Here is a 61,622-nt window from a genome sequence, read left to right on the forward strand (position 1 = left end):
GAGTAAAAAACACCTAAATTTCCAATTGGTGATGACAATATCCACACATTTTACGGGTTTACCAAAGCAGCTCGCTAATAATTGGCCTTTATTCCGGCCATTTTTTGTTGGCATGTATTCCGGCTGATTTCACTTGAGCATATAGGAGTATGTAGCTCACTGTGGCCTTGCTTAGTTCCCGAAAAGAAAATTTTTAGGTGTCACATTAGACGTTTGACCGAATGTCGGAAGGGTTTTTCAAACACGAATGAAAAAACTAATTTCATAACTCGCCTGGAAGGAGAAAACTAACTTCAACACTATACTTAAAAGGAAGTCATTTTTAACAGCGATACGGTCTCCAAAACACAAATTTAACTTCTTGTTTCTATAAAAATATTTATTAAAAAGTGATATATGTATACTTTTATGAAAGTATTTTTCAAGACAAATCTATTCATATACTTTTTACGTTTTCAAACTTAACAACTTGAGAGTTATTCATGATTTATATTCCCAAGGTTTGACTTAAATATTGTCCTAAACGACTTCCTTTACGACTACCGGAACATTTTAGGCTGTGTTCGATACCGGGAGTTCCCAAATCCCCCATATCGTTTTCTATGTGCACATTTTTTAAACTGCTAAACGGTGATTTTTTTTTTGCAAAAAGTTTATATACGAAAGTTGCTTAAAAAATCATACTTATCCATTTTTGAAAAAAAAGCTAATACTTAATTAATCACGCGCTAATGACCGCTCCGTTTTCCGTGCGGAGAAGATAGGTTCCTATCCTCCAGTACCGAACATAGCCTTAGCATTCTCACTCTCCACTAATTCTACCTTGAGATGCTAGGAATGGATTTTTTTAAGAACGGAGGGAGTATATAGTATCAGGTAGCTTCGTATTATAGTGCTATAATATTTAGTTAAATTTTTTTTGAACGAATATATTTAGTTAAATTAAACCCTATAAACAATACATCATCCGTCATTTTACCTGTTTCAAACATGTTGCCTCTTGTAAATTATTTTTTTACCTCATTGTGACAGAAAACACGAGGCCTGGGAGATCTGTTTAACTCCAGTGCAGGTCCAAAGCTCGCCTTCGAATGTATGAGCGTGCCAGTTGATTTGATCCTGTAATCAACAAGAAATAGAAGCAAAGAAACTGCAGTTAAATCTATAAATGATAGCCGATCGGCTAGGTGCCGATAACACATCATTTATCTGGCAGCCGATGTCATATGTGAATCGATCGACGGTTGTAAATAGGCAATAAAGAACTAAATCTGTTCGATCGGTTGTAAATATTAACAATATATAGCTCCTATACCGATATATACTTAAATCAAGTGACTGGGATAGATCGGTCGCCATGCCGAGACAGTATGAATCACTTAGATCAAAATATATATTGATAACAGCCTTATATATCTTAATAGCATAGCCGATCAGATAGATCTAGCATGTATCGGCTAATACTCCGATACTACTCTATATCAGGATACTAAAACAAGTAAACTATATCAAACAAGAGCCTAATATACTTAAATGCAATAAGATCTTGACATAAAGGGCAGATTTAATGTATCATTGAAGCATATAGAGCAAATACGATTAAATCAGGTAAGATCGGCTGAAACTTCGACGGTACTCTAATTGTCGACCGGAGGGCAGGCTAGAGATTGATATTCTAAGCACGACTTAATAGATCAAACTCAACTGATGCAGCATTAAGTATGAAAAGAAGAAAAATATCTATACAATCAAGTCGCTGGAAGTTTTATAGAGTGGTAGATATCTTATATAATCTAGGTCAACGTCGTTATTTAACCAAATCGGCTGCCTTCTGTTAACAGATGTTAGCCGATTGTAGGTTAGATGACGATATTGTCGAAGATTATGTAAGATATATGATAACTTGACGAATTACATAGACAAGATTAGAGTATCATAAAGATGGAAGCACTAATCCCGAGAACATAATTCATCATAACAAGTTTTACCTCTTGTTGAAGATCGAAACCGATGCAGCTCAACCCGAAAGCAAGAACTCGTCGAAATAAAATTAAAGCAAAAAGGTGGCGATGCGCCGAGATTGTATTGAACGTGTGTGTTAAAAGTTACATAGGGCTCGGGTCTATTTATACCCGAGAATTACAAGATATGTCCATAACGGACATGACTATTATCTCTAATAAACTCTAAGATACCATAAGTCTTTGCGGCAGACTTTTGCCCAAACATATCTCTAAGGAAATTACATAAAACATCATAATTACTAGATACAATTACCTTCTCAGGACTCTATCCATGTGCAGCAATCACCTTGAAGCGCCTCAATTCAACCCGGTATCATACATCAAGTTGCATTGTCGGAATCGGCCGCATCGGCTTACCTAGCCCGACTCAGACCTAGCCGATCCTAATCGTAGCCGATCTAAACTCTAGCCGATTCCTGCTCTGTTTCCGAAATAGATCTCCGCCTCCGACTTTGCTTCGATCTAATCTTCTTTCCCGATGTCGATATTACCAAATTTGGTTATTAACACTCATACAAAGTCAAATACTCTTGTTTTTTTTTTTCAGTTAAGGTCCCCTTATCATAGTACAACCTTAGTCAAGTGAGGACTGGATTGGCCCATGTACTCCTCTACTCAATGTGGGGAAAAGGTTTAACAAAACTTATACCACAAGTTCTACTGACAAGCCATTAGTAGCTGCTACTCCCTCCGTCCCAAAATGTAGCTATTTCTAGCACAGTGTCTTGTCCCAAAATGAAGCTATTTCTTCACCTACCTCCTCCTCTCAACCAATCACAACCATTCTTCTTCACCTACTTTCTCTTTTCAACCAATCACACACTTCCTCCAATCATTCTCACCTACTTTCTTAATACCCGTACCAACCTTAAAAATGGCTTCATTTTGGGACCGAGGAATTACTACACAAAGTAGTAGTACTCCATAGTACTCTGTCACAATAATATGTCGTTCTGGACAAGTTTCGTATCAAACTTTTAAAAACTTTAAACACCAATACCTTTTTATATTTAAGTTGGATAATGCTTCAAAAACCATGTGTAGAGATTGTTCTAAGAGAAGAACTAATTTCATATAGGTAATTCTATGCATGATCTTTTTTGGATTTAATTTGTCAATGTGTTTTGTATTAAGTAGAAAATTAACGATCAAGATCACATATCCAAAATGAACATGTTTGACCGGAGGGAGCATACACAAAAGTAGACCAAACCATGCAAGTTCTCCGTACTCCAATTAGAGAAGTAGTTTATTCGCTATCTAATGATGGGAATGATGCTTAGTTTACGTATCCATATACATCGGATCCTTGCATGAAAAGGCAATGGGCACTCACATGCATGGCGATCACGTACTCACATGGCCCCACATGATTAGTATCTGCATGCTTCCATTGCAAGTCCCATACATATATACTCCCTCCGTCCCATAATATAAGGGATTTTGAGTTTTTATTTGGACTCGTCTTATTAAAAAAGTTTTGGAATTATTATTTATTTTTGTAACTTACTTTATTATCCAAAGTACTTTAAGCACAACTTTTCGTTTTTTATATTTGCACAAATTTTTTAATAAGACGAGTGGTCAAACAGTGCAAGCAAAAACTCAAAATCCCTTATATTATGGGACGGAGGGAGTATATATCCTCTTCTTCCAATCTTGAACATACTCATCTCATCTCACATACTTAATTCAGTATAGTAATGCCACACCACTTCCTTTATGTATGTACGAAATTGTCCTGCCAGTGGTAAGGTCAGAAATTATCCAAAAGTAAGGCTAAAATAGGGCTTAACTAATGAGTTGTTCGTTTTTTTCTCCCAAAATTTATATGGTGATTTAAGAGGATTTAACCATAATTTTGAAGGTAAGTTTAGGGCTGAAGTCCTAATTGGCCTACTTTCGTCTAAATCTCCGACCTCTGTCAACATACATAATTGGTTATGTTTGTTCCAACTCGCCAAATATCATTTCTAATGATGTTGATATCGAAATGTGAATGGCAGCACTAATGCAAATTGAGAATATGTGGGCTGTAGGCATGGCTGTCCACAATAGTACAGTTAATTTCCTTGGAGAGGACAAAAGTGATGGATGCAATGTTGCAAACCAAAAGTACAGGGAGAGGTTAACTAATCAAAGATTAGGAGTAAAATAAACAAGAAGTTAGAGAAAGCAAAGGGAGAGGAGAAGGATTAAGCCCTTCCAACCCAACACTTCCCATGTGGCATCACCAGCTTTTGTAGCTGCCAACCACCCTTGGATCCGGTGGGGCTGGAGCCCAGATCTGGTCTTCCTTTCCCCTCCTCTTCCACTGCAAGCCAGTGGCATTTGGCCGTAAATTCCACCATAATTGGAGGGTACTGTCCTTTTCACCGCCCCTACATGTATGTTATAACATGGTGATCTGGTCTTACTCATGAAGTCATAACCACCATTTTTAGCGGATGAGAAGCATCCTATTCTTGCATGCCATTGCCATGCATATTTTCATTGCTATGATGAGATATCTTAGATTTGTTAGCTGTAAATTTGTGGTAATTGTCCAAGCTGTAAAATTGATGGAATTTTATTAGTTACTTGGTTTTCTTTTCTCGGATGGATAAGCGAGGATAGAACTAACGAAAATTGCCCGCGCACATATTAAGTAAATTTCATGAGTTTGAAGTACACTTCGCGCCAACACACATTAATATTTATATAGATAGCAAGACTCTATTATAGTCATGTTGTGATTATATTGATCTTTCTATTCATTCGACGATACATACCCGCCAACTCATCAACCCCACTGAGATAGTCGTCTCCACAAATCCGCCTCCCCCCTCCCCCACCCGCACCCAAAAAACAATAATAGTTTGAAGAAAAACATTGTTAGAAAAAAGACAAGCCTGCACCTAGCTACCTTTTCACTGTTGTTGATCACTAAAAAAATAAATTAAAGTGCATTAACCATTTTTTCCACGAGAAATATTATGCAGAGGTCCACCTCGGCTGGCAATACAATGCCTAATTGGCTACTACTCTCTCTGTTCCATATTATAATTCTTTTGTTAGTTAAATTTCTTCGGCTCTAAATGAGTTTATAGAGAAAAAAAATACACCAACATCTAAATCCACCTAAAAAACACAATAAACACATATTTTATGTTGACTCTATTTTAATATATTACAGATGGTATATTTTCCCATAGACTCGATCTTATTAGAAATTTGAGTCATACCGAAACTAAAATGACCGATTTGTCAGGGCATAGCAGACCAGGGAAGGTGGTGGTGGCGGCCTCAGCTCAGTCCTCACTGCAACTGTTTACAGCTTCATCAGTGTGCAGGCCTGAGCTGAAAAAAAAAAACTGCAGAACTAGAATGGCAGAGAAAAGGCCCCTCCCCTCCCTGTTGTTGTTTGTTTCCTTCTTGTTCTCTAGCTTCCTCCTTTTGCCCTCTTCTACCCCATCTGCTGCTTGCTGCTGTAACAACAACAACAACAACAAGAAGAGACTCTGCTGCTCCTTCTTCTGCATGATCAGCTGCATTTGCATCCATCCATCCATCATAATGCTCTCTTCTACCTTCCAAGCCTCAACTTTACAGCATATGGCTTTATTGTACTGTATCATCTCCCTTTTCAACTCAGCCTCTCTGTCCTCTTCCCTTGCTGCCATGCATACATGCATGGTTTCTCTCTGTATACTCCTGTATATTTATCTCTTTTCTCTCTCTCTCTCTCTCTCTGATTATTGTTAGGCTCACTACAATTGCACCCTGGGCACAGTGTGATGGTAAGGAATTGGAGAAGTGATTTGTACACAATGTAATGGTCAATTGATCATGGCATGGAAAGAAGGCAATACTATATATATTGGGGTAAAAAAAAGATCATCTAGAATCACATTAAAAAAATCCCAAATCGACATGGTTGTGTTGTGGTTTGAAGTTTGCCATTTCCATGATCCACAAACGAAGTCGAACTTGGACATGATTTTTTTTTTTTTAGAAAAAAGAAAAGGTTGCACATCATCATCTCATCAACATATTAGATTTTATTGTGTGATTTTAGATGACCTTTTTTATCACGGTTTACATGAGTGTTCACCTAAGTTGCATTAGTAATTTAAGTTAGGCCCATGTATATATTTTGCTAAAATAAATACATTTTCAGAAAACATACAATATATGAACTTGTGCAATGCATATATGGATGTAGTACATATATATCCTGCCCAAAACTTGAAAAATTACCTCCAAATCTCCAATAATCATGTAAAATTCACCTCGAGTAAGAATGCATTACTGTCTGTGTCCTATTATAACAATTTGTCATTGTAAACCCCAGAAGTTACCATTACACCCTCATAACTAATTCCTTTTCTTTTCTTTTCAGTTCTTCTTCTTTTTTTTTTACTTTTACCCTTCTTTCTCTCTCCTCCATTGAAGAGGCCGCTATTTAACGCCTTCGCGCTACCGCCCCGACCTTACTCCTCTCTCTCTCTCTCTCTCTCTCTTCTTCTTCTTCTTCTACCCACTTCTTGCACGCGTGCAAGAACGAGAATTCGATCCCACTCCGACCAATTTCTCGCGCGAATTCGCCGCCAATTCGAGCAGGCAGCAATGGAGTCCCCCGCCGACGATGCCCTCCCGGCGCTGCCGCCGATCAGGACCGCTTTGTCGACCCCGTCGCCGCCGCCGACGACCGTGGAGGTGGAGGTCTCAGCTTCGCCTTCACCGCCGAAGGAGGAGGTGGTGGCGGAGGCGGATGCGGAGGAGGAAGAGCCGTCGACGCCGACGTCGGAGGAGAGCAGGCTGAGGCCGCCGGCGGTGTGCCCGCCGGCGCCGCGAAAGCCGCTGCCGCCGCGGCGGCTGGCGGCGGCGGCGGCGGGGAAGAGGAAGTCGTCGCCGGTGGTGTTCGTCGACGTCCCGCGAGACCTCGCCGCCGTGTTCCGGTCGCTGCCGCCGAAGAAGCGGATCCGGGCGTGGTGATGCCGCCGCGATCTGGCCAGTATAATTTCCCATGGCCGCCCGGCTTCTTGGTTTGGTTGATTTCTTGGAGAATTCCTCGAGTTCTTCCCCTTCTTATTTTTTTCTCCTTTTCTTTTATTCTTAATTTATTTACTGGTGTCCACGGCCATCGTATAAATTATAGTTCTTCGTATAAATAAGGTGTTATTTTTATGTGTGTTTTTTATCTTATTTTTTATGCCTTTGTGTGAAGGAGAATTTGTAGTTGTAGAATTGAGGAGGCTGTTACTGGATGGAAGTGAAAAGCCAAATAATGGTTGTAAGAAAAATTCAGAGAAATCTTGGTAATTATGATAGCTACCAAAACCATTTATTATCATCTTCAGTTCTTCTGTGCTCATGGCCTCTTCGCATGATCTTGTAGATTTTTACGTATTTAAAAATGATCAGGGCAATTTAGGCCGGATCCTTGTCCTAATTGTCCTTAAGAATTTTTGTAAGAAAATTGTTCTTAATGGCTTGGTGAGTCTAACTAGCTCGTGCATGAACACCGTGAAATTAACATGGACAATTTTGGTAGATCTAGCAGCATTCTTACAATTCAGGTAACCCCATAATTGTTAATTCTGGCATATGAAATCCTAACAAGTTTGAAATTTTTTCCGTACGTGATTTACTAATTAAACTATATCAACTCTGGGCTGGACTGGACACCTGTCTGTTAATCCACAATTATTCAAAGAAAATAGCTCTGATCGTGAGTGTAATTTTGGCCGTGCTGCCCCAGTGTTGGGGAGAGAACAGACAGGGAGAATCTTCTGTTGATCAGGACATGACATGGTTTTAACCTCCTTTTTACCATATTAACTTTTCAGGATTTTAATACCTTGGGTCCAAATTTTAACTGTTCATTTGTTCATGTTCATCCATACAAACTACTTAAAAGAATTGTCACTCCTCCAGGTTTTATCTATACAACGAAACGTCGTATCATGACGAAAAAACCGGGCAAAAATCCAAGTTTGCAGTTACAAGAACATGCAGTTCATGGATCATGGCAGGGTTAGGCTCCATGTATTGCTTTCTCAGGGCCTTTTGTCTTCTGTTACATTGGTCAGTCCACATCTTCTGGTTTACAAGTCACAAACAGTGCCATACATACACATTGCCTGTCAGTCTACAGTTAACACCATCAAAGTGCAGTCCTTTCTTTTTCTGATGAAACACTGTGCTCCTGCATTATGGCACTCTTCAGACTGAAGCTAATTAAGCAGATGTTTCTCACCAACTTGTTTAACTAAAATCCAAATTTGAAACAGTTTTACAGACCATTTTAGTCACACTTGGGCAAAACTTGCCAAATGACTGACAGGTGGTAGCTACTTGGAATTCCATAGCATCAAAAGCTCGTGCAGTTATTTTCAGGATTCAGTTCAGCAAACATGGCCTTGTCTCTGAAAGAGCAGAAAGAGAAGGGCCTTGATCAAGACAGAGATAGGTAGAGAGACAGAGTGAATGAGAGAGAATGAATACCTGAAAATCTCACCTCGCATAGGTCACATGGGTTGTTAAGGTCTATGCCGTTGCCTCAGGAACAGGTCAGCAATATGCCGCTTTATCCTAGGAGAGAAAGAGGTGATGCGATGCGAGAGTTGAGGATTCTGAAGACGTGTTCTGTTACGTCGATCTGTCTGCAACTTCAGTTTCCTCACTTATTTTTGTCTTGCAATTTTACGGTTCTTGAGGAGTTACCATGAGGTACCACTTTTTCTATTATAAAATTGGGGTCACGCGATGGGCTCGTGATCTTTCGCTTATTTCCGATCCTACCCCATTGCGATGGATGGACCGATTTACTTCAGTACCGGGAGGTACTGGTACCCCTCAGTACCTAGGTACCATGAGGTACCAAATTTTATACTAAATTTTTGATACCTCATGATACATTTTCAAGGACCGTAGAATTGCTCATTTTTGTCTGGTTGGTTCATCTATATAAGCCGTAGAAAAATAAACGAAGCAACGGAAATAATTTATAGGTAAAACTTTTATATCTTTATTATTCGCCGTTTAAAAGCTAATCTTGAAAAATGAATCCCTCAAAATCAACTCTAAAATGGTATGTAAAACTTTGGCTGCAGCTGATAAGACAACAATGGTAGTAGTTATTACTGATTACTGAACTTTCTTTCTCATTCTTCAGTCTCAAACTTTTTCACCTGAATGCAGTAGTAGAATCTAACATGCCAATCTATGTTCTTAATCTACACTGCACAACCTATACTATATATGTGATAAAAGAATTATAATGTTTATTAATATGCTGTGTGATATGATATCTGAACATCGCCAGGGACAGAATTCTGGGACGCATACTTGGATTTCAGAATGAATGATGCAAAGGGACTAAGATGAAATGGCAGCAGCAGCAGTGAAGTCAAAGGGCCAGAGAACGTACACCTGCAAGTGAGTAATTTAACCTCGGATTCTCTCTGGGCTTGTGGTAAATGTTTCTTAATGAATTCCTCCACAAGAATGGAAACGTTGCAGGAGTAAATTCTTTCCCCCAACGGCTGGCTATATATATACCCACATTTCTTCAGGTAATAAAAGCCAGCTGGGTACTTACTGCATGGAGAGGTAAATATCAGAAGATACAGCTGCAAAGGACATTTCACTCCATTTTTCTACACCCATTTACTTGCATTTACTGTGCCATTGTCATGCCAATTATCTGTAAGGGTTTTTATTTTCTTTTCGTGCTGTGTCAGGTGCAGCAAGGCTGTAGTGTATGGAATCCTTTTTTTTTGTAGTGTAGGATGGAGAAAGAAAATTATGTATATCGTTCTTGGACAATCTTCAGAACTAACTTCAACATTATTTATTTCAAATGGGTTTAGTGACATAAGTTGATTTTGTCCATATGTAGTGAGTGTGTGTCTGTGTATAGCCATTTTTGTCAAAATCAATCAAATTTGGACCCAATATGCGCCAAGTATATATGTGCAGCCTGTCAATAGCTGTGTGCCCAAGTAGTTTATAATTGTCCCCTTTATATATTAGAAAACTCTTCCTAAATAGGAGTAATTATGGACAAAAACAGCCAATGGTGATACTGCAAGTTTATATTTGCCAAATTTACTAAAATTCTAAATATCATGGACAAAAAAGTGAATGGCAATAGTGGTAGTATTAGTGCACCTTTTGGTGGTATATAAACCGAATTCTGGAGAATTTGTTGGTAGTTTTAATTTAGATATGCATTTGCACCCCCTTGTTAAGAGAGTGTTGGAAGAAGAGGCACAAGTTAGATCATTGAGAAGCTATGAGGCTTTGCCTTCGGGCCTGCTTTGTACAGCTATAGGAGCACTAGAAAGCAAGCAATTGCAACAGTAACTCCACATGATTCCACCCAATAAACATTGTGTTAATTAGAAGCTACTGCTTTAGATCTAGATGTGTGGCCACTTTACTCAACCAAACTAACACCAGCCCTCTCTCTCTCTCTCTATAGTACTACTAGCTGCTTTTAGCTTCTGCAACCACCTTCTCCTTCCTGGATAAACCAATAGTTGGCCAAGGTATATCTTTCTCCCTAAAGACACTGGCTGTGTATATCCGCGTATGAATGTAGATGTCGGATTTCTATCCATTATTTAAGAAATAAAAAACACTCACAATTTGCTCGTTATTGTAGGGAGATCATTTTCTTGAAACCAAAATTGTATGGCACAAAGTATAGCACATCCATGCAAACAAAAACTTCCAAAGTTTTTTGAACAATAATATTTAATTATCAGGTGGGTGGTTTGGTTTATTAAGGTGAAATTTCTATGATTGTCTATATATCATTGAGAGTGACAGAATAATATGTTATACTAGAGGATTTGAATTTCGAATCCCTTATCTGCGTTCTTTCCCATTTCAAAACTAAAATAAATAAATAAATCAAAACTCCCAAGTTCTGTACTTTGTGCCTGTCTGTTAATCGATGCATCCATCTACTGCAAAATGAATAGCAGCAGAGCTCCAAATGGCAGTAGCAGCTGCAACCATGTCCTTTTATTTTTCTTTTAGGCAGCAGTAAAAATGGACATGAGCAAGATCCAGCAGCACTGGTGATTTTGTGAGAGAGAGAAGGTGCAGTAGCAGATGTAGAAGGGGACAAGGAAGAAGGTCCTTTCGTGAGAGTGAGTTTGCTGCAGTTCTTTCCAGGAGACCAGGATCCATTTGGTAGCCAAGCCTTCCATTTTCTTCAGAACTTGAGAAGATTCAGCAAAGATGTCTGTCTATCTGAGTTCATGATATGAACTCTCAATAAGGAGTTAAGGACAGGTTGCAGTGGAGCTGAAACAACCGATGTTTAGTAATCTCAATTTTTCCCTAATCTCAAAAGGAAACAGGACAGTACATATTGTTCCTGCAAAGTTCATAATGAGAAATTGAGAACAGGCATCGGACATTCAGACATGGTATGATAAGAATCGGTAACAGGTTGACAGGTTGTTAGACCAGTAAGATTAAAAGAATTGAGGATCAAATCATCATCATCATGATGGACCGGCGTTTGATTTGTTTTATGTAAGAGATGAGTATTAGCAAGGAATGATCACAACCCTGAACCTTGATGCTCAAGCGACTGATCCTTTAGGCTTTTGACCAATGGCCGCCGGTGAGCCTCTTTTGGCCACAAGGAGAATTTAAGACAGTTATCTTGGGATACCAATTGTCCATTCCATGCATATGCATTATCTAACAAGATCCTCAGTTCCCATATACTACCTCTATTTTCTAAATATATGACCCTGTTAGCTTTTAGATATGTTATTTGACCTTTTCTTTTATTAAGGAAAACTACGCATGTATTATTTATTTTATTGTGATTTGTTTTATCACTAAATATACTTTAAACATGACTTATATTTTACCCACCTAATTCAACTAAATAAAGTAGATTCAATTTTGAAATTTCGTTCCATTGAATTAGATGGGCCAAGAAGTACTCAACGGTCAGTCTGTACTCAACCATTTTATATTAGCTGCAGCCAAAATTTAATTTGTAAAACTTAATTTCATTGTTGATTTTAGCTTTTTTTTTCTTCTTCTGCCTTAGCTTTTAAACCAATTGATATAAAATTTACATATAAAGTACTTTTAGTTGATTTGTTGATTAGTAGTTAATTATCAGCCTCCTCCAAGAAAAACAAAGCAGAGGCGGTACGGATGGAGTGAGGCGCAGCGGTCGCACGTACGGCCCGTAGCTGACGGTGGTGGAGGAGAAAATTGGTTTGGTGCGAGGCGAAGCGGACGGACGCACGGACGGCCGAGATCCGCCGCAGCGTCGCCTTAAGGGACAATCCGGCCGTCCGTCCGTACGTGCAGGGACATCTGATCTGGGTGGTGGATGGGCAGCTACAGGACAAAATTAAGGCCGGTGTCGCTGGTATACACGTAGTACAGTAAAGAGCTGGCTGATTACGGTAAGGCATACGCGTAAGGGACCCTTTGAATCCATAGGACCGAAAAAACGTAAGATTTTAATAAGGTTGTAACTATAAATAAAGAATTACAAAACAAAGGAATGATCGTTTGATTGAAACACAGAAATTAGATAAGAGATAAAGACTCAAAGAAAAGTTAAACCTCATGTTAGATTTTTTTTCCAAAACTTACATGGTATTAGTTATTTTATATGAATTTCATAGGATTCAATTTTATCTATTCATTTGACTCAAAGGATCATCTAGGAAAAAATCCATAAGAATAAAATCCTCCAAAAATCATCTAACTTTCCTATGAATCAAAAGGGACCTAAGAGTATTAAAGCTGAAACAGTTAGAACAAATTAATTAAGCAAAGCTTAAGGACCGTTAGAATCACTGGAATGAGAAAAAACAAAGAAATATGAAAACACATGATTCTAATAGGAATGGAAGCGTAAAATGGAGGATTGTAAAACACAGGAATGACCATTTAATTAGCCCTAGGAAAAATACATGAATCGGATGAGAGAGAGAGAGATTCAAAGGAATTTTTCAAGAGCTCTGAGCTCTTGCTAAGTTTCCTCCAAAATCTCTATAGGATTATCCTTCCATAGGAATTATTTCAATAGGATTGAAAACCTCTAAAATTCCTATGTTTTTTCTTCAGGGGCCCTAATATTCCATCCATCTAAAAATGTAAGGCATATTTTATTTTCTGATTTTTATAAAAGTCTAAAGTACATTTGTAGTCACTATGTGCTAAATTAAATTGTTTGACCGGAACCAAAGAAGTCATCTTAGTACTCATTAGTTACATGCATGCATTTGCATAGTTGTTTGGTTTTATCACATGACGGATGAATTAATTACTTTTTAGTATTGCTGATAAAATAAATATGGCTTAAACTTTTAGATGGAGGGAATAGTACATTGAGATTAGGCAACATTCGAGTGAGCAAAGAGAGGGTGCATATGTCTCCCAAACTACTAACGGTATATTTTTAACAAAATTTTAAAGTTGATTAAAAATCATATTAATTTATTTTTAAAATTTAAAATAATTAATAATCAATTAATTATGCTCTAATGATTTATCTCTTTTGCGTCTCAGTCTTCTCTAATCCTCTTCTCTCAAACACAACCATAATTAGTTATGGCAGCACTAAGAGCTTTGGTCCATATAATAATTCTTGGTATGCCGCATCACATGAGAGATTATCACTTTGGAACTGGCTTTATTTGCCTGGGCTTTGTTGTAGCGATGATGCTACCACTTTGGAGCTGTGTGGTTGGGCCACATTCAGCCGTGTCTGTTTGTTCGAGGTGGGCCCTAATCGGATACCGGGGAACCCGTTACCGGCCCAACTTATGAGCCGTGCTCGAAAGGCCACCATCTGCCGATCTGCGGCAGGAATACCATTGATTGAATTCTGTTTTATTGATTGAAATTTGAAGAGATTCTGCAAAACAGGGGAATTAGAGGGTTTGAAATTCGAAAATTGACGAGAAACAATCGTCTGCCAAGAGCAGTCCGGGTCACTGCTCAAGTGCTCATCCGACTTTTGCATCGGAGCTTTGGATGTTCAGCTCCGGTCAGCTTGCGGATTGGGCGTTCCAGAATTTTGGCTTCCCAGTTCAAGTGTAAAGCTAGCGTGAGAATATTCAGAGATGTTCGTATTAGTACTGTATATAGATACCGTTTCACCTAGTTCTTTTACTAGCTACTACTATAAAAGATTTCCCTGTTTCGCCAGTCAGATTGAGATCCCCAATAGTGAAACTCCAATAGCTCGACCTCGCGGTTTAACATGCGTTAAGCTTGAGAAAAGAGAGTAGAGGTTTGCGGTCTAACATGCTGCGCGGATCTGGACTGAATGAATTAAGCTTGAGAAAAGAAAGTAGAGCTAACTGTATCCCAAATATTTATACACAAATATTTGTAGTGCTAATTACTGCACAATCACTAGTATTCTATAACTAGTACACACAAATTAAATCCTGTTGGTGCATCATCATGGATCCTTCCAATGGAACAGGGGATGTGCTCAAACTGAAATAGTTCTAAGGGCAGAAATTAATACTAGACACTACTCTTCCAATGCAAACACTACTATTTCATACTTAAATTTAATGCTACTTATCTCACATAATGTTTTAATACTACTTATCTCACATAATGTCTTGGATGTTGTGTAGAAACCATGTCTCATACAAGACATACTCATTTATGTCCATACTAATCATTGGGTTGATAATGCCCTAAGTATCCATGTTTATCAGTTTATGTTGTTGTCTTTTACTTTAATTTCGCTTTACATTTTTATTGCTCGGCTAGCCTGCTCGAATTCAACGCATATTCGGCTAGCCTGCTCGAATTCAACGCATATGGCACTTTAACATGTATTTTTCTGGAGTGGATTGCCAATTACAAATTTACAATTCGTTTTCTTTGGGGCATCTTGAACCAATTAGTTTTCTATTGATCATTTTGAGCATCTTAAAAAATTACTGCTTAGATCGAAGGCGTATGAGCTTATGATAACATAACATGTTGCGCCAATGTATGTTGATTAGTGTGAGCTGGGAATTAAGCTGCCCATGCAACTCCTAATCGAAACAGAAAATCAAGAAACGTGCAATCACATTACGCCAGGGATGATTCTACTAATTTAATCAGTTCGAAAATCAAAGAAAAGAGTGGGAGAAATCAGCCAAGGCGTGATATCTCACTAGATTTCATTCATTAGATCAACCAAATTAAGCATCCAGCTAACTCATTCCATTCAAAGTGCAGAAAACACTCACTAGATCTCACTCACACAAGCTACTACTGATCGTCTCTTATCATACGGAAGCAGAGGATGGATTCGGTCAGTCCACCACCTCGAGCGAGTCGTACTCCGGGCCGGAGATGGCATCAGCCATGACGGCGGCCGGCGTGAGTTGGCCGTCCCACTCCAGGAAGAGCCTCACCAGGTTCTTGGAGTAGCCGCTCACCACCGCCGCGTTCGCCTCGGTAGCCACCACCGGCGCCGACGCCGGCGCGCCCACGTTCCAGAACACCACCTCCGGCGCCGTGAACCCCTCCGCCGTGAACTTGGATCTGATGGTTTTCAGCTCGTCCTGCACCCGCCACGCGCTGGCGTTCAGCTCCATGTCGCTCAGCACGAACACCCTCCTCACCATCATGTCCTTGGCCAGCCCGCCGTAGGTCGCGACGGTCAGGATGCGGTCGAACACGCCCTGCAGGTTCAGGCTGCTGCCCTTGGGGGCGGCGCGCACGGGCGCCGCCAGCGACCGGAGCTTCTCCACCAGCGTCGCGCCGCACACCTTGTGCAGCTGCTGCGTCGCGTCGAAGGTGATCACCCGCCCCTTCCATGGATCCTGGCTCAGCTCCGAGATCAGCAGCCCCAGCGCGACGGCCGCCGCGCCCGGTGGCTTCGCCACGTCGCCTCCCGACGACAGCCCGCACACCGCGATGCAGTTGCTCAGCCGCCCGCCCGCCGCCAGCGCGGACACCATGCGGCGCCACTGGAGCTCGGCGGCCTCGTCGTGCTCGCCCTTGAGTGCAGCGGCCACCAGCTCGTGCGGCATTGCGGCGCCGACATGCAGCCGCGCGTGCCCGGTGCGCACCTCGTCCAGGAAGCCTGCGACGCCCGACTTGTCGTGCTTCTCGAACGCCCCCTTGTACTGCCGCATCGCCACGGACGGCACGCGCGCGTAGGGCATCTGTTCCCACTTGCCCGCGGTCATGTACACCTCCGGGAGCTCGAGGACCTTGCGCAGGGGCACGAGCACCTCGCGCCGGAGCCGGTTGCGGACGCGGTAGGCGTAGTGCTCGTCGGAGAGGAAGAGGTACTCCTGGCTCGACTCGCGCGGGAACATGCGGCGGGCGATGGCCTCGCAGAGCAGGGTCGCCCGGTCGTACGACGAGCGGAGAGACGGGCACCACTTGGCCGCGAGCCCGATCTTGGCGTTCTCGCCGGCGCGCATGTGCTCGACGTCGGACTTGAGCAGCTCGGCGAACGTGTCGGCGACGCCGTCGTAGAGGAAGCGGAAGCTGACGTCCGAGCCGTACCGCGAGAGCACGGCCTGCGCGAGCTGCGCCTCCTTCTGCAGCCTGGCCTTCGCCGCCTCGGCATGGTCGATGCAGCGGCGCTTGAAGCGGAGGCGGGGGCGGCGGCGGCGGCCATCCTCGGACTCGGTCTGGTCATCGCCCTCCTCCTCCTCCTCCTTGTGTTCGTCGCGGGGCCCGTGGAGGACGCGGTAGACGATCTCGAGGAGGTCCTTGAAGCAGCCGAACTCGGCGAAGGCGGCGAGGTTGGCGGCGAGCGTGCGGGGGTGGTGGTCGTGCATCCAGAGCGCGGCGGCGTAGAATCCCTCCCGGTCGGCCTTGCCGAGCCCCCGCACGGCGCGGAGGTGGCACACGAGCTTGAGCGCCGTGAGCGGGTCTCGCGCCCACGCGGCGTCGAGGAGATCGCCGACCCTGGCGACCTCGGTGTCGCCGGGGACGATCTGGAAGAAGAAGTCGAGGCAGGGGTCGCCCGAGGTGAGCGGCCGCCCGGAGAGCCACGTCACCTGGACCGCGGCGGCTGCGCCGCCTCCATCTGGGACGGCGATCGGAGGCCCGAGGAGGAGGATGGGGTTCGCAACCATGGCGGCGGCGGCGGCGGAGGAGGGTGGCGAGGTTTCGGTGGATTTTTTTTTTTCTTTTGAATCGGAGGAAGGGAGCAGATTAGGCGAAGGAGAGAGATCGATTAGTTGAGATTTATGGCCGCCGCGGCGCCGCCTCCGGATGCGATGGCGTGGCAAGCACGTACGGCTCGCATGCACGACTTTCGAGCCATCTCGTCCGTCCAATCACTATGTCGGTTCAAATCAACGGAGTAAGATCTGGATTTACGCCGCCCTAATTGCCATAGCCGAGCCTACAATTAAGGAAGGCATTTTTTTCTATGGGCCTTGCATTGAGCCCGGCCCAAATATCTAGCCTTTAGCCTTACACGCCTTGTAGACTTTGTGCATCATATCTTGCGCACAACGTGTTTTGTACGGTTGTACGGTTGTGTCCTTGTTTTTATCTGCTCTTTTTTTTTTCTTCTGCAAAAAAAATGTGTGTATGAATGTATGAATTATATAGGGCTATTTTTTTGGTTGCATACCAAAACTTGTCTTGCCAAATATTTGGTAACTTTGAATAATACATGCTACTATGCATTTACATTGTTACCAATTTTTACCAAGCTATTACAATTGATACTACATTACCAGAATATTGGTAGTGCTAAAACTTACCTTACGGTTTAACACTACCAATAATTTAGTTCTCCTAGTTTTATTGCAAAATTAATGTACACGTTGCATATATATATATATATATATAGTGTAAGAAAGAGTTAATCGCACATTAATGTAACATTTATTGCAAAATTAAGTTTAATCTTAAACTACCCCAAGTTTTCCTATGTGGATATTATTATGGCCGCCTCGCCCGCCTGCAGATGCGCGATGCGTGCGTGGCGAGCACGACTCGCATGAAACCCAGACTAGATGCATAATCAGGTCGGTTCAATTCAAATCACTAATGTCGGTTCAAATCCATCTCATCCGTCCAACCACTATGTCGGTTCAAATCAACGGCACAGGATAAGGAAGGAAATCTTCATGGGCCTCCCATTGCGGCCCAAATAAGAAGGCCATGGCCTATATAGATCGGAAATCCAGATCGATCCCTTCTCCTCGCAATCTCGCCTAGCTCCTGAAGTTTTAACGATCGCCTCCATGGATTCCGCCGCCACCGTCGCCGCCGCCCGCCTCCTCGGCCCTCCGGTGATCCGAGCCGCGCGGCCGCCGCACGATGCCGCCGACGCCGCCTCCCACCCCTTCCTCCAGCTACTCGACGCCAACTTCAACCCCCCTCCTCCTGGTCCTCCCGCTGCCTTCGGATCGAAGACGAAGGCGACGCCGCGGAAGGCCCGCACCGAGAACGACTCCGCCACCTACGCCAACTCCGGCAACCCCTGCCTCGACCTCTTCTTCCAGGTCGTCCCCGACACGCCCGCCGACCGCGTCCGCGGCCTCGTCGCCGCCGCGTGGGCGCACGACCCGCTCACCGCGCTCAAGCTCGTCTGCAACCTCCGCGGCGTGCGCGGCACCGGCAAGTCCGACAAGGAGGGGTTCTACGCCGCCGCGCTGTGGATGCACGAACACCACCCGAGGACGCTCGCCTGCAACGTCGCCGCCCTCGCCGAGTTCGGCTACCTCAAGGACTTCCCCGAGCTGCTGTTCCGCCTGATCCACGGCAACGACGTCCGCAAGCTCAGCAAGGCCAAGGCGGCCGCCCACAAGATGCGCAAGGCCAGGGAGAAGAAGGCTGCCACACTGGCCGGCCGAAAGCGCAGCCGAGGCTACGGTGGCGGCAGCATCCTCGACGCCATGACGCCGTCCAAGCCGCTGCTCTCCGATTTTGTCTCCGCCGAGCTCTCCAAATCCAAAACCAAGAGCAAGAGCAAGGTCAAGCCCGAGACAAGCAGCAGCAATCCCGGCGCGGCGATGGAGATCGAGAAGCCTCAAGAGGCGGCGCAGCCCGTCGCCATGGAGGTGGACGGGAAGCCGGAGAAGGAGAAGGGGGTGGGCGGGAAGCCGGAGAAGAAGGAGGTCTCGAAGAAGGCGCGGAAGGCGGGCAAGTTCGCCGTGCAGTCGCTGGAGAGGTACTACGGCGACCGCGCCTACCGCTTCCTGTTCGACTGCGTCGCCGAGTTCTTCGCCGAACTCCTCGCCTCCGACCTCGAGCAGCTGGCCCCCGGCGGCAAGCGGAGGAAGATCGGACTCGCCGCCAAGTGGTGCCCCACGCCGGGATCGTCGTTTGACAGGACGACGCTGCTCTGCGAGGCCATCGCCCGCCGCCTCTTCCCGCGCGACTCCAGCCCAGACTACGCCCAGCTCTCGGACGAGCACTACGCCTACAGCGTCCTCCGCCGCCTCCGCCGGGAAGCGCTGGTGCCGCTGCGCGACGTTCTCCAGCTCCCCGAGGTGTACATGAGCGCCCGGCGATGGTCCGAGCTGCCCTACACCCGCGTCGCCTCCGTGGCCATGAGGCGCTACAAGGCCCTGTTCAAGAAGCACGACGAGGACCGCTTCGCCCAGTACCTCGCCGCCGTCGAGGAGGGCAAGGCCAAGATAGCGGCGGGCGCGCTCCTGCCGCACGAGATCGCGTCCGCCGCCATGCGCGGCGAGGAGGACGACGTGTCCGAGCTGCAGTGGCGCCGCATGGTGGACGACCTCCGCGCCAAGGGCTCCCTGCGCAACTGCATCTCCGTGTGCGACGTGTCCGGGAGCATGTCCGGCACGCCGATGGACGTGTGCGTGGCGCTCGGCGTGCTCACGTCGGAGCTCAGCGAGGAGCCGTGGGCGGGGAGGGTGATCACCTTCAGCGCGAGGCCCCAGCTCCACATGATCAAGGGCAAGACCCTCGCCGAGAAGCTGCGGTTCGTGCAGAGGATGGACTGGTGCATGAACACCAACTTCCAGGCGGTGTTCGACCAGATCCTCCGCACGGCCGTCGACGGCAGGCTGCCGCCGGATAAGATGATCAGGACCGTGTTCGTGTTCAGCGACATGGAGTTCGACGAGGCGTCGACCAATCACTGGGAGACCGACTACGAGGCCATCTGCAGGAAGTTCGGGAGCGCCGGCTACGGCGACGCGGTGCCGCAGATCGTGTTCTGGAACCTTCGCGACTCCACGTCGACGCCGGTGACGTCGACGCAGCCCGGGGTGGCCATGGTGAGCGGCTTCTCCAAGAACCTCCTCAAGATCTTCTTGCAGAACGATGGCGTGGTGAACCCGGAGGCGGTCATGGCCGCCGCCATCGCCGGGGAGGAGTACCAGAAGCTCGTGGTGTTTGATTAGAGTAGCGAATGTTGTTTTTCTCCTCTTTCCGAATTTTACTCTAGCTATCTGCTATCTCCTCTGTTAAAATCTAGCTATAATCGAATTGAGTTTGATCCCCACATTGGAACCAGTAAGAGAAATGAATTTGGTAGAGCTGGTCTAAATTTTGCGCGGCGTCAGCTCCTTCTGATTACTTGATTTGATACGCTCAAACATCCCTCCAACAAAAAGCACCAAGTGCATTATATAACAACAAAAAGCACCCACAATCGCATTATATTATGGAGTTGTTCGTTAAGTAGTTGCTGTGATCACACATGTATTGGTTTTTTAACCACAGGTATTGATATCATATTATCATACATAATTCATAGATTGAAAGATCTCAAAATGTACAAGTTGGGTGAAGGTAACTTTCTTGTGTTTTTTTTTTCTTGAAGCACTGCAATCCAAGACCAAAAATACAGGGAAGGAAAAGAAACTCTGAACATGACAGAGACTTGGAACAGAACATTATTTTAGAACAGATTATACTACTAATTTCCGAACTGTCTAGAATTCAGTTAAAATGCCACCAATTCATGCACAGGGAAAGTTTCAGAACCTAGTATATGTGTACCAATGACAGCTCAGTTCACTATGGAACAGAAATTCCAGCCTTCCAGGTTTTGGCATCACAGCTTAAGTCTGAACTCTGAAGCATCCAAAACCAACAGGAGGGGATGGGGGGGGGGGGGGGGGGGATGGAAAATAAGCTTTGCACATGCCTCAGACTGTAAATGATTTCAGCAGTAGATTGAAACTTCTCATTTCCTAACTGGACAGATTCAGTTAAACCGATACAAATCCATGCCCAGGAAGTTTTCCAAAACATTAGCTAGATGTGTGTCCTAATGACAGTTTTCAGTTCACTACAGAGCAGAAGTTCCCGGTTTCAGAAAGGTAGAATTCCATCCTCCTGGGTGACATACTGATAGGGATCTTGATCAGGTGGTGGGCAATATGAGTCTTCTGCTGCCGCTGCCGGCCAGGACAGTGACGCTGTTGGAGCCTCCTCGTCATCAATAGCGACAAATTCTTCGTCTTCAGAAGTCGGCTCGGCAAATGGTGCGTCTATTCTCTCCCAGTTCAGGTCATCTCTGCAAAGAAGGCTAGGCTCTTCACTGACCCATTCATCTAAAACATCAATATTGTCAATGCTGATTGGGTCGATGGCATCTCTGTGTTTGTGAAGGTTCCTACAAGATTGTTACCAATATTAGTAAGTAGACAATCACATGATGAGAGTATCATATTAGCAAATAGTTAGTTGTTAATCAGTAAATTCCAGACTATTATACCGTTCCCGAAGCTTCTGGTTGTATTGAAGGAAGACAACATCACTTAGCCTTGAACGTTCAAGCCTGCTAATCTTTCTTGAGTGGATATGATGGAAAATGTCCCAATTCCTTTCGCAGCCTGTTGCGCTGCAGCATTGGCCAAGGACTCGCTTTGCAAGACCTTGAAGCTCGAGAGTTCCATTGCCAAAGTTATCCCACCATGCAACTAATAAACAAACATGTAACATTGTGAGAATGAAAATAAATCCATATATTCAAAAAACAGTTCGAGGAATTCAGGTTTATTTTCCATAAACACCGGTAAAATACCTCAGATAATCAATGTAATAAGTATTACATGGAGGAATAAATTGTTACCTGGATCAAGTTTTTCACGTTGACGAATTGCAATTGGTAGGCCAAAGTCACCAGTTCCTTTCTTATACTCCTCAAGTTGGAGAAATATCTTATCTTGAATATCATCATCAGGGACCAGACAAGAAATTGTCTTAATAAGTCCTCTATGTGCATAGCTTTGCATCTTGAAAGTGGGACTAAAGAATATTCCGGGATTGAAAAACAACCCTGCTGCCTGCAATGGACTGTTAAGTTGTTTCTCCATCCTAGCATCAATTACTCTAACATACGGCCCATAAAGAGACACCTTATGCATCATCCGTGCCCTGATCAATTCCTTTGCCTTTTCCATTGCTTCGTACAAGTAACCCATTGAAGGTTTTTCATTACTATCCACCAGTCGAAGCACACGCAACAGTGGCTCAGTAACCTTGACTACATGCTTACACTGGGCCCAAAAGTGGGCATTCAAAATCATAGCTGCAACCTCTTTGCCGACGCCACCCTTAGCATAAGTTGATTTTACCCATTTGTTACTAGTAACCATTTGGCAGAGCTCTTTCTCAAATTTAAGAATACATTGGAGACTAAGGAAATGTGTGGCAAATCTTGAGATGGCTGGACGGCACAGATCTCTACCACCTGTGAATTCTTTCCTCATCAATGACAAAACCCATGCATGATTATATATGAACTGGGTTATCTTCTTTGCCTTATTTAGAGTTTCATCAATCATAGGAAAATATCTAGGATCTGCGAGATTCTCCAACATCAAGTCAATGCAACGTGCTGCACATGGAGACCAAACAAAAGTTTTATACCTTTCTTCCAGAACCTTAACAGTAGTCTTATATCTCGGATCTAAATCAGTGATAAACTGAACAATGTTTTCCGGCCCAACTTCTCTAACAACCTGATCAAAGATCTCAAGCAAATTTGCTTTCTCTGCTGAAGTATCGACAGATTTCAAAAACATAGTACCTCGTCGGCAGTATACAAAAAAATTTATTATTGAACTCTCTCCATGATTCTTCTTCCTATCAGCAATAAGTGAGCAACCGCATGCATTCCATTCTTTCTTCATATCATGAAGATATTTGCGAATGTCATCAGTAAGATGTTTCAACAATGGCCCGCGTAGGTCATGATACAACGGTCCCTTGAGACCTGCTCCAGCGGATGCTATGGCGTCTAACATTGGCTGATAGAAAGGAGATTTTGCTGCACTAAAGGGTATATTTGCATCATACCACCATCTTGCCATAGCGACTCTAGCATTGTGTAACAGATCATTTGGAACTTCCACACCATCCATGCTATGTTGAACCAAGTCTCGTGATACCAACAATGCATCATTGCTTGGTTCAAAACCTGCAGCAGCTTGTGGAGAAACGTATGCTGTTCTTTCGCAACCTGCAGCAGCTAGTGGAGAGATGTATCCTATTCTTTCAAAACCTGCAGCAGCTTGTGGAGAGACGTATCCTGTTCTTTCAAAGCCTGCAGCAGCTTGCGGAGAAACACACCCTGTTCTTCGCTTCCTAGACGGCCTAAGTTGAACCCCTGAGCCTCCATTCGACAAAACAGCATCAGAAGAATCCTCTTCAAAACCTGAATAGTGGCCATCTCGAGTGTCATGCCGTGACCTATGCTCATTGACAAGTTGCTTCATCTGACGCCTGACATCATTGGGCACCTTCTTGCAGGCTTGAACTTGGCCGGTAATTCCAGCAAGATGGTACTTAAAGCGGGTGATGCCACCGCCACCAATCTTCTTCCCACAATGAAGACATGCTAAGGCATTCTTTGAATTGCCAATTACTTTTGCATGAACCCATGCAGGATCCAGTGGCCTTGAGGCAGAAGCTGGAGGTGATGCCATTATGGTGTCTGAACCACCAACTGCCTCAGTTCTACCATAGACAGAATAACAGAAAATCTCTCAGAAAACATTTAACAGTAACTATTGATATGGTATTACTGGACAGTAATTCTATTGCTAAGCATACATGCTCAAACACTTAGCAATAACTCTTAATATGGTATTACTGGACAGTAATTCTATTGCTAAAGCATACATGCTCAAATGAAATGAAATTAAGCAGTAACTATTAAGCAACCACAGCACCGAGCATAGAAGTTCTGAATCTGCTAACACTGCTAGCGGTAACCGGCGATTTCAACTACACTGAGATCGAAAACCGTGTGATTTCAGTAGAATACAATCCAAATTCGATCTAAGAGACTGAAAAAAAAAGAATCGGATAAGAGTACAAGTGCAGAGCAGCAGAAATCCACCTCTCGTCGACCATCAGATGGTAGAGGCCGACCGCGTCGGCGTCGGCGTCGGCGGCTTCCTCCTCCTTGTGCTCGCCGCTCTCCAGCCGGCAGATCTGCTCGGCGAGCTCAGAGAGGGGAAAACCGGGAGGAGACTGGGCGGAGTCGGGCGAGAAACCGGAAGTCATTCACTGATTCACAGCGGCGCGAGCGAGCTGTGGGGGAGGACTAGGGTGGGTGACCGCGGCGGCTACCGGCGGACGCCGGCGAGATTTCCATGGAATCCGGCGGTTGCCGCGGGGATTTCGCCGGTTGCCGCTTGCATCGGCGCACGAGACGGCGGAGGAGGAGAAGACCTAACAAATTTTTTACAGAATTTTTCTACGACGAGATAATTCAATTTACATAAAAATCCTCTAAAATCCATGTATTTGAAAGATGCTCGGGCCCCTTTGGAACAGAGGAAATGTGAAAGATCTTTTATTTGAATCCAGGATATCTATACCTTATTAAAAATAGATTTCCTTGAAAACTTCTAAGTTTTTTTTGCCCTCGAAACTCAGATTTGTGACCAACTGACCATTGGATCGTCTCAAGATTTATGTATGAAGAAAAACAAATTGCTAGAAATTAAAAAAATTCCACACATATCGAGCATACGATAGTATTTTATATACTCCCAAACCTAGACATCACACAAGCAGTGCCGAACACATGACTGAAACCATAATAACCTTACATGCGATTTTACACGTTTTAACAATAATGAAATGTTCTCAAGCTTAAGATGAGGTGGGGAATGATGTGGCCCATTTTCCTTTTCCAAGGCATCTAAGCGTTCAAGATCATGGCACCAGGTACAAGGCTCGTAAACAGTTAACAACACTGAATGGAACTTTCTTCCTGATGTATCTTTCAATTGCCATGACCCCTCTATGGGCTTCCAAGATCATCTCCCTTCTTAGCGGATAGCATGAGCCAGTTTTGCGAAGAGTGGTCGTGCAACATCTCCCAACATCTTCAAGATCATCAACGTCACATACAGTATCCAATGTAATAGTTTCCAGCGATGTCGCGTTGTCGAGTATATGACATATTAGCTCAACCATGCTCGTCGCGGAGCAGAATCCAATGATCATCACCTCCTTGAGTCTCTCATGCTTGTGTCCAGGCATTGTTCTCAAATTTGTGGTTATGTCACCGGAAACTGAATCATGCTTCATTCCTCCCTGCTGCACCTGCATAGTATAACAAATGATGCCACCTAAAAAGTGCTTTGGTTCACAATAGATACCGATATAATTAGGAACTTACGGACAAGATGAAAGTATCCAAAACAGGAGATGCATCAAGAACTGAAACCAAAGACAAATAATCGTATTCTGGGGGGAAGGCCTCATCATCGCCATCAAGACCATCAAAATAAATCTCCAAGTAGTTCAGGTGGAGGAATTTGGCATCAACCATAGGTGTATTAATCCTCTGCATAAATATACATCATATTAGTTAGGGTAATTTTACCATATGCTTAAGAAAGAATGTACTGAGATGTATCACATTTTCTAGTATAAACTTGGTATCTCCAGATAAGGTATTTCGAGATACCAAAATTTTTAGTATAAAATTTAGATATCTCGAGACACTTCTCAAAGACTGTAAAATTTCTCTATTGGTTATATTCTAGGGACTGACTGAATGGCTACAGATTATACCATCACACAAATAACTAAAAATATAAAGTTCCCGAGTATACCTCAACATCGGAATGTATGGTAAGACTTTCAAGATTTGGGACAATATTTTGAAGCTTGGTAATAACATAACAGAGGAAGTTGGCCTTATCATAGAATTCTATATCTAGGGTTTTCACTTGCGATGATTGTCCAAGTGAGAGTTCTACTAGGTTACCAGAATAACTAAGACTGGACAGGTTCGGAGCTTTGCTCTCTATCATTTGCAGACGGCACGAGGACACATCCAGGTAGCTGAGTTGCTCCAGCGAACATGGTATCTTCAGATACACCATCTCTCTGCAATCGCTGAGATCCAAATGCTTCAGAGCAAAAGACTCTAAAAGAAAGCAAGCTAGCTCATCATCCGTGATAAGAACAGAATGCAGATGCAGCTTCGTCAGGTTTCTCGAGCAACCAAGCCCAGTCACAGGACGGAAGGCGCAATTGACAAGCTCAAGATGCTGAAGCGACCTTCCAGACAAAAGTGAGCATGGGAAGCTGTATTCCGGAGGCAGCGAGAGAGTGATCTCTTCAATTCCTGATGCGATACCAATCTGGAGCCAATTGTTCAGATGACATATGAGCTTGCGGCGACCACACTAAATCTCTTCACACCAATGCCCGAGTGATTCTTCAGAATGTGATCAACTCTATCGAAATACCTTGCCATATGAACCTTCCAATTTTTTCTCAGTTCCAAGCCCAATGTGCCCGCTGTTACGATGAGGTTAGGATAACGTCTCCAGGAACGAAGAAATGCTTGAGATATACAGGCAGCACGGGCAGCATCTCGCAGCGGCATTAGGGAATGTATATGGCGCCAAATGTCCTGCACAAGCGTGGGGGGAAAGAACAGTTGAAGATTGGGATTATAAAGCCAAATAGTTTGCTCCAACTAAGAAAAATAGGACCGGCCATACAGATAAGATTGTACCACATGTGATCTGCAAATATTAGCAATAAATCAAGTTGATTTGGCTTTTTGTGCTTCTTTGTTATTAACTGAGAAAAAAAAAGAGGAATTCCCCTTTTTTTGAAACATGCAGTTTTTTTCATATATTACCTCTATTTTTTTAATATATGACAACGTTGACTTTTAAACATATGTTTGATCATTTATCTTATTCAAAAATTTTGTGCAAATATAAAAAAAATACAAGTCATGCTTAAAAACCTATAATGACAAATCAATTCATAACAAAATAAATGATAATTACATATATTTTTTTTAATAAAACGAATGGTCAAACGAATATCAAAAAGTTAACGACGTCATGTATTAAAAAACGGGGATATGACTAGTTAAAAAGATAGTGGTGGTGATGGTGGTTACCGTCCCCAACTATCATATGAGACCCACGAAAAGTGGGAGCTCCCCCCACAGGTAAGACCTCGAACAAGAAAAATATAAAAATCAAATATTCATATGCTAGTTTTTTTAAAAAGAAAAATAAACTCTTTCGGTTTATGACTTTACGGTTGCTAAGCCTACATTATAACAAAGTACTAAAATACTACAAAAAAATACGTCGCTTATTTTTAGTTGGCTTAGCATAGGTCCACTCAATGTATGCAGACTCAAGTTAGAGCAATGATATATTTTTACTTGCTACGTATAATAAATATTTCACAATCAATATTATGTCCTACCTCCGTGAGGTATGGCTCTGAATATCTCAATCTTTTACCACCCTGAGAAGTATCATCCCCTTGGAGGAAGGCGCCCTTTCGTTTAGCCATGGAAGTAATTACTCCATCTGCAACAAATAATGTATAATAATGAATAATACAGACACTAACAGAAGAAAACAACAAAGTGAAGATTTTTTTTTTTTTTTGCATGCAACGTTTCCTAAGGGGAGTTTTGTTTCTCTAAACATAAATGGGTACGTAAATGCGTCTTAGTTGCCGTTTGACTTATACGAAGATGAAGATTTTTCACCGCAGGATAAGTCATTAGCAGCATATGATTAGTTAAGTTTTAGTTATTATTACAATCTTAAAATTTGGATTTATTTGATATTTTAAAACAACTTCTATATAAAAGGTTTTAGCATGAAACACATCATTTGGCAGTTTAAAAAAAACGTACTAATGAAAATCGAGATATAATTTATATCTTAATAAAAAAGAACAGGGTAATTCTTAATTAGAAAGTCAAGGTAGAATTTGCATCTTAATCTGCCATCCATTGTTTGATCACTGCATCATTTATCTTCTCTTAAGCTACTTTTTTTTTTCATATATAGTAAACAAAACAAATCCACATTGGAAGAGGAAGGAGCACTACAATACCCTGCTCAAATCAAATCAAACAGAAAAGAAAAAAAAGAATGGAGCTAGAAAGGATGCTTGCTATTCACTCTGCTATGGGAAGACGTTACGGTCAAATAAACATAGATCAATCTCAACATAGATGCAAACGAGCCTAGCTAGCTTGTCGCTCGCATAAGACCTCACCGGACGAAAGGGTATGTAGTCTAGTGGTTACTTAAGTAGTACCCTAAGGTTCTGAGTTCAAATCTCTATAGGAGCGAATTTCAGAGATTGGGTTATTTGCAGGGGTAAGTTCCCTATTTCAATGGCCGTATATATCCAGTTGGATGTAGAGGCCAATAAAAAAATACCCTTTAAAAAAAAGAGAGGCCGATCGAGGAGGGGAGGGAGGGCTTACTACGGGCTTGGGCCTTGCGACGACGGCGACGATCTCGCTGCGCCGCCATGAGACGCCTCAGCGCCAACATCCCCATCGTAGCAGCGGCGAGAAGGCCGACACCGACGCCGACGACTACGACTCTCCTCGCTCCGGATCGGGTTGAACAATCGGGGGGTTTCGATTTATCAATCTACTGTCTTCTGAAGAGATTAGGAAATCAGCTTGCCTCTCCTGATGATGATGAGTCCTGACTCGATCGGTTTGAGTGGGACTTTAATTTCAGCCAATGAAAGACTGCAAAAGCTAGAAAAACTCTAAATGTTTCACCAAAATTAAACTCCGAATTTTTCATTGTTTTCTAGAGAAGGTTTTTTTTACTGGATATATGTAACCTTTTTAAACTAGGACAGGGAACTTAGCCCTTAAACAATTCAATCTGAAATTCGCTTCTATGATGATTTGAATTTAGGACCTTGAGGTGCTACTTAGGTCACTGCAACCACTAGGCTACATGGCTATATGCCATTTCACAACTTCGAATTTTTCATGCTCTAGCATTGATGATCCGGACAATCTTTTAATTCTTACTGATCGGCTAAAGCAAGACCTCGGGAGACAACATGAGCGAACCATTCCAACACTCATCCATGTAAAATTAGCGCATGTTTTGTGGAGCTCCAACTCCTCAATCTAACTCTAGGAGCTAACTCTAGATTGGAGTTGTAAAAATACCCTACTTCACGTCTCTAGTTTATTTTTGAGAAATTTTACAGTGCTTCTCTCTAGTTTATTTTTGAGAAATTTTATTGCAGAGATAAACGTATCAAAATTTTTAGTGCAAATTTCGTACCTCCTACTACCTCATCAAACATGGTACACTGAAAATATGGTACCTCCTAAAATCACTCTTTATTTTTTTCATCTCACTCCAGCCCACTACTAAAATTATTTAGCTGTACTCTAGCTCTAAGAGAGGTGGAGTCAAAGCTAAAGCACTGCCAACACACTCTTAATAACAAATTTAAATATTGGATTTAATCACAAGGTGACTGGACATCAGATTGTACACTGGTTAAGTACCATCGGGAGACATCGGAAGCATTAAAGCAAGATGGAGAGAGACACCATGACCAACCATTCCAATGCTCATCCATGTAAAAATTACGAAGTTAAATACTGGATAAATTACATAGGTAACTAAACATCTGATTGTACACGTGTAAACAATAATTAAATGTCGCCTAACTCAAGAAGTGGGGAATGTGATCAATTTTCCTTTGTCTAAGGCATCTAAACGTTCAAAATCATGGCACCAGCTGCAAAGCTCGAGAACGGTTAACTCAACCTTGGATGGAACTTTCCCCCTGATGTATCTTTCGATTGCCATGACCCCTCTATGGGCTTCCAAGATCATCTCCCTTCTTAGTGGAAAGCACTTGCCGGTTTTGCGTAGATTAGTCGTACAACATCTCCCAATATCTTCAAGATCATCCACATCACATACAGTATCCAATGTAATATAATCGAGGGGGGAGGGGACATACTGGACGTAACAACTCCCGTCGGTTGGGGGCTCTGCCGCCCTGCCTTTCGATCGATACACAGTTGAGGAGGCCGATCCAGTGATATCGCATTCTCGAGTAAATAACATGTTAGCTCAACCATACTCGTCGCAGAGAAAAATCCAATGATTTCCACATCCTTGAGGCTTTCGTGCTTGTGTCCAGGCATCGTCCTCAAATTTGAGGCGTCGCCAAAAACTGAATCATGCTTCATTTCTCCCTGTTGTACCTGCATATACAATAAAAAAATAATGGCACCTAAATATTGCTTCACCATAGATACTACATACTCCCTCCGTCCCTTAATATAAGAGATTTTGACATTTTGCTTGCACTGTTTAACCACTCATCTTATTCAAAAAAAATATGCAAATATAAAAAACGAAAAGTTGTGTTTAAAGTACTTTGGATAATAAAGTAAGTCAAAAAAATAAATAATAATTCTGATTTTCTTTTAATAAGACGAACGGTCAAATAGTGCAAGCAAAATGTCAAAATCTCTTATATTAGGGGATGGAGGGAGTATAATTGTAGGAAGGGATGGGAACTTACACAAAAGATGAAAGTATCCAAAACAGGAGAAGCATCAAGAATAGAAACCAAAGACAAATAATCATATTATGGGGGAAAGGCCTTGTCGGGATCAAGACTTTCAAAATAAATCTCCAGGTGCTTCACGTGGAGGAATTTGGAAGCTACCATTGGCGTATTAATCCTCTGCATAAAGATATATCACATTAATTATATATCCTAGGGAATGAATGCATGCCTACAGATTATGCCATCACACATATAGCTAAATATCACATATAACTACAAATATAAAGTGCCCGAGTATACCTCATCAATTGAATGTAAGGTAAGAGTTTCAAGATTTGGGACAATATTTGGAAACTTGGTAATAACATGACAGAGAAAGTTGGACTCATCATAACAGTCGATATCTAGGGTCTTCACTTGCGATGATTGTTTAAGTGAGAGTTCTACTACTAGGTTACTTATATAGCTAAAAGTGGAGAGGTTTGGAGCTTTGCTCTCTATCATTTGCAGATTCTCGCACAAGGATACATTCAGGCAGCTGAGTTGCTCCAGCAAACACGGTATCTTCAGACAGATTATTTGTCTGCAGTTTAGGAGTTCCAACTGCTTCAGAGCCAAAGACTTGGAAATAAGACAAGTTAACTCGTCATCCTTAATACGCACTTCACATAAATGCAGCTTTGTCAGACTACTCAAGAAACCAAGGCTAGCTGTGGGACGGAAGGCGCATCTGACAAGCTTAAGATACTGAAGGGACCTTCCATTGCCACCAGATAAAAGTGAGCATGGGAAAGTGTATTTTGAAGGCAGCAAGAGAGTGATTTCTTCAATTCCTGGTGTAATAGCAATCTGAAGCCAATTATTGAGATAACATATGTTGAGATTGCGGTGATCATAGATGATGTCAAGCTTCAGTCTCTTCACACCAATGCCCGAGTGATTTTTCAGAATGCTGTGAACTGTGCTAGTGAAATCCCTTGCCATACCAACCCTCCTATATGCTTTATGTTCCAAGCCCATTGTTTTCTTTCTTAAGATAAGGTTAGGATGGTGTCTCCATGAACGTAGAAAAGCTTGAGAAATACAAGCAGCACGGGCAGCATCTCGCAGTGGCATTAGGAAATGTATATGGCGCCAAATGTCCTGCACAAGCATGGAAAGAACAATTGAACATTGAGACTATAAAGGCAAATATTCAACTAAGGAAAACAGAACCACGCAGAATAACATTCTACCACAGATGATCTGTGAATGTTAGCATGAAATGTTCTGCATCAAAGAAAAAGCTGGTGCACTGGGGACTCTTTCGCAGTGTAGTGGCATGTTGCCTACTAGGACATGCATCAAAGAAAAAGTTAGTGCACTGGAATAGGAAGTATTCTATACAAGGTTGCCTGTATATTAGGGAGTGTTCTCGTATCACTTTGTATTTACGGTCACAATGCCTCAAAGATGGCTGCAATCTTTACATATTGCTGCCTTTAACTGAAGAAGGATCTCAGTAGATTTTGGTAGGCTCCTTATTAACGTTTTCTTTCTTTCTTTCGTGATGAAGGCATTATCATTATTGTGTACGGAGTATTATTTCACATAGAGGATTAAACAAAGCCTAAACTCTTATGGCATACCTCTGGGAGGTCTGGCCCTGAATATCTCAATCTTTTACCACCCTGAGAACTACCACCCCCTTGGAGGAGTGTGCCCTTCCGTTTAGCCATGGAAATAATCACTCCATCTGCAACAATATTATGTATGGTAATGGTTACTCCTAATTAATAAAGATACTAACAGAAGGAAACAACAAAGTCAAAGCACATAAGCACAAACAGAAAAAAATGTTCTAATTTTTCCTGGAACTGCACATAAGCACTGTTACACTCGTGGTTTTATTGGATACTGGATGCCTCCTCTGGAACCATCCGTTGTTCAAGTATCTCTTAAAATCTTCTCCCGAACCACTTTTTCTTCAGACTTTCTAAAAAGATGTCGACATTTTTTTGGGGCTGATCTCAGTCGGCTTTGCTATCCGTCAGATCGCTACACGTCTTCGGTTGTGCCTGTTCGGACCGTTCGATTTCTTCTCCTGATCATCTCCTAGAAAGTAAGGACTGCATATGCTTTTGCTTTTTAACTTTTCCAATGTAAGATTTAAATTTATAAATTTACATAGTAGTTACACACCACTTACATATGTAATTACTATGTAATTTTTTGATTTACATATGTAATTTTGGGACCTACATTATAAATACACTAAAATTGCATATGTAATCTAGGACTTACAATGTAAATACAAGCCGACTATTGGAAAATATGGCACCACAAATATACCTACTCCTTTTTTTTTTTTACAGATCAAACTATTGTTTTTTCCCTGAACGATGAAACTAGTACTACTTTTTTTTTGCAAACAAATCCACATTGGAACAGGAAGGAATACTTGAGCACTACACTACCCTGCTCAAATCAATCAGGGAAAAAAAAGGAGCCAGGATGCTTGCAGATCAATCTCACTAAATTGAAGATCTTAAGGACCTAGCCGACTTAGATCAATCTCAATTCTCAACCTAGATACATGAATCGGTTTAGGTTGCGGAGGTGATCGAGGGGGGGCTTACTTCGGGCTTGGGCTTGGGCATCGTTGCGGCGGCGGCGGCGACGAGGCGGCTGCGTAGCCATGAGACGCGTCAGCGCCAGCAACCCCATGGTAGCAGCAGCGACGATCCTCGACCTCGATCAAATCGGGGTTGCAAGTCGGCAACCCGACAGGAATTAAGCCGGGCGGAGTGGGGGATCTCCTTTTGGCGCGAGGGTGGGAGTAGGAGATCGCGTCGGCGCCGTCTGACACTGACGAGAGTGGGAGATATGTTTCAATTTGTTCTTCTTTTCTTTTTCCTGTATACAAGAGAAAGCGAAATTTAACTAGTATTTGCCACTATTAAGTTTGGCAATTGTTCAAATGTCCTTCTTAGATTTGCACTTGAGAGCGCGCGCGTGTGTCGGCGTCGTGAGCGATCGATTGAAGCGCAAGCGCAAGGTGCGGCAATGGCGAGACGGAGGAGGAAGAGCGGCGCGGAGAAGAGGAAGACGCAGTCGGTTAGCTCTCACCGGGACGGACGCCCAGAAGCTCGTTGAGATGCACGGAGGAAGGAGGGGCTACGTGATGCGGGTCAAAGCTCTCTCCATGGCGTCGAGCACGCGCGCGCCCTCGCCCCCCGCGCCGGTGAGTCGCCGTCCTCCCGCTCGCGCCCGCCCACGTCGTCGTCCGCAACCGCCCGGTCGTCATCCGCAACGGCGCCAGCGCCAGGCCGCGCCTCCACGACCTCCCCGACGCCACGCTTCGCCGCCACGCCTCCAGGCTCCTCCGACGCCGGCGCCGCGATCCGCCACCAGCGACTCGGCGGCGGCGCCGTGCGGCATGTCGCGCACGGCCTGGGCCTCCTGTTCGAGGGCTTGGCCGAGGCGATTCTGATGGATCGCCCTGTTCCCGCCGAGCTCTTCGACCACGCCCCCGAGCCCGACCCCGCGCCTGCGACCTCGCCGCCGGATCGCCGCGCTGCTCCGCCCTCGCCTCCACCGGCGGAGACGACCATCCTCGACTTCGTCCGCCAGGCGAAGCGCAGGCTCCTTGAGGTTTGGAAGCTTCGAATCCCGGCCGAAGATTTTAGCGTCATATGTGAGTAGATGGTTTTCGTGCTCATTAGTCACTTTCAGGAAGTCTACATGACTAGGGTGCACGAGTTTTGATCATGTTGTCTCTAGTTTACGCTATAGTCGATCGGAAATATTAGTATTCGGGAATCGGGATTCCTCTGTACATTGATAGGATTCGGGGTTCCTCTGCGATCTATGAGATGAACAATATTACTAGAATTTACTGAGTACACTTCTAGACAGCACTATTTTGATTTTGTGCCTGTCAAATGTGCGTTCCTGAAGATTTTGTTTCTGCTTGATTTGTGCCTGTCAAATGTGCGTTCCTGAAGATTCTATTTTCTGTTTGATTTGTGCCTGTTTTTCCCACCTGTCAAAAGTGTGTTCCTGAAGATTTTGTTTCTGCCATTTGAAGCTATGTAATTATGTTTTTGCCATGAAATGAAATGTAGTGGATTCCGCGTTGGAAAACTGGATCGATCAACTTTTAGATGTTACAAAGAAAATTGCACATCTTCTGCAGACCCGGTTCACTCCTTTTCTGATACAGCTGCTTCTGAAAGGATAGTGTGCCTTTCCGACTATACTCAGAACTTAGACAAAGGAAGATTTGCAATGGCAAAAAATGTAACCTGAGTCGAGCACAAATATGGCGTCATCTTTTCTTTTTCTTTTTTTTTAAAAAAAGAGAAAAATATACTAATGAGCCAAGTAAAGCCACTCTACAAACAGCCCATACTAGAGACATATAGGATTAGGATACATCTGCTTTATCAAGAAATTTAGCACACGCAACAATGGCCGAAAAGGCCCATACCAGTTAGTTTAGCCCATTCAACTAACGGACCAAAGGCACGCACAGTTAACAAATTCAGCCCAACATATCAGATTTTTAGATGTAGCACAAAAATATTTGCATGCCTCCTCCAGAACCAGCTCACTCATGGTGTTCCATAATTCTCAATAACAAAACTAATTAGTCAGGCACATGAATGATCATGTATTTGATAAGATTGGTAAGTATATATCTGTAGTCATCCGGATACTGCATTTGTTGATGTAACTCCCGGAGTGTACAGTGGTAATCACAGTAAAAATAAATCTCCATTTCTTCATCAAATAACTGGAAGATAGTACACTCTCAAAGGAAAATGCTGATGCTGACTGCAGCACCATTTCACCTGCTACAATTATATGTTTGTTGTAATTCAAGTTGGTGGCTGCCATGTCCCTGGTTTGAAGGTAGCACCAGTTCCTGTCGGTTCAGAAGACCTGAAAGAACACAAACACGAGAATAACCTTAATAATAATCAAATTGTTCCTTCACTCTTAGCTCCAGATTAACTACAGTTGCTGTTGTCAAAAGGAGCATGCCTTCTATATTCTGCAACAATGAAATGGTACTGGGACAATTTGAACTAGGTATCTGTAAGACATTGGCAGATCCATCATCCATGATGGCATACAGTAATGCTACTTTGGTGGATTCGTTATATTTTACTTGCAAGAACAATTATCATGTCCACATAAGAAGATCACAAAGCAATGCTAAATGGGGAAGTAGCAATGCCCTCCAAGAAGAATTTAGTTCAAGAGCAAACAGTAGCTATCCAGTGGCACTGTATGCTAGATGAAATAGCTACAAAATAATAACATCGAATCACAATTTATATATTTCGGAGAATTGGAAAGCACCTGTCAGTATCTATGGTGGCATCCTCTGTATCAGTTCCATCCTTTGATCTAGATACCTCATCATGTCCTAAACAGTGAGATTGAAATGTTATCATGGATGTTAAAGGGGTTGTATCACATGCAGAAATGGAACCACAAGCAGAAATGGAACAAGAGTATAAGATTATATACCTTTTCTCTGATCTAGCGAAGTATCAGGAAACTGCTGAATAAAACTTTTGAGATTTGGAGATTCAAACTTCCCTATATTTGGAGGAATATCGTTATTCAAACCATCAAGAGAAAAGGGAGAACCCCCAGGAAAAATAAATGAAAATACATACATATTATCAAGCGACAGAAGTAACAGTTAAGAATCTGGAGTTGCTAAGGAGCAGAGACAAAAGAATGATGACAATATTGTTTTTCTTTTTCGAAAGTTTTAACTGTTGGTGAAGTTAGAAAGAAGGAATTGCAAACAGAAACACATTGATTGGTGTTGATGGGACATGATAGATATGTAACATCAGTTAAGCCATGAACACAAAGAACTTGAAATGCATAAAGTCCAAAGAAAGCTAAAAATGCTGATAAACAATGAGGGGAAGTAAGAACAGGGGTTTGATTGTTGCCAATCCCACAAATGATCAAGTGCCACTATAAGGAGTTGCAAATTGTCAATTTTCCCAACTCTTAAGCAGATCCAGAAAGAACATACCAACCGTCTTGACTGGTCGGACACCGGTCTTCTTTTCCTCTTCTTCTTTCTTTTTGAGCACTGGATTGAAACAGATTAAATATATTAGTGGAGCAAAATCCATGAACATTCAAGAAAAAAATAACAGAATGACTATGGCACATATGTATGTAATTAACATTTTCCCACTAACCAGCAATAATTCTACAAGTGAGATCAGTGGGAACTGGGAAGTAGGACAAAAGTCCATCATGTAGTTTCATTGTTTTTTTAATGGAAGTTGCATGTAGCATAGTCATTTCCGAACATAAGCTTAACAGAACCAATAGGCATCCTATAATGCTATACATGAGTAAACATACTGTAGTAACTTTTTTAAAGATAAACTGAAAATTAAGACAATAAAGAATTTTGCCATCAATCCCAAGATGTATGGCTGGATGCATTTAAGTTGGTTTTACTAAAACACGGTAAGTAACAGTAATTGATGTATAGTCACCAAACAAACAATACGCATTACACGAATGTTATGAATTATTCTTGAGCCCAAACATTTACAATTATCCCACAACATAAATCAGCAATATATGTAAAACACGCCAACCAGTAACCACCATCTCCACCACCGCAACATCAGCAAAAGAAAACTTGTGCGATGCTTAATGTAGGCTTAACAAGAAAAGTAAAGAACACCTTCTTATTAATAATATAGGGTTAAAGAGAAAATAATAAGAGAGGATATAAGCTGTAATCATCTTATGCATACATTCAATATTTTGCTTGACACGTTCACGCCTTACTTCCAGCTCAGCCAACTCCTACAATAGTGCAGTGATATATCACAATCAGATGAAATCAAAATGTCACCTACACAGTATAATGGAAACATGCTGTACATCAATAGCCTGCTCAAAACATTTGCAGAAAATCATGTGTGGAGCATGGCCATACTCTCACCTCTGGTGTCGGAGCTTTCTTCCTTTGTCCGTTCAACCAGCAAATCCACTCAACTACAAGTGTGACACAACTATCAGCAAAATCCAAGCACGTCGATTCATACTTCAGAAATCAGAATCAAAAGTTCACAAACCATACATGCCTGCAGAAACAAAGTGCCAAGTCAGTAATCATATCAGGTTCTCTACACAGGCCAGAAATTGAAGTTGATCAACCGAAAGAGAAGAAGAGGTAACCTGGAACAGTGGTCGGATCCTGGTCGCTCCCCTTGAACTCCACCCACCGTTTCTCCTTCACTGGTCAAAGCCATCCAAGAAATGAGCCGCCGCCATTGATGTAGCCTACGAGACTGAATTTGAATTGAAGGAGATGTGGGAGACGTACTGACGCCGTCGACCTCCTCGACGCGGGTGAAGTAGCGGTTGCCGAACTTGTCGGCGCCCACCTGCGCCCGCGAGCGGAACATCCCCAGCAGCCGCGACACCAGCTGCTTCGACATCGCCCGAGACAGCGATGGAGGGTTATCTCGCGGAGGACGACGGATGAGATGAACGGGGTCGAACTCGAGGAGGGCGGTGGCGGCGGCGGCCACCGCTCGTCGTGGTCGACGACGGCGAGGTCGCGGGGGACGGCGGTGGTCGGCGGTGGCGCTTGGCCGCCGGCGGCGAGGGTAGAGATGCGAATTTGGGGGACGGGGAGAAAGGGAGTCGGAGAGGGAGGCTTCCGTCCTGACAAGTGGCCCCACCATACTAACTGGCCGTCTGGCCCCACATGCAGCCTCTCGAGATTCGGATCCATCTCAAAGAAGGACCTCCTTACATGGGCCTTCTAGGCCCAAGCCGTATCGTGCACGCCTCGGAATGGATAAGTCCACTTTGACACCCTCATAGTATAGCTTTAATCTAATCCGTATCTTAAACCTCAATACCGGATATTTTAACCCCACAACTATTGAAACCGGTGCAAAATGACTTTCTCAGTGGTTTCAGAGGACGTTTTTGCTGACGTGGCGTTTTTACCCGATCCAACCGGCTAACTCAACAGTGGGACTCAAAGAATTCTCCTCTTTATTCTTCCTCTTCTTCCCCACAAACGCACACGGCGACTCAATGGCGGACTGCGGTGGTGCAATCCTTCCCCGGGCAAGAGACACCCCTTCGTGGCTCCGCCACCGCCGCTGCTGGTGACCAAATGAGAGATACGCCGTGTGATATTAAACGAGGCCGAATGGGTTTACTTTTCCCATGGAATCGATTTAGCATTAAAGGGTGGGAGCAGCGACCATCGCTGTGTTTGTCGCTCGCCAGTCACCACCGCTGAGAATGGCCTTTGGGTTTCGTCTTCTCCTTTTTTCAATTTAAATTTCAAAAAAAAACCTCGTGTTATTTTTTTTTGAACGAATCGGCAAGCTGCCAATTTCATTGAATAAAGGAGGAATAAACTTTACACGTGCAAAAGAAAAACCAAGGCTCAAGACCTTCGGTCCGAGCAATTAAAAAGAAAGCCAGCTGCCGAGATCTCTCGCGCCTACCAATGACCACGACTTGGCCTCCTCCTTGGTTTTAGCCAAAAGGCTTCCTGTCGAGAGCTCCTTTTGCTGAAATGTTCTACGGTTCCTTTCATTCCATATTTCCCAGGCTACTAGGAGTGTAAGCGTGTGCAAAGCTTTCTTTGGAGCATCTTTTGAATTTGTGATAGCTTCCCACCACGTCGACACTGTCGAAAAAACCTCGTGTTATGCGATCAAAGTTGTAGAAAAAGATAGGTATTACAAGTGTGGCACATAACCATAGATTTTATGGTCTAAATATTTCAAAAAAAACCCACTCTTCTATATTTTGAGCACAATTTTACTTAAAATTTTAAAACATAAAATGTATATGAAGAAAAATTATTTATTAAGTTCTTAACTAAGGTTGATAGTTTACTTTTTTCCCTGCTTAAAAAATAGCTTTAAATATGCTGCAATTAATCAATCTTCAAATATATATAGGGTTTTGTGAAACTTGATAACTATATGTAGCCTTACGTGCCATAAGTGATAATATATTTGGTTTTCACTCATTGCAATGCACATGTGTTTTGCTTGTTAATTTTATATTCAAACTATCATTCCCAAAGAAAAGCATTGCATTTTCCTGTGAGAGTAGTATATTATTAGGACTGTATTGACGAGGGCAGTGAGAAAAAGAATCTCTCGATTAATAGTGAGCTTTTTGGATAATTGTTTGAATGCTTCTAATAAGCGCAGAAAATAAGCACGTGCATTTTAATAAGTGTTTTGACATAATTATTTAAATGTTAAAACGATAAAACAATCTAGCTAAATATACGCATGCTTTACTTCTGATGAAAATAAATTAATAGTGAGGTTTTCTGGGACAATTTCATATGTATAGATGTTAAATATTGTACAAATGAAATAAGATAAGATCATATATGGACGTTCATAGAAAAATAGGATGAAGTAGTTGGTAAATTTTTAAAAAATACTCTACCTGGTGGGGTGGGGGTGAAAATGGTTGGGATTGGTAGCAATATATTCGGAAACGACGCTTGATCAGCTGGTAGTCGACTATATCTATCACTTAAATTACTTAAATTTCTCAGTATCGATATTAATATGATGCAGGAAGAAATTAAATAAAGAAAACAAAAATTATATATAGCTAAAAATGACGGTCGAAAACACACTCGATCGATCAGAAATTCCTGTCACCATTTTCAGCCTGGCATTTCCCAGTTTTAAAAGTGATTTGAAACGGAGAAGAGGGTTAATTCATACTCCATCTTTGAAACCGTTGGCACTTGGCAGTAAGCCCGGCTCACCCGCTCTCTCTCCTCTTTCTCCTCTTTCTCTCATCACCTCGTGCGGCCCCGACTCCGCCGGCCACGGGTGGCGCGCTCCGATGGTCGTCCATTTGTCCGACCCCCCTCCCTCGCCGCGCCCTTCTCCTTGACCATTTCCATCTTATCTCTCCCCATTCCCATTCCCCCCCACGCCCCCAACCCCAACCACCGATCGCCATGGAGCCCGACGACGAGGCGCTGAGGGAGGTGGCCGCGGCGGTGGCGCGCGCCCAGCCGCCGCAGCGCCGCGGGATCTCCTACAGCCAGCCGCTCTCGCGCGACGCCGCCTCGGCGCGCCGCGCCGCGCTCCGCAACCACAGCCTCGACGACGACCACATCCTCCCGGCCTCCCACTCCCTCAACTACGTCCACCACGACCCCTCCGCGGGCGTCCCCAACCCCGGCGGCGGCGGGTACCAGCCCCCGCTCCCGCCGCACGGACACCAGCCGCAGCACCACCACCACCCCAGCGCCTCCTACTCCACCGGCTCGCGCCGCTCCGTCGGGGGCGCGAGCGATGGGTCCATGACGCTCGAGCGCGCCATGTCGGAGTACGGCGGCGGGCATGGGACGCTGCCGGAGTACGTCGGCGCCGGCGGCGGGAAGGGCATCTTCCGCGTGCCGCTCCGCGCCGCCATGCACCCGGCGCGCCCGCCCCCGCTCGAGGTGCGGCCGCACCCGCTCCGGGAGACGCAGGCGGGGTCGTTCCTCCGCACGCTGGCGGCGGAGCCGGAGCGGCGGCAGCTCTGGGCCGGGGCCGAGTCCGGGATCAGGGTGTGGGCGCTCGACGAGGTGTTCGCCGGGTGGGGCGCAGGCGCGAGGCGCGGCGACGAGGAGAGCGCGCCGTTCCGCGAGGGCATGCCCGCGCCGCCCGCGCTCTGCGTCGCCGTGGACAGGGCTAACCGGCTGCTGTGGACGGGGCACAAGGACGGGAGGATCCGGTCGTGGCGCATGGACCTCGACGCGGCCGCCACCGCGCCCGCGCCTCCGCCTGGTGGCGCAGGCGACGGCGGTGGGAGCGTTGGGGGAAGCAACCATGGCGGGCCAAGCAATGCACCGGTGTTCAAGGAAGCCCTCACGTGGCAGGCGTACGGCCGGACTCCCGTGCTCTCCATGGTCGTCACTTCGTATGGTGAGCATATGTTGCCCATGATCTTGTAATGCCAATGTATTTTTATGTTGTTAGATTCTCATAGTATTAAGAATTTGATCGTTGCATATTTGCATGTGAATTGCAAACGCAAATCATTGTGACAAAAAAACTTCATGTTCCATTTGAATCCAACAGGCGAGATATGGTCGGGATCCGAGGGTGGTGTCATAAAGGCATGGCCTTACGATGCCATTGCCAAGTCGCTCTCATTGTCACCGGAGGAGAGACACATGGCTGCATTGTTGGTGGAAAGAGCATACATTGATCTCAGGAACCATTGCACAGTTGGAAATGTGTGCTCTTTGCCTGCTTCTGATGTGAAGCACATGCTTGCCGATTATTCTCGCGCAAAAGTGTGGACGGTTACAAGCATGACATTTGCTATCTGGTATGATTCCAGAAAGATATATATGTTACCATGTGTTACAGATTGCTGTTCCTTTGCCCATTAGTTGCTTCTAACCTCCACATTGTATTGAAATATTGCTACAGGGATGCTCGTACAAGGGAGTTGCTGAAAGTATTTGGGATGGACGGGCAAGTTGAGTCAGCTCGGCTTGAGACACCGGTCATGCCAGAGCAACCTATCGAGGAGGAGGTCAAAGTAAAACCTTCAAAGAAAGATAAATCCCAGGGTTCTTTGAACTTCTTCCAGAAATCTAGGAATGCCTTGATCGGAGCAGCTGATGCGGTGCGCAGGGTTGCAACAAAAGGAACATTTGTCGAAGATAACCGTAGAACGGGAGCAGTGGCTCAAGCAATGGATGGAACAATTTGGTCAGGATGCACAAATGGTTCCATTATACTGTGGGATGGAAATGGAAACAGAGTGCAAGAATTCCAGCATCATACTTCTTCTGTGCAGTGCATAAAGGCACTTGGAGAAAGGGTGTGGGCGGGCTATGCCAGTGGCATTGTTCAAGTCATGGATGTTGAAGGTAACCTTCTTGCAGGATGGACTGGACATAGTTGTCCAGTCATAAGAATGGCAATTGGAGGTTCTTACATTTACACGTTGGCGCACCATGGTGGTATTCGGGGATGGCCACTGACATCACCAGGACCTCTTGATGACATTTTGCGGACTGAATTGACTAACAAAGAGCTTTCATACACTAGAATGGAGAAGATAAATATAATGGTTGGAAGTTGGAATGTAGCACAGGGGAAGGCATCTGCTGAGTCACTTAAATCATGGTTGGGTAGTGTATCATCTGATGTTGGGTTGGTTGTCGTTGGCTTACAAGAGGTCGAGATGGGTGCGGGTTTCCTAGCCATTTCTGCAGCAAAAGAAACTGTAAGATACTTGATCTTGCCTTCAATCATTTATTTCTCCTTGCTTTTGTTCAATGCAATTAAGTGTTAGGAAGAATGCATCTAGATTCTAGATAAGCATAAACAAGCAGGTAGCACAGAAAGAATACCGGTGCTTTAGGAATGTTACTTTTGGAGCATATGGTTAATGGGGTCAATATCAATACTGACTTGGAAGTATACAGAATTTCTTAGGGGTTAACGAATTCTATATTTTTATACTTTTACCTGTGCTGTGTATATCACAAACTTTAATTGTCGTAATAACTTTCCACTATTACTTTTTGTGTGTGTAGATAACTCTATATCACTCATTTTATTCAGCTTCCCTTGTTCATGGTTCTAGGTAGGACTTGAAGGCAGTGCCAATGGGCAATGGTGGATAGACAATATTGGTAAAGCACTTGATGAGGGAACATCATTCCATCGAGTTGGTTCTAGGCAGTTGGCCGCATTGCTTATTGCCGCATGGTATTGTGTCTTGTCATGACTTAGCTGATTTGGTTTACACTATAAATTTCTTGTCACATAATGATAACTTGTTTAATTTATAATTAGATGAATTACCATTCTCGTGTAATTTATTTTACATGTAAACATTAACTTTTCAAGGGCAAGAAAGAGCCTTAAGCCATATGTTGGTGATGTGGAAGCTGCTGCAGTGCCATGTGGTTTTGGACGTGCTATCGGCAATAAGGTACATCCTGAAGTCGTTTCATATATGTGTAGGCATTAATTTCCTCGTTGGATGATGCCGCACATTGCAGTCGTTAGTCAGTTTTTATATCATGGTGCATGCGTCTAAGTTATAATCTTCAGTTGTCTGTGTGATGACAATAGATACTTCTGCAGGGTGGTGTAGGATTAAGAATAAGAGTCTATGATCGTAAAATGTGTTTCGTCAGCAATCATTTTGCTGCACATTTGGAAGCTGTAAGCAGACGCAATGCTGACTTTGATCATATTTACCGGACAATGTCTTTCAACAAACCTCATGGATCCACAGGTTCTTTTCTCTCAATTCGTCTTAAGTGTTACATGCCTTCTCATTATCTAAAAAAAAAGTGTTACATGCCTTCTACATTAATATAATCCTGAAAAGGTGTTTCCTTGACCCTCTCGGTTTCTCTTCATGCAGCTTCTGCGACATCCGTCCAATTGCACAGAGGAGTAAATGTATGTGTTTTATACAACATTCAAATTATCTATCATAATGAATTGTACTGATGTTCAGATTTGTGGAGATGACAGGTAAATGGGAACCAGGTCGATGAGGTCAGGCCAGACTTGGCTGAAGCTGATATGATTGTCTTCCTTGGTGATTTCAACTACCGGCTTTATGGTATCACATATGATGAAGCAAGGGACATGGTCTCACAAAGAAGTTTTGATTGGCTAAGAGAGAAGGATCAGCTTCGAGCAGAAATGAAAGCTGGAAAGGTGTTTCAAGGAATGCGTGAAGGTCTCATCAAATTCCCTCCAACCTACAAATTCCAAAAGCACGCTCCAGGTCTAGGAGGTAAGTCTAGCTTGACACTTAAAATTTAGATTGTTATTCATTGTGTAATAGATTAAATTTTCTGTCAATGTTTCATTTAGAGTAATTATTTGACTGTATTTGGCTAAAAGATTCAGTCATTGTCCCTGAGGCCTTTACATCACTTGTCTTGCAGGGTATGATTCGGGTGAGAAGAAGAGGATACCTGCTTGGTGTGATAGAGTACTATACCGCGACAGCCGTCCTATATCAGTAGCTGACTGTTCACTGGAGTGCCCTGTAGTTGCTTCAATTACATCGTCAGATGCTATAACACTTCCTTTTCTCTTCTTTTGTCTCCCTTTCTTTGATATTGATCATTTTTGCCCTCTTTTGATAGGTATGTAGCTTGCATGGATGTCACAGAGAGTGACCACAAACCTGTGAGATGCACATTTAGCGTTGACATTGCAAGAGTGGATGAGTTAATAAGAAGACAAGAGTATGGAGAAATAATCGAAACGAATGAAAAAGTACGTTCTATGCTTGAGGAGTCTTCTTTTGTCCCAGACACCACAGTTAGCACAAGCGAGATTATACTGGAAAATCAAGAAAATATTGTCTTTCGGATTACCAATAAATGTGAGACAAGCAAAGCAGCTTTCGAAATCACATGTGAAGGCCAGTCAAGCAAAAAGGAGGATGCAACAAAATCAGAGATTCTTCCAAGGGCATCGTTTGGCTTCCCTCTTTGGCTTGAGGTATGAGTTATCATGTTTTCCCCATGCCATTTTCCATGCTAGTTACTGTCCCTTTAGAATTTAGATTATCATGCATTGCTAGTTCTGTTTCTGAGCAAGAAAGAAAGTTACCTCACTGCTACACTACGTCATAAAGCTTCATTCATAAACTGACTGATGTTGAAGCTTCAGTCTAAATATGTTGTTCCCTAGGTATGTTCAGTTCAGAAACCAATTTCTGGCTTACTCCCTTATTACACAGGTCCAACCAGCGGTTGGTCTTATCAAACCAGGAGAAACGGCGGAGATCACGATCCATCACGAGGACTTCTACACGCAGGAGGAGTTCGTGGACGGGATACCACAGAACTGGTGGTGCGAGGACACCAGGGACAAGGAGTGCGTCCTCACGGTAAACATCAGAGGCAGCACCTCCACCGAGACCAAGTCGCACGCGATCAGCATCCGGCATCGCTGCCCGGCGACGTCGGCGCCGCCGCCGATCATCAGCAACCCGCTGTCATCGTCGGCCGCGCCGCCGATCAATGCCCTGGCCAGCGAAGGGCCGCCGTCGAAGCGCTCCTCCAAGAAGAGGGAGTCGAACCACCACAAACGGGAGCAGCGGGAGCAGCAGCAGCAGGACTACGCTCAGTTCGGGAGCTCGGAGGTGCATGACCTGTGCCGCATGCGCTGCCCTTGATGAACTATAGACCTGTAGAGAGATCAGAATTCAGAAGTTTTCGTAGGTGTGTTTCTGATATATATATATATAACATCAGGGAGGAGTTTGCTCTAAAGTTCTGTACATATGCTTCACTTACCTCTACCAGCTGCTACTGCTTCTAATGTAACCCAACAAAAGGAGTGTAGAGTCATTGACATACCACTGCTAATAATTTGTGTGTTTTTTTAATTACATGCTGATTCTTAAGGGTGTTGTTTTAGAGAGTTGAATTCAGGGGAAGTTACCTAGCGAAAGAATGAACAGTGACCAGTGTAATATGTTTCATAGTGTCGTTCTTTTCTTCAGTTAAAAGTGTTGTTGATGTTTTCCTTTCTGAAAGACTAACTGATCTTGTAATTTATGACTATTCATTTTTCTATGAGAGATTTATTCTCTTTCTTTGGTGACAATCATTCATTTTTTATTTCAGTGCTCATTTTGTTCCAAGTGTTTTTCGACCTAAAAAGTTCTGATATACTATTGCACATCGTCAGTAGGATCATATTTTAAAATTATCACGAGTATGAGTAGATCAAAATTTCTTAACCAAAATCAGCATCCCAATTCCCAAACCTCTCAAGAAAAAGAGAGAAAATTCAGCATCCCCAAATTGGAAAGCCCAAGAACACAGTGGAGGGGGGGGCCCCAAAACCCAGCCCACTAAAACCACACTCCGATCCGAAACCGTCTTCGTCTTCGTCTCCGGCCGCCTCTCCGCCTCCACTCTTCCTCCTCCCGGCGGCGAGCTTCCCCTCTCCGCCCGCGCCCATGGCGCCCACGGTTCTGATGGTAAGCAGCACCAGCCGCTCCGCTCCCGGCGTACCGCGCGGCGTTGCGGCCGCCGTCGGTGGCGGCCGCCGTCGGTGGCGGCCGCAGCGACCCGGGGGGACTCTCCGCTCCACACAGATGTTCTCGCCCTCACTCTCGGATCGCCGCTTCTGCAGGTCGCGGAGAAGCCCAGCATCGCGCTCTCCATCGCCTCCGCCCTCTCCGGCGGCCGCGTAAGTCCCCCACTCCCGCCCGCTAAAACCATCCGCAACCTGTTTGATTTTTTTTTTTCGTTTTCGAATTCGAATTCGGCTGTGGCTTGAACACCCGAACGTGGATTGTTTCATAGCAGGTTCTAACCTGGGAACTTTAGCTGTGAGTTGTTTATAGGGCAATGGCTAGGGGTTTGAGGCTTTTGGCTGATCGTCGACATCATTGCGCGGTAGGGTTAGTTCCAGGGACTTGGGGAATTCAAAGATGGTAGACACTGAGAGGATTAGATTCACTGACATGGTAAAATGGTAAATGGATTTGTCCTTTATGATGAATATCCCCGTTTTCACCCAAAGACCTCTGCTTAAGCTAGTATAAATCTATTGATGAATGTTATGTAACTACCTGATCTATCCATGGCATGAAATCGCTATCACCCGACTGTAGATTGTTTCGCCGTAGATTCACAGCGCAAGTTCTGCCCTAGAAACTAAAGTAGTGAGATGTTATTAGGACAATGGCTAGGGATTTTTGCTTGGTAGACCGTGGGCACCATTGCCACTGTAGGGGTAGCTTCAGGGACTGGGAAAATTCAAGGATATTATAGAGCTGATAGGATTGGGTGGACTGACATGGTAAAATTGTACAATGTCTTTGCCTTTCCTTATGATGAATGATCAAATATCCCCTGCTTCCACCAAAAGACATCTGCTTAAGCTAGTAAATCTATAGATGAATTTTATGTAATTATCCAATATCTCTGCGGCATGAGGTGGCCATGCATTTTGGGTGGTTGTTGCCGATACATTATCTATATCACGTGGGTCAGATTTTAAATTGTTTGTTTGCCTTAGCTGTTCAGAAGTATCGCACTTTCACTGCTGTTGTGCATTACACATTTCTTTTCTGAGGTGAATGTCATTGCAAAACCTTTTTCGATGTTCATGCAGATGTCTACAAGGAAGGGAAGTACAGATGTCCATGAGTTTGATGGGATGTTTCAGGGTTCTCATGCATTTTTCAAAGTGACATCAGTCATTGGACATGTCTTGAGGTTTGTGCATATTTTCTCCCATTCTTCTAAGTGCCTTTGTCATGATTATATCACGTGATCTGCTACTTTTCTGTGCAATCAAGAACTACATATCTCAACTATTGTACATGCGTATTCTCTATGTAACTGTTTTTACATAGAAACAGTTGACCAATGCATAGTTGCAACTTGCAAGGTTGATATATGATGCAAATGATTGATTATTATTCCATTATAGCTGGATAATAATCAATATAGCAGACACTAATGTTTTCAATGCTGACTTCGAATATAAAACATGCATTTGTCATCATCATTATCTTGTTTGGTTCATGTGACTTGAGTTCTGTTCCATCTCTAGCTTACCCCAACTTGTTTGGGACTAAAAGGCTGTCGTTATTGTTACTGTGTGATACCTCTCATGCAGTGTAGATTTTCCACCTGCATATCAGAATTGGGAAGGGACTGATCCAATGGATCTATTTGTGGCTCCAGTTCTGCGATCTGAATGCAACCCTAAGGTAAAGCATTTCTCCACAGTTCTTACCGAAGCTTAGTACTTAGTAGCTAGCAGCTATGCCTACTCAATTAAGTCCATTATCCAAGAATAAGTTCACCAAGTACTACATGAATGTCACATGTTCCCACTTGAACTCTACTGTTTAGTTTAGCCAATGCTGAAGCATCTTATTTCATCCTTTCCTCCATAATTGCTCGTTTGGCTTCTAGCTGTAGTATCCACAATCTAATGTTACGAATGTTGTGATTACTGCTGCCCTTCATTTTTTTTAAATGAAGTTCATGTTCATCTATGAATCCCACAAACTTGGATTAATTGTAGATGGTGGATAAAATTCCTCTCTATAAAGCTTTATCACAACACCTGCAAAAACACCATAGTTTTCCATGGTTAGGTATGAAACTGATCACTGATTTATGGTTCTTGCGAAGGCTCATATCCGCAGGCATCTAGCTCAGGAAGCTCGAGGCTGCACCTACTTGGTACTCTGGCTTGATTGTGACCGAGAAGGAGAAAACATATGCTATGAAGGTATGCTATCCTGTTTTAGGACCTCCATGGGTATGTGTACTAGAAATCTGGGTTGGTGTACAAAGAGCTTTATGTGTCCTTTTTTGGGGTAAAATCTGTACTCTGTGAAGTGTGAAAACAAATATAGATGTAAACAACCTGACCAAAATTCAGAAAACACCAGATGGAGAAATGCTTCAGGCCTGAGGTAACTGCTCAGTGAACTGGATTGCTCTGGATTCCTCAAATCTGTATACAGTTACGCTTTTTGCATGAGAAAAATATATAGTTACCCTTTGTATGCATGAGAGTTTATTCTGCACTGAGACCCTGATTAATGCTGTTTGTACACAAACTTTTCATTCGATTTCTTTACATGTATAAATCCTGCTCTGTTCTACCTACAGATATTTATGTCAATGTAATAACAATGACACTCTTATATTCCAGTAATTGATTGCACTGGAATTCCTAAAAGTGAGGTTGGCAGAAGAATTTTCCGAGCCAAATTTTCGTCCGTTACTGAGAAAGATATAATGGATGCTATGAATAATCTTGTTTTGCCAAGTAAAGACGAGGCACTAGCAGTTGATGCTCGCCAAGAAATTGACTTGAAGGTAGGAGTAGCATTTACTCGATTTCAAACCAGATATTTTCAAGGAAAATATGGAAATCTCGACTCAAGAGTAATTTCGTGAGTTCTCTATATCCCTTTGGCAACCTGGAGTCATTAATCAACTGTATGCTAGCCTTTTTTATATATAATTTATTGTGTGCGTACTATCTACAGCTTTTTGTACATGTTCCAGGTTTTGTATCTGTAGCATCAACGTAAAAGTTTGCATATCAACTCCTTACATTTTCTGCGTTTGGAAATTGGAAATGTTGTATAACTTATTTACAAGCTTGAGATGTTAGGCATTCTTTAGTTAATCTGAATGCCTTTTTGTGTTTCATCTGGATTTGAAGGTGAAGTTTTCAATTCCTACTGTGCCTCTTCTTTCTTTTCCCCCTTTTTTGCCAATGCAAAAGTTAATTCTCGAGTGATTGTTTCTAGCCAATTCGTCATAGCAATATGTATTATTGTCTGGTTCATGTTTTTAGAATTTTCTGCAGAATTTTGTCTTACAATTCTTCCCCCTGTTCTATATCAGGTATGGTCCATGCCAAACACCTACACTTGGATTCTGTGTACAACGCTATCAGCAGATTACCACATTCAAACCAGAGAAATTTTGGTCCTTGAAAACTTATGTTATCAAGGATGGTAATGAAATTCAGCTTGAATGGGATAGGAAGAAACTTTTTGATTTTGATGTAAGATTCTTGAGTTTATAACCAAATGATTTCATTCTATTCTTTCTAACATTTATCATTTCATCAATCAATTTTGCAGGTTACTGTAATGTTCCAAAAGATGGTGACCAGTGATGGTATTTTAAAAGTAACCGACATATCAGTGAAGGAAGAGTGCAAAGCCCGCCCGCCTGGCCTTAATACAGTTAATTTGCTTAAGGTGCAACAACTTAAGACTAATTGTATTTCTCCTTGTTTAAATCACGTTCTTCATTGAACAATGATGCTACCAAGGTTACTATTTTGTTATCGGCAAAGTTCACTGTGTGTACTTATGAGTAGTGCACTGGTGTATGTTAGCTGATTTACATGCTTCTTTTGAATTATATTGCTGATATTACAGTGTTCTACTACATATGATCATGTATTAACATATACATCTTTTCCTATTCTCTACCTCAGATGCCCTTGATTGACATAATACAATATTATAGTTATTTTCTTGTTAGATTCAAGTGTAAGTTTATTAAATATTTTTATTATCCAGGTTGCATCAAGTGCACTAGGTATTGGACCTCAGACAGCAATGCACTTGGCAGAAAGGCTTTATACCCAAGGATTCATCAGGTTTCAAAAATGAACCCCAGAAATATTAATTTTGTACTACATATTCTCCCTTTGTTCTATGGAAATGTTAATAACATGTTTGAAGTTGATATGGGCTTATTTGCTGTATGCAACAATATTGCTGGATCTTTTAGGCTGTGTTCGACTCTGCTGGTTCCCGTCCTCTCCTCCCTCGTTTTCCACGCGCATGCTTCCCAAACCACTAAACGGTGTACTTTTTGCAAAAAAAATTCTTAGAAAAGTTGCTTTAAAAAATCATAATCTTTTAAGTTTTTTTAAGCTAATGCTTAATTAATCGTGCACTAATCCATCGCTCCGTTTTCCTTGCTGGAGGTGAGGGTTCCCAACCCTCACCCAAGAACACAGCCTTAATCAAATTGTCGTTTTGACTAAAGAACAGGGTGTGTATGTTTCCGCTAAAACTGAAACTGCTTACATAGGTGTTGCTGATTTGCTGTATAGTTAATAATGTATCTTCCTTTTCTCTATTGAAGTTCTAATAGTTGTCATTGTACAGTTATCCACGTACAGAGAGCACTGCCTATCCTTCATCATTTGATTTTAGAAGTGCACTCGCTGCACTTGCACATAATCCTTTGTGGTCCAATGATGTTCGGACGTTACTGGACACTGGGTTTGTTAAGCCCAAACAGGGTCATGATGCTGGGGACCATCCCCCAATAACTCCAATGAGATTGGCAACAGAAGAAGCTTTGGGAACTGATGCTTGGAGGCTGTACCAGTACATTTGTCAGCATTTTATTGGCACTGTCAGTCCTGATTGTAGATATACGAGGTAGAGTGCTAATATTTGTGTCTATTTTTATTAACCAATAACCAAGTTATTTCTGTTTCACTGCAATCTTGTTATAGTATGCTTATTGTCACCATCCTTATCTCAATATCTGAAAATTTCATCATTATCTCTTTATATGAACATTACCACTTTTTTCCTTTGACAAATGGTTTTCAGGACTTCCATTGAGTTCACTTCAGGTGGAGAGACTTTCCACTGTGTTGGCAACCGGGTCACTTCTAAAGGATTTACTTCTATTATGCCATGGCTGGCTGTGAGTGAGAATAATATCCCTGCATATAAAAAGGGCGATGCTGTTAGCATCCATAAGGTTGACATATATGAGGTATGGCTTGTGAATTTATTCACATCACATGAGCTCACCTTTTTTTTTTTGGGTCTGAAAATGTTCATAATTATCATTCTTCATTAAGGGTAGCACCACACCTCCTGACTACCTTAGTGAGAGTGAATTGATCTCTCTCATGGAGAAGAATGGCATAGGTACAGATGCATCAATTCCTGTGCATGTAAACAACATCTGCGAGCGTAATTATGTTCAGGTTAGTTGAATCCTTTTATACCCATCCCCTTGTGAGCTTCTTATGTAGTGAACTTTTACACCCACTTATGGGCTGTCATTGTGTAAATATACAAAATGCCTTAATGCTGCTACGTATCTTTCCTGAAGGTGAATTCCGGAAGAAGATTAGTACCAACACCCCTGGGAACTACATTGATAAGAGGGTATCAGTGCATTGATGCTGATCTGTGCTTACCAGATATCCGAAGGTTTATTGAGCAGCAGATTACTCTAATTGCAAAAGGTGAAGCTGACCATCTTCAAGTTGTGCAGCATGTTCTTCAGCAGTTTATGAAAAAGTACTCGTACTTTGTGAAAAAGGTAATATGTTTGGTTAATAATTTGTAACACTGTTGTTTTCTTGATTGTAGTGTTATTTCCTCATGCCTTGTAGTATCTTTACATGGTATTTTGGAACGGTCACTAATTAACATCCTCAACAGAGCGGATCCTCCAAAGTGTGTAATCTTTCTTGCATTTCATACTGTGTAATGTTTTATACTGTTTTTAACAACCCAAATTCCATCAATAGAATGTACAGATTGTATAGAACTTTTTTAACTTACTTGAATTAGAAGAAAACTGCAATTTGCTAGTTTTACAGGACCTCTTGTATGTGGTGCATAACGCATTGTTAAATTTTCTTATTCCAGTATTTGCATCACATTTTCAATTTTATTTGATAGATCTGAGGGGTAATTTGGCTCATAAATGATTTGCTATCATTGATCATCACTAGATGTCATTCATTAATGCATGGTTCCTTGAAAACAGTGAAAAAATGTGGTCAAATTATTAGTGCCTAAGCCTAAAGATGTGTTTCGTCTGAATCAAACTTCCTTAGTTGATCCTGTTTAGTGCTGCATCAATCTGTTTCATAGTTAATTGAAATAAGGACTGGGTGCGCTAGCCATGATTAACATAAATAAACTTCCATTTTGTTGATAGTGGGTTCATTCTGTGATCACTGATGATATGCTCATCAGCTCATGTAGTTGCTTCAAATGAACATATGCTTGCAGATTGAAAACATGGATGCTTTGTTCGAAGCACAGTTTTCACCTTTGGCTGACTCTGGACGTTTACTGAGCAAGTGTGGAAAATGTGCTCGGTATATGAAGTACATTTCCACTCAGCCAATGAGGCTGTACTGTGTAACTTGTGAAGAGGTCTACTATCTTCCCCAGAACGGTTCCATTAAGGTGATTGCTTGAACTGCACATTATTTTATTATATATGTAAATTTTCTTTCTTGTTTACATGTGGATAAATTATGCATCATGTTGTTTTACTTCTGAGCACCAACATAAGGAACTGAACTGCAAGAATATCGCGGAATCATGCAATGCTACTTTTGATAGATATTTTCGTTCCCTAGATGTTATGATCCCTGCTGTATAGTTTTCTTTGTTTTCAGTACATATTGCGATATTTTGTTTGTTACTTTCTTCATGTATTCCATTTGCTGTCCTTATTGTTATGTTCACCACTTCATTTTTTTTATCCACTTTAATGCTTAACATAACCTACTGATACAACTTCAGTATTTTCTTTGATATAAAATGTGCGTGTTGAACTCTTAAGTATGTGCATTATTATTTTGTATAATTTTTTGTGCCAATGGTCAGTTCATGTTAACTCATGGTTAATAATCCTATTCTTCCAGCTTTACAAGGAAATCATTTGCCCCCTTGATGGGTTTGAGTTGCTACTGTTCTCAATGGTTGGCCCTGATGCAAAATCCTTCCCACTGTGTCCTTTTTGCTACAACAGTCCTCCATTTGAAGGCATCGACAAACTCTTCGGTGCACTCAAGCTTGATGACACTGGCAAGGTTGGGAAAGGGGCTGGCATGCCATGCTTCCTCTGCCTGCACCCCACATGTAAACAATCTATGATCACTCAAGGAGTTTGTGCTTGTCCTGAGTGTACTGGTACCCTAATTCTTGATCCAGTCAGCGCACCCAAATGGCGGCTTTACTGCAATAGATGTAACTGCATTGTCCTGCTCCCACATGCCGCTCATAAGATCAGTACTACAGATAAGAAGTGCCCAACATGTGAGTCTACTATCATCGAAGTTGATTTTAACAAGAAAACTACCCCACTTAAGGATGGAGCTACTTTGCATGAGGGTTGCATCTTGTGCGATGAGCTGTTGCATTCGCTCATTGAGATGAAGCATGGGAAGTCATTTTTTATGAGGAGAGGTAGAGGAAGAGGCAGGGGTAGAGGTCGAGGGAGAGGAAGCACTAGGGGAAGACGGGGGAGCTCAAGACACGATGATCCTAAGATGAGCTTCAGAGATTTCTGAAATTTTCAGGGCTTAAACCTATATGTAAGTACATGCAACACTAGTTAGAAACTTAACCACCACTGTTGTTCTTTCCATTTTCTTCCTGTATAAACCCTAGATCAAGTTATCTTTCATGGTTTTGCTACCATGCTAAGACTGTTATTTCTGTTTCTATTGGATGAAGTTAGGCTTGTTTCCCAGGTTGAAGAATGGCTGTGTAGCATCGATCTTATGTAAACAGTGGTTGGTAAATGGTAACAGGGCCAACGGTTGCAAGGGTTGGTGAGATACTGACAGTTGAGAACTTCTGGGTCGTAATGCGTTTACCAACGACACAACACGAGGCAAATTGCTACCCAACAAATGCCTGATCTCTTTTCAATGTTGATTGGTACTTGATAATAAGTTGATAGCACCTTCTGATCCGGGATTCTTCTGGTTGAATCCTCTAATCCAAAGAGAAGGAACGGATGCTTCTGTTTCACTTGATGCTTTGTTCCTACCACACACGTGAGATAGTATACATCACTTGTTGGTTCATGCTTTATTTGAACTTAATATTTTTTTTTCAGTTATACAGCTCAACTCTTTCCTTTGACATGACGTTGCTTCAGATTGCCCCTCCAACCACCAACTGAAGGTGGCCACTTGAAGCTTTGTTTCAAGTCCAAGGAAGTTGAGCAGGGGCCTCAAAACACAGGTTAAGGCCTGAACCATTGATGCTAGTCCGTGTGTCAAGAGCTAGGGTTCGTGGTTTTTCTTGGCTGGATTTGGATTAGTGAAAAGCTGTGGGGACTGTTTTTCCCCGCCGGTCAAGTTTTTCATATCTTTTTTTTTAAAAAAATATTGTCACATTCAGGGAACCAATTCCCTTGGTAGCTTTTGCGGTAGAACAGAGCATTAGATTGGAACCGGGATGTCTGAAATTGACAGGAAATAGGGAAAGGTCGTCTAGTGTGTGACTACGGGACTAGTATTGTCTAGCGTAGTAAAGTACGGACTAAATTAGGTGGGAATGTGGGATCGGATGCTCTTATGACTTTATGAATGTAATTAAGGTGCAAATTGTTGCGTAGATGATACTGGAAAGGGGTTAATAACGTGATGGTTATGTTAGATGAGTGATCAAAATCGTTTGTTAGATACAGCTGTGAAATATTTGTTATATTAGGAAAAGGTTTGATCAACCGAATTTTACCTGGAAATGTTATGCGCTGCTATTTCTAAACTACAAATCAAGTTTATTCATTACTTTTCCCTTTAAAGAACTTCATTCTTTCTTTCCTATTGAATCCAGTGACATAAAAAATGTAGTGTTGAATTTCTAACAAACTTAAAAGCAGATTATCTGAAGTAAATGAACTTTTTGTGACTTGTAAGAGAGAAGTGCACCGTATCAAATATTCCGCCCTTTGAAGAAAGCACAAATCTTTACTTTTGCTTCTTTTCAACAGAAATCACGCAAAAGAGTACAGCAACGATGGATTAAACAACATGAATTGTGTCACTCCTTTGAAGAAAGATCAACATCTCCTCCCCTCCCCTCTTTTTTCCCTTTTCCTCTGTCAGTGCCTCAGTGGTACATAAAAAGATAATGAGTGCATCTCTTGATTCGTCTCCTCTAAAGATTGAGATGAATTCTCTCTAAAACTTTCATTTCGAGGCATATGCAAGATTCGCAGTAATTGTCAAAAAGGGTGCAAGAAACTGAAAAATGCCATTCAGATGTTGCTTTGATCGAATTGCATCATTTCGTTTCCTGCACTTCGAGCTCTCGACATCTTGCTTTCTGCCTCACAGATAGCATTTCGCCCAACTTTAGCAAAAGTGCCATTCTCATGGGACCTTAACGCCAAGTGCGTGATCAATTGATCAATGCGGGATCCTACCGGACAATGACCCAATCAAGCCGCATCTCAAGCCTGCAACTGCAATCTCGCTTGCAACCTACACAAAAACATTCTAGAAACTCGAAAATATATTTCAACAGTCTAGGAAATATCAAAAGTTACCATATTTTCTGTTGTAAAATTTGTTATCTCTGAAATCCTAAGTCACTTAGTGTAAATATACCATAAATTAATACTAAAAATTTGTGGTACATCTCTGTACCTCTCCAAAAACAATAAAATCCCTCAACTCAAAAGCTATCTAATGGGATTAGCCATGTAAACCCAAACATACTCACTGCAACTGGTCACTACACACTCAATCTTCACTCTAATGTACTACAAATGCATAACGCTCATGGTAAAAGGATATGCAGGCCAAAAAACTCACAAGACCGAAAATCTATGATATGCTACAGTACACACCACAATGAACACTGTCACAGCACAAACAAAAGCCCCAAAAAAGAACTTAAAAAAAAAATCACACATGGCGAGGCAGGTGGCCATTGGAGGCGCTGTTGAAGGTCTTGCTCTCGGCATTGCGCCTCTTCACCACCATGCCCCATGTGACGACCTCAAGGATGACGGCGGCGACGCCGAGGAGGCAGAGGACGGCGACGTAGGCCGTCTTCCACCGCTGCTCGACGCCGAGGATGGTCATCCCCTTGAAGATGTTGGTGATCCCCAGTATGATCACCGTGTAGCCGATGGAGTGGTGGTACATGTTCCAGTAGACCCTGTACTTGTTCTCCTTCTTGGGCCTCAAGAACAGCGCAAAAATCTGTACCCGATTTCGACAAAATTTAGTACTTTTATAGTGATATGTACTGATAGTAAAATTCTAACAGTAAAGGCGGTAAAAGTGATCTGAACCGTTGATCGAGTTCTAACGAAATTACTCCCTCCGTTCCTTTATAATTGAACTAACACCATTGCAACTTTGATCACTAATAATTTTTAAATGATTAGATTATGATAAACAGAAGTTTATTGCTTATGTTTAGTACGTAATTAACACGCTTAGGTAATATGACATCTATTTAAGTATTTAGATGTTTTAAAAAAGAATAACACGAACGGTCAAAGTTTAAACATGAATAATGGAGAGGGTAATGATCAATATTCGAGTACACGATCATTCATATATAGAAGGGAGCCAAACGACATAGGAGGATTAAATTAAATATTAATTATGAGATTGTGATGTGTGATTTTGATGCTTACTTGCAGGGTGCCAAGAGCAAAGACAATGATGCCGATGTTGCGGTGGAGAGTGTAGGTGATCCCATTGGACATGTTGCCGAGGTTGATGCCGGTGGCCCAGCCGGCGACGCCGACGCCATAGCCGATCAGCTGGCAGCTCACATGGAGGTAGAACCATGCCGGGTCCGCCGATCTGAAGGTCTTGAGATACCTCGCCAAGATCGCCCCCATGGGCAGCAGGATTCCCCAGCTCACGGCGTTGAGCAATCCATGGATCTTCTCATGTCCAAAGAAATTAAAATGAGATTGATTTTTGAAGGTTTTAGCAATGGTGTTTGGTGAGAATTCGATGCGGTTTGATGGATGGATGGATGGATGGATGAGAGGGGAGAGTGATTTCATCCCTTCCCTCGTTTCTTGCAAACAAACAAGTTTAAATTCAACTTATATAAGTTGTAACAAAAATAACAAATATAGCCATGAATGTATGATAACTATTTTAAGTTTAATTTGTTTTGTTTTTTGCATCTTGTAAAACTTAAATTTGGTCATATATGTTTGTGAAGTGATATATTTCATTAATGTTATTTTTTTAAAAAAATTTAATAACTATTTAGATGAAATTCCACATCCGGATGAGAGTTTGTGCTCACGTTGCGCTTCTTGGCGATGGCGTCGGAGGAGGAGGCGGCGGTGGTGGTTTGTGTTAGTAGGTCTAGCTTCGCCTTGGCGGCGAGGTTGGCGCCGCCCATGGCGTGCGGCGCGGGGACGCCGCCGGTGACGGCGGGGCCGACCTGCCACACCTGGTTCAGCACGCCGGCGCCGCCGTAGGCGGCGAGGCTCAGCGTGCCGAACACCCTGACGCGGCCGTCGGCGCCGAGCTCGGCGGCGAGGTCCGACGCCGGGAACGCGATCGGCCCCGGCTCGCCGAGCGCGTACCCGGAGATGTTGTATGTCCGGACCTCCCACGCGCCCGACGACGACGGCACGGCGACGAGCGCCTGCGCCCCGGCCATCCCGTCACCGGCCGGGTTGAGCCCCCACGCCACCCACCCTCCCGGCGCCGCGGGCGCCGCCACGAACGCGACGGACAGCTCCCCGCCCGCGCCGCGGTCGTACGTCCAGTGCAGTGACGCGCCGAGCCGCGGCAGGTCGCTGCACGCCGCGTACGCGCGGTTCGCCGAGAACGCCTCGCCGGCGCATCCCCCGGCTGCCGCCACCGACGCCGCCGCCATCGCCGCGAGCAGCAGAAGCAGCGCCAGCACCACCGCCCCCGCCATGGCGTAGCTCAGCTCGGCTCGCGGCGTCCGCGAGTGACAGTGCAGTGCAAGGTGGTTGGCGCCGCGCCGCGCGCGCGGCGCGGCTTAAAGCGTGGAGTGGAGGTGAGTGGGAGTGGCGGGGCCGGCTCGAGTTGACGGGGTCCTTTTGCCTCGTGAACTGTGGCGTCGCAGCAAGCGGCAGCTAGAGAGCCTAGAGGCGAATCCGACGGCAGCACAGTGCACCTACCTACTACTGTCATTCCATCAGTGTAATAACTTCAATTTAATATACTCCCTCCGTCCCATAATGTTGCAATCTAGAATGGGATGAGACTCGTAGTCCTAGAATAAGACTCGTAGTCCTAGGTTACAATATTATAAGACGGAGGGAGTAGAGTGTAATGTAGTATATTAATACTACGAGGACTTATTCGTTTTAAAGGAATTGCAAAAGAAAAACATAGAAACAGGAATGAGTTTTAAACTACTATTCGTTTCATAGGAATGCACCATAGGAAAACTATAGGAAAGTTTTCCATTCCTCCATTCTCGAAGGAAAAGCATAGGAAAAAAATAAACCACTCCAATCTAATATTTGCATTTTTTTGGTTGGCTTGCTAAACAGCATAGGAAAAATTCATGTGTTTTTCAATCCATAGGTTTGCATATGTATTTCTATAGTATTCCTATGTTTTAAAAATCCTGTGAACCGAACGAGCCCTCAGCTGAACAGATCAAGGTTGTGTGTTTGGATGGGAAATACTTATTTTAGTCCCTCTCATAGAAATTTTAATCCCTTCCATAAAGACTTATGTTTTTGTGAGAGCAATTAAAATAAGTCTCTCCCATCCTAAACAGCCCCTTATTCTAAAACGAGGAAGGTACCACGATAAAATCTTGCGAAAAAAATATACACGGTACTTACACAAAAGGTAATTAAAGTCCATTGATCTCCACTCGAAATTCATCAAAGTCCTTTTCGCCTTAAAATACTTCGCATCTTTTGCCTTTTAATTTTAAAGTTGATTTTAAGGTTTTTTTTTACCATAGTTTCTATTTTAGCATTAACATTTAAATCATTACTAACACATACATAAAAGTTTGAACTATAATTTTTTTATCGCTAATACACTGTTTGGCATATTATGCGTAATTGGCCAAACAATGGCAAACTACAACATTTTTCCTCCTAAGCTTTTGAAATCAGACAGACTTTCTATCTCGTTAAGAATTATATATACATTTATAATACTACATAGCTATATTTTTATATTTTAAGATAGGGGGCACCACATCGGTATATTAGGGTTGTTACTCTAGACGTGGCACGAACCACCATTAAGCTGTGCTCGGGAGGAGCTCACCTCCCGTGTACAACGGAGCGATGCATTTTCTTATGATTAATTAAGTATTTAATATTTTTTGAAAAATAGATTAATATAATTTTTAAAACAACTTTTGTATGAAATTTTTTTAAGAGTGCGTGCAGAAAATGAGCTAGATGAGTTAGAAAAGAACTCAACCTTAGTATTGAACTCATGGTAAAACTTGAACTTAACGGTTTCGAAACTTAAGGGTGAAAAATAAATGATTTTATAGTTAAAAGGATGAAAATGCGACTTCAGTGAGAAACCATGTATTTTTTTTTGCAAAGTTGATTAATTTTCATTGAGAAACCATATACGAAAGTTGATTGAAAAAATTATATTAATCTTTTTTTAAGGAAAAAGTACGAATTACCCACCCCCAGAAAAAAAAACTATTGCGGTCAGCCTCCCCCCTGAACCCGAAAACAAGACATCACTCACCACGAACTTTAAATACCGGACGAATTACCCTCCTCAACACTGTTTTGAGCGGTTTTGACTTGAGTTTGCACACATGGCGCCTACGTGACAATCCAATCCGCAAACAAAAATAAAAATACCTCTCTTGGGCCCACCTATCATACCCCTCTCTCCCCCGGTCGCGCACTCTCTCTCTCTCCCTCGTACGTGCTCAGGCAGGCGGCATCGCAGGTGGAGACGGAGCTCCCCCGGGATACGGGCGGCGGAGGCGGAGCTCGCACGGGAGACGGGCGGCAGAGGCGGCGCGAGGCCCGGCGGTTTGCGGCGGCGCGGGACATCGGCGGAGAAGCGAGGTAGAGGTGGAGGCGGTGCCCCGGGGTGGGGAGGTGGGCGGCGGCGCGGGGACGAGCGGTGGGCTGGAGGAGGCGCGGTGCCTGCACCTGCGGGCGGTGGTGTCGACAGTGAAGGGCGCCGCCGCGCGGTGGCTGCACGCCGCAGAGGCCGAGCTGGGGTGGAACGCGGAGCTCAACGCCTCGAAGTTGTTGGGTGTCGTCGGGCGCGGCGGCGAGTGGAGGCAGCGACGAGCGTTTGGCGGCGGGCGGGGGCAGGCGGTCGGCACCGACGCGGGTCGCGGAGGCGGGAGCCCTCTCTGCCCCCTTTCCCTCTCTCTCTTCCCAAGCCGCACCGTCCCCGACGTCACCCCACCGCGCGCACGCTCATGTGGGGCTTCGCTCCCCACCCCGTCCTCCCTGCGCGCCCCACCGCCGCTGCCGCCACCACGGAAGGGACCATGACAACCACC

At 43.3% G+C, this 61,622-nt stretch overlaps 9 protein-coding genes and 1 pseudogene across 9 annotated transcripts; 4 read left to right on the forward strand and 6 right to left on the reverse strand.

Annotated features, from left to right (window-relative positions):
- The first annotated feature begins 6,500 nt into the window (after nucleotides 1-6,500).
- LOC127785050 (protein app1-like) lies at nucleotides 6,501-7,580 on the forward strand. Its single transcript, XM_052312473.1, has one exon. It carries the CDS (start codon nucleotides 6,633-6,635, stop codon nucleotides 6,999-7,001), a length of 369 nt encoding a protein of 122 aa, XP_052168433.1. The 5' UTR covers nucleotides 6,501-6,632; the 3' UTR covers nucleotides 7,002-7,580.
- A 7,538-nt stretch (nucleotides 7,581-15,118) lies between these two features.
- LOC127784998 (uncharacterized) lies at nucleotides 15,119-17,188 on the reverse strand. Its single transcript, XM_052312428.1, has one exon. The coding sequence runs from the start codon at nucleotides 17,117-17,119 to the stop codon at nucleotides 15,335-15,337; it is 1,785 nt and encodes a 594-aa protein (XP_052168388.1). The 5' UTR covers nucleotides 17,120-17,188; the 3' UTR covers nucleotides 15,119-15,334.
- Nucleotides 17,189-18,218: 1,030 nt separating this feature from the next.
- LOC127785062 (uncharacterized) lies at nucleotides 18,219-20,509 on the forward strand. Its single transcript, XM_052312482.1, has one exon. The coding sequence runs from the start codon at nucleotides 18,245-18,247 to the stop codon at nucleotides 20,372-20,374; it is 2,130 nt and encodes a 709-aa protein (XP_052168442.1). The 5' UTR covers nucleotides 18,219-18,244; the 3' UTR covers nucleotides 20,375-20,509.
- A 621-nt stretch (nucleotides 20,510-21,130) lies between these two features.
- LOC127785391 (uncharacterized) lies at nucleotides 21,131-24,689 on the reverse strand. Its single transcript, XM_052312825.1, has 4 exons — nucleotides 24,328-24,689; nucleotides 22,054-23,942; nucleotides 21,697-21,901; nucleotides 21,131-21,594 (listed from the first exon to the last, which is right to left on the reverse strand). The coding sequence occupies exons 1-4, from the start codon at nucleotides 24,492-24,494 to the stop codon at nucleotides 21,291-21,293; spliced, it is 2,565 nt and encodes an 854-aa protein (XP_052168785.1). The 5' UTR covers nucleotides 24,495-24,689; the 3' UTR covers nucleotides 21,131-21,290.
- Nucleotides 24,690-25,151: 462 nt separating this feature from the next.
- LOC127783817 (uncharacterized) lies at nucleotides 25,152-28,789 on the reverse strand (annotated as a pseudogene).
- A 961-nt stretch (nucleotides 28,790-29,750) lies between these two features.
- On the reverse strand, nucleotides 29,751-34,442 carry LOC127784803 (uncharacterized). Its single transcript, XM_052312183.1, has 5 exons — nucleotides 33,416-34,442; nucleotides 32,426-32,532; nucleotides 31,098-31,940; nucleotides 30,810-30,974; nucleotides 29,751-30,486 (listed from the first exon to the last, which is right to left on the reverse strand). The coding sequence occupies exons 1-4, from the start codon at nucleotides 33,501-33,503 to the stop codon at nucleotides 30,876-30,878; spliced, it is 1,137 nt and encodes a 378-aa protein (XP_052168143.1). The 5' UTR covers nucleotides 33,504-34,442; the 3' UTR covers nucleotides 29,751-30,486; nucleotides 30,810-30,875.
- Nucleotides 34,443-35,313: 871 nt separating this feature from the next.
- LOC127784804 (uncharacterized) lies at nucleotides 35,314-38,305 on the reverse strand. The gene is made up of 8 exons (XM_052312184.1): nucleotides 38,164-38,305; nucleotides 38,016-38,075; nucleotides 37,780-37,832; nucleotides 37,589-37,640; nucleotides 36,844-36,903; nucleotides 36,318-36,389; nucleotides 36,147-36,213; nucleotides 35,314-35,723 (listed from the first exon to the last, which is right to left on the reverse strand). The coding sequence occupies exons 1-8, from the start codon at nucleotides 38,276-38,278 to the stop codon at nucleotides 35,660-35,662; spliced, it is 543 nt and encodes a 180-aa protein (XP_052168144.1). The 5' UTR covers nucleotides 38,279-38,305; the 3' UTR covers nucleotides 35,314-35,659.
- A 2,299-nt stretch (nucleotides 38,306-40,604) lies between these two features.
- LOC127783525 (type I inositol polyphosphate 5-phosphatase 13-like) lies at nucleotides 40,605-46,461 on the forward strand. Its single transcript, XM_052310715.1, has 11 exons — nucleotides 40,605-41,761; nucleotides 41,918-42,170; nucleotides 42,275-43,079; nucleotides 43,443-43,567; nucleotides 43,709-43,793; nucleotides 43,949-44,102; nucleotides 44,235-44,272; nucleotides 44,348-44,615; nucleotides 44,770-44,893; nucleotides 44,974-45,334; nucleotides 45,576-46,461. Exons 1-11 carry the CDS (start codon nucleotides 40,807-40,809, stop codon nucleotides 46,011-46,013), a joined length of 3,606 nt encoding a protein of 1,201 aa, XP_052166675.1. The 5' UTR covers nucleotides 40,605-40,806; the 3' UTR covers nucleotides 46,014-46,461.
- Nucleotides 46,462-46,653: 192 nt separating this feature from the next.
- LOC127784808 (DNA topoisomerase 3-beta) lies at nucleotides 46,654-54,827 on the forward strand. Its single transcript, XM_052312194.1, has 15 exons — nucleotides 46,654-46,826; nucleotides 46,982-47,038; nucleotides 47,969-48,072; nucleotides 48,479-48,572; nucleotides 49,003-49,102; nucleotides 49,532-49,775; nucleotides 50,236-50,398; nucleotides 50,478-50,597; nucleotides 50,925-51,004; nucleotides 51,522-51,800; nucleotides 51,978-52,146; nucleotides 52,235-52,363; nucleotides 52,492-52,704; nucleotides 53,406-53,585; nucleotides 54,050-54,827. The coding sequence occupies exons 1-15, from the start codon at nucleotides 46,806-46,808 to the stop codon at nucleotides 54,695-54,697; spliced, it is 2,601 nt and encodes an 866-aa protein (XP_052168154.1). The 5' UTR covers nucleotides 46,654-46,805; the 3' UTR covers nucleotides 54,698-54,827.
- A 1,910-nt stretch (nucleotides 54,828-56,737) lies between these two features.
- LOC127783939 (cytochrome b561 and DOMON domain-containing protein At3g25290-like) lies at nucleotides 56,738-59,153 on the reverse strand. The gene is made up of 3 exons (XM_052311096.1): nucleotides 58,428-59,153; nucleotides 57,796-58,050; nucleotides 56,738-57,352 (listed from the first exon to the last, which is right to left on the reverse strand). Exons 1-3 carry the CDS (start codon nucleotides 59,052-59,054, stop codon nucleotides 57,053-57,055), a joined length of 1,182 nt encoding a protein of 393 aa, XP_052167056.1. The 5' UTR covers nucleotides 59,055-59,153; the 3' UTR covers nucleotides 56,738-57,052.
- Between the last annotated feature and the right edge of the window lie 2,469 nt (nucleotides 59,154-61,622).

The sequence above is a fragment of the Oryza glaberrima genome, chromosome 9, assembly GCF_000147395.1.
Source record: "Oryza glaberrima chromosome 9, OglaRS2, whole genome shotgun sequence".
In the NCBI taxonomy this organism is placed as follows: domain Eukaryota; kingdom Viridiplantae; phylum Streptophyta; class Magnoliopsida; order Poales; family Poaceae; genus Oryza; species Oryza glaberrima.

Coding starts and splice junctions, on each gene's coding strand:
- LOC127783525 (XM_052310715.1), top strand. CDS start 40,807: ATGGAGCCCGACGACGAGGCGCTGAGGGAGGTGGCCGCGGCGGTGGCG. Junction 43,568..43,708: donor GCATTGCTTATTGCCGCATG/GTATTGTGTCTT, acceptor TAACTTTTCAAG/GGCAAGAAAGAGCCTTAAGC. Junction 44,103..44,234: donor CAAACCTCATGGATCCACAG/GTTCTTTTCTCT, acceptor CTCTTCATGCAG/CTTCTGCGACATCCGTCCAA.
- LOC127784808 (XM_052312194.1), top strand. CDS start 46,806: ATGGCGCCCACGGTTCTGATG. Junction 49,776..50,235: donor CTCGACTCAAGAGTAATTTC/GTGAGTTCTCTA, acceptor GTTCTATATCAG/GTATGGTCCATGCCAAACAC. Junction 50,399..50,477: donor AGAAACTTTTTGATTTTGAT/GTAAGATTCTTG, acceptor TCAATTTTGCAG/GTTACTGTAATGTTCCAAAA.
- LOC127785391 (XM_052312825.1), bottom strand. CDS start 24,494: ATGACTTCCGGTTTCTCGCCCGACTCCGCCCAGTCTCCTCCCGGTTTT. Junction 21,902..22,053: donor ACGTGAAAAACTTGATCCAG/GTAACAATTTAT, acceptor TTTGTTTATTAG/TTGCATGGTGGGATAACTTT. Junction 21,595..21,696: donor AACCAGAAGCTTCGGGAACG/GTATAATAGTCT, acceptor ACAATCTTGTAG/GAACCTTCACAAACACAGAG.
- LOC127784998 (XM_052312428.1), bottom strand. CDS start 17,119: ATGGTTGCGAACCCCATCCTCCTCCTCGGGCCTCCGATCGCCGTCCCA.
- LOC127783939 (XM_052311096.1), bottom strand. CDS start 59,054: ATGGCGGGGGCGGTGGTGCTGGCGCTGCTTCTGCTGCTCGCGGCGATG. Junction 58,051..58,427: donor CCATCGCCAAGAAGCGCAAC/GTGAGCACAAAC, acceptor GGACATGAGAAG/ATCCATGGATTGCTCAACGC. Junction 57,353..57,795: donor TTGCTCTTGGCACCCTGCAA/GTAAGCATCAAA, acceptor AATCGGGTACAG/ATTTTTGCGCTGTTCTTGAG.
- LOC127784804 (XM_052312184.1), bottom strand. CDS start 38,278: ATGTCGAAGCAGCTGGTGTCGCGGCTGCTGGGGATGTTCCGCTCGCGG. Junction 37,833..38,015: donor GGATCCGACCACTGTTCCAG/GTTACCTCTTCT, acceptor TCACACTTGTAG/TTGAGTGGATTTGCTGGTTG. Junction 36,390..36,843: donor CCGACCAGTCAAGACGGTTG/GTATGTTCTTTC, acceptor CTCCAAATATAG/GGAAGTTTGAATCTCCAAAT.
- LOC127785062 (XM_052312482.1), top strand. CDS start 18,245: ATGGATTCCGCCGCCACCGTCGCCGCCGCCCGCCTCCTCGGCCCTCCG.
- LOC127784803 (XM_052312183.1), bottom strand. CDS start 33,503: ATGGGGTTGCTGGCGCTGACGCGTCTCATGGCTACGCAGCCGCCTCGT. Junction 31,941..32,425: donor CAGGGCCAGACCTCCCAGAG/GTATGCCATAAG, acceptor ATGCTTGTGCAG/GACATTTGGCGCCATATACA. Junction 30,975..31,097: donor CCTTACATTCAATTGATGAG/GTATACTCGGGC, acceptor ATCTTTATGCAG/AGGATTAATACGCCAATGGT.
- LOC127785050 (XM_052312473.1), top strand. CDS start 6,633: ATGGAGTCCCCCGCCGACGATGCCCTCCCGGCGCTGCCGCCGATCAGG.